At 42.7% G+C, this 72089-nt stretch overlaps 2 protein-coding genes across 2 annotated transcripts in view; both read right to left on the minus strand.

The window, feature by feature from the left end:
- Nucleotides 1–2750: 2750 nt before the first annotated feature.
- Nucleotides 2751–43898, minus strand: tbx15 (T-box transcription factor 15). Its single transcript, XM_034109331.2, has 8 exons — nucleotides 43439–43898; nucleotides 36284–36491; nucleotides 33447–33548; nucleotides 20480–20651; nucleotides 14550–14717; nucleotides 13946–14010; nucleotides 9978–10075; nucleotides 2751–4561 (listed from the first exon to the last, which is right to left on the minus strand). The coding sequence occupies exons 1-8, from the start codon at nucleotides 43623–43625 to the stop codon at nucleotides 3735–3737; spliced, it is 1827 nt and encodes a 608-aa protein (XP_033965222.1). The 5' UTR covers nucleotides 43626–43898; the 3' UTR covers nucleotides 2751–3734.
- Nucleotides 43899–49751: 5853 nt separating this feature from the next.
- Nucleotides 49752–72089, minus strand: part of wars2 (tryptophanyl tRNA synthetase 2, mitochondrial) — a 76544-nt gene continuing 54206 nt past the window's right edge. The window contains exons 3-7 of the mRNA XM_034110515.2: nucleotides 63159–63419; nucleotides 57792–57872; nucleotides 56158–56240; nucleotides 55043–55161; nucleotides 49752–50764 (exon numbers count right to left, since the gene is read on the minus strand). Of these exons, the coding sequence (XP_033966406.1) occupies nucleotides 50316–50764; nucleotides 55043–55161; nucleotides 56158–56240; nucleotides 57792–57872; nucleotides 63159–63419 (993 nt within the window). The 3' untranslated portion in view covers nucleotides 49752–50315. The remainder of the gene's footprint in view (nucleotides 50765–55042; nucleotides 55162–56157; nucleotides 56241–57791; nucleotides 57873–63158; nucleotides 63420–72089) is intronic.

Raw genomic sequence — 72089 nt, forward strand, 5'->3', positions numbered from 1 at the left:
TATATAGCACATTTTTAAACGATTTTTGGTCGAGCCAAAGTGCTGTAGCCTACATATAAAAAAGAATAACCTCACAGAGCGAAGGGTCATTATTCTGTTGTAGTCCTTAGGGTTCATTTCTGAGCCATCACGCTTCAGAAAGTACTTGCCTTCAGAGATCTGTACTTCTGTGACAATAAAAACATTGGCCACATCACCACAGCCTGTATGTTTCTTTGTTTAAACTTGACATCTGTATCATGACTTTATCAATCCTAAAATACTTTCAAGATGTTCCTTCAAGGAGGGGAGAGAAAAAAAGACTGGCGTGAGGCGGCTGGAGGTATGTGAAAGCCCTTTGTGAAAGAACAGTGATTTAGTGCTTCAATACACACCGACTGTCACACCTCAGAAAGTGGGTCCACGTCTCCTGTCAGCAATAATTCACAGTGAAGACGAGGCGAGTCAAGATATCCCAAGCAAAGCAGAAAAATAAACACAAGAGGGCAATAGTTTACCAGGAATGTTTGATTGGATTGTGGGATATAAACTCACACTGTGTCGTATAAAAACCAGACCCTCGGTTTGAGAAATTAAACCAAGTGTTCCCCTTCTCTTGCACATGGCCACTGACTTCCCTTGGCCGGACTTGCATCCAGTAAAAATCCCCAGAGTGATTCTGAGATTGTAAAAATGTCTGAAATGTGTTGGAAGGGAAAGATCAATGGCTGAGACAGGAGGGGATTACGGGATACCCTCCAGTCAGCCTGCTGTCACTCAAACTTGGCTCAAAGCAGCAGATTAGGCACCAGATCCCTCTCATCTCTGTCAGAGGATCTCGTTAAAATACCCCGTCTTGTATCTCCAATTGTTCCAGTTTCATGTTTTACGGCAAGGCCGGACACACTCTGCCATTAATCAATCAAAGTGATCGTTTGCATATTTTGTTTCTAATGAAAGACGCCACGATGAAAGGCGGAGAGTGGCTGTTACTCGAGTTCGGCCATTCTTTTCCACTTAAGGACCTGATTGATAGTTTACGGTATAAAAACAGACCTGCTGTGCATTATATAATTCTCTGCACCCATGCACTGCTTCTTTTTACAAATACATCTCCTAATTTAACAGGCCCTGAGGTAAGTCTGCGGGGAAAGTTGGGGGGGGGGGGGGGGGGGGGGCATGCTGCTGGAACAAGAGACGGGGTGTATATCAGGCAAATAACATGAATAATTATTGGAAATAATGCGCAGATAGATGGAGTGGAGCCAAATCGTGAAATCATGCGCTGCTCTCCGGTGCATCGCCCCCCTCATTATTTTAAGTCATGCTTGGAAAAACAGGTGTTTCCAATCCTGGGTCGCTGTCTCCACGGCCGTGCACCCCCTTCCTTTTCTGATAGTTCAGATATGATATTTCATGGCTGGAGCTGTACGCATGATAGGAAGTGATTGGGGAGAGCCGTTCAGAAGACATCCGTGTAATGGACGCTGATTGGCCCCTGGGTAGTTCCCTAGAGTCTGAGCTGTGTAACCACGAAGCCGGAGTAGGAATGATCCTAAATACTGTTTTTCCTCTTCAAATGATTATTTCAAGGTGATTTTCTCTGTCTCTGAAAACAGGTGCCATATGTATGTGAGTGCTACAGCAGTGCATCTGAGTGCATTTGGCACCAGAGCTTTATTCTTCATTCTTATAGTAAACAGAACCAGCAGGGATACAATGTGTGTTTTTGTGGGTCTTTTCCCTCCAGTTCGGTGCATGGTGGATGCATTGCATCAGCGTTTGAAGCTGGAGCCTGTGATGTGGTGCAGGGCAGATGTGTGCGTGTGTTTTATACTATAAGCTCGTATGTGATTAATAATCATGTCATTCATTGTATGTAGCCTCGAGGCTCTGACTGACGGCCCGTCCACACGGCGGCGTGCATTGAAGCTTCCAACGCTTCTGCCCATTGACTTTGAATGGGGTGACGTCCCTTTTAGCCGAACTGCATTTTGGGAAGCGACGTGGAGCGTTGCTGGCTTCAAAAGTTGAGCAATGTTCAACTTTTGACGCCTCGACGGAAGCGTCAGCCAATGAAATCCTGTTTATGCAAATCTGCCAGTACAAGCGCTAGCCAATCAAACAGCGTGTATGCTGGGAGAGAGTACGCAGGTCATTTCCTCATATTCCAAAAAATGGAGGGAAAATGCATTACAGCGGAAGTGAATCACCCGGTGCTGTTTGATCAGTCTCTGTTCACCTACCGGGATACAAACCGGAGGAGCGAGGCATGGAGGGAGGAGGCAGAGACAGTGGGTGAAACTGGTAGGTTTTCGCGTGTTTGTGGATTTTATATCCAGTTTACTTCGTTTTAACATTGCTATTGCTTTGTATGTCGGGGGCGGGAGATTCATGTGATTGGTTGTTGGTCGCAAAAAATCCCCAAGCGTCAGACACGCCCACCTCCAAGCGTCAACGCACGCTGCTGTGTGGACGCTCCACGGTTCAAATCTTTTAAACCGTTATAAAAAATAATTTAACAGTAATTTCCAATAATTCATTGGTAAATACCTGTTTAACAAAAACCACGTTAAGGTATCATTTGTTATTATAGCACTTAAAGTAAACTTTGTAATTTGTTGTGCTAATGTGCTTTCAATTATTTTTTATGAGCGACTTTTGTTCCTGAGTTTTCAGAAAACACTGTTCTTCATTTCTGCAGTTACAGACTACATCAAGTTAACTTTGAAAATCTGCTGCTGACGAGGGAAAAATAAATCAAAACCATGTTCATGAATTGAAACGTTTATTGAGCTTGTCACGTGCTTGGCACCTGTATTTACATTTTTTTTTTTTAAATGCCTCAAAAAAAAGAATTACTTTGCCATTTCCCTTTTCTTCACACATTTTAAAACAGATTGGCCGGTAAAAGTGTTATATTGCTCAGCACTTAAATACATATCTCTACAACACACCAAAACATACTTTAATTTCTCCGTCGGCTATTGCTTCTTTAATAACTTTTTCACACAACAACTTTTAAGCTTATGTTATTGATTGCATTCGCCATCTTATATATATGCTAAAAAACATAATCCACTCAAAAATAGTGAAGCCATTCCAGTCTATGAGGGTAAGGGGTTGATGAAGTCCACGTGTTTCCACACATACTTCATCCTGTGTGGAGCAGTGAGTCCTGCAGAGATCTTGTCCAGTTGTCCCTTTCCTTTCAGCCACACTTCAGACCATGGTGGCAGACCACTGACCTCCAGACCATTTGGCACAAGTGCTGCGTGAAGACAAAACTCCTGGATCGCAGTGAAGATTCTTTGGTTGCAAAATGTCTTGACTGTAAGGCCTTCGAGTCCCAAGAGTGTCCCTTGAAAAGAGCGTTGCTACTATTGCACTGTAACAGCTTCACAACTGATAATCCCTTCTGAACTGGAGCATGCGGGCCCCTTCTGTATCACAATCTGAGTTTGGTTGTTTCTCTCTTGTCGGTAAGAGCAAGAGAGTCAGGTTGCTGTCTCTATCTTCACTTCATAATACAAAGATAATTAAATAATAGTTTTGACTCCCTCTATAATGCTTTGTATGTTGTGGAGTGTCTTTAAAAACAAATGATGTCCTTTTCTGAAAGGCTTGTTTCGTACCTCAGTACATAAGCGCTTCATGTAAAAACACCGGTCCAACATCAACACCACGCCGGGTTTATAGCTTTCCAGCTGAAAGACTTTAGAAACATGGAGGACTGTGAGGTTCAATCCAAGCTTCTACACCATGTGCATGGACATCTGAGAGGAGGAGCCATACTGACGTCCATCGCAGGAGCTGCCGCCCTGCTGGCCGCCGCTGTTGTTGCCGATCATGTGCATAGTGTCCATGCTCCCGTTGGACAGGTACTGGCGCTCGGCGAAGGCCCCGGCTGAAGACGAGGAGCAGAGCAAACCTCCCTGAGGCTTCTCGGGGCTGGCAGCCAGGCGAGGGGAGGTGGGGAAGTTGTATCCGTACAGGTTGTAAGGGTTGTGCAGGGAGAACGCGTTGTAGGAGCCCTGCTGCACGTGGTGGTGGCCCCCGCTGAACATGTGGGGGGAAGGGGAGGATCCTGATGAGGAGGAAGGGGCGGAGCCTGAGCCTCCTCCGGCCTGCATCACGTACTGGAGCTGCGAGGCCGGGAAGGAGCCCAACTGACCGCCATAGGCATCCATCTTTCCTCCAGAGCCGCCGCCACCACCGCCGCTCAGGGAGGCGTGTGGGCCGCCCTGCATGCCAGCAGCGATCAGGGAGGAAGTCCTCTGCGGCAGGAAGGATTCAGAAGGCTGCCCCGAGGCCACAGCGCCCCCTGCAGCCTGGAGGCGTCCGTAGGAGCTGTCGGCCAGGCCGCCATAGCCCTGCAGGGCGGCCATGTTGCTGCGAGCGCAGGCCGGGTACTCGGACAGGCCCAGGTTGCAGAGCTGACTCTCCCTGCAGCCCACATTGAAGGTGTTGGGGGCCAGGTGGAAGGTGGGAGGGGAACAGGAGGGAGACAGGAGGTGAGCCGCACCAGAGGGGGAGGGGGTTCCTGTGCTGGAGGTGGTGGGAGAGGTGCCTGTACTTCCACCTGGAAACCACAGATACAGAGAGTGAACACAGCGGCATATAGCAGAAGAGCACATACAAAGAAAACAACATCTACAGGTTTCCATAAAGATTATAATTGGAGAATCCAAAAGGCACTTCTATTGACTGCACTGACCTCACCACCTTCAAAAAACTCACCTCTTCAATCTGGCTTTTAATGTGTGATTGTTTTTGTATTATTTGACTTTAACTTTAACTATATATTTATTTATTATTTATTTATTCCCTTCACTATATCTGTAAAGCGTCTTTGAGCACCTGTAAAAGCGCTAACAAATTAAATCTATTATTATTATAGTTCGGGGTTTGTTTCATCTTCGGATTGAACAGTTAATAACATTAATTATGAACATGTTTCATTGTAGAGGGTTACTTACTGTATACACTTTAAATACTAAAATCTAGTTGGAAGGATTTTAAGGTTGTACATCAAATTACTCAGTTATTTGAAAATCAACCATAAAAAACTGGAGCATGTGAACATGTTTATTTTATCGTACAACAGCTTTATTTATTCTACATAGAATAATTTTTTTTTTGATATGATGGAAAGTGACATGAATCCCCTCCGGCCTCTGACCTCCCTGTGGAGGAGATCAAGAAACAAACGATTTCCCTGTGGAGAGGAATTAGAGTCAGCCTCTCAGAGCCAGACCTCCACATCCTCTCCCCGATAGGCAGAGCTGGAGACATGGATTTCACGTGTTGTGGTTCATGTCTATTTAAGACTGAATTCAATGTTTTCAGAGCACTTTCTAATTTTAAGATCGGATCTTCTCTTTGATCGTTTTGTTATTGTCGTATTACCTCATCCAATATCTTAGAAAATGTTGTTGCCTTCAAGACCGAATTAGTTTCTAAATGTACTATTGTATGTCCACAAAATGAACCAAGGTAAGTTTTAACCAGATTCTTCATCATTTAGTGTGTATCTGTATCTGTGTGTATCTGTGTGTATCTGTAGCTGTGTGTATCTGTATCTGTGTGTATCTGTGTGTATCTGTATCTGTGTGTATCTGTGTGTATCTGTATCTGTGTGTATCTGTGTACCTGTGTGTATCTGTATCTGTGTGTATCTGTGTGTATCTGTATCTGTGTGTATCTGTGTGTATCTGTGTGTATCTGTGTGTATCTGTACCTGTGTGTATCTGTATCTGTATCTGTGTGTATCTGTGTGTATCTGTACCTGTGTGTATCTGTATCTGTATCTGTGTGTATCTGTATCTGTGTGTATCTGTATCTGTGTGTATCTGTATCTGTGTGTATCTGTATCTGTGTGTATCTGTATCTGTGTGTATCTGTATCTGTGTGTATCTGTGTATGTGTATCTGTGTATCTGTGTGTATCTGTATCTGTGTGTATCTGTATCTGTGTGTATCTGTGTGTATCTGTATCTGTGTGTATCTGTGTGTATCTGTATCTGTGTGTATCTGTGTGTATCTGTATCTGTGTGTATCTGTGTGTATCTGTATCTGTGTGTATCTGTGTGTATCTGTATCTGTGTGTATCTGTATCTGTGTGTATCTGTGTGTATCTGTATCTGTGTGTATCTGTGTGTATCTGTGTGTATGTGTATCTGTGTGTATCTGTATCTGTGTGTATCTGTATCTATCTGTATCTGTGTGTATCTGTATCTGTGTGTATCTGTATCTGTGTGTATCTGTGTGTATCTGTATCTGTGTGTATCTGTGTGTATCTGTATCTGTGTGTATCTGTATCTGTGTGTATCTGTGTGTATCTGTATCTGTGTGTATCTGTGTGTATCTGTATCTGTGTGTATCTGTGTGTATCTGTGTGTATCTGTATCTGTGTGTATCTGTGTGTATCTGTGTGTATCTGTGTGTATCTGTGTGTATCTGTATCTGTGTGTATCTGTATCTGTGTGTATCTGTGTGTATCTGTATCTGTGTGTATCTGTATCTGTGTGTATCTGTGTGTATCTGTGTGTATCTGTGTGTATCTGTGTGTATCTGTGTGTATCTGTGTGTATCTGTATCTGTGTGTATCTGTATCTGTGTGTATCTGTGTGTATCTGTGTGTATCTGTATCTGTGTGTATCTGTGTGTATCTGTGTGTATCTGTGTGTATCTGTGTGTATCTGTATCTGTGTGTATCTGTGTGTATCTGTGTGTATCTGTATCTGTGTGTATCTGTATCTGTGTGTATCTGTGTGTATCTGTGTGTATCTGTATCTGTGTGTATCTGTGTGTATCTGTGTGTATCTGTGTGTATCTGTGTGTATCTGTATCTGTGTGTATCTGTATCTGTGTGTATCTGTATCTGTGTGTATCTGTATCTGTGTGTATCTGTATCTGTGTGTATCTGTGTGTATCTGTGTGTATCTGTATCTGTGTGTATCTGTATCTGTGTGTATCTGTGTGTATCTGTATCTGTGTGTATCTGTATCTGTGTGTATCTGTGTGTATCTGTGTGTATCTGTGTGTATCTGTACGTTTGAGTGTGTGTCGTCAATGGGAGCATTTCCAAGTGGCGCACATGCACTGGCTCGGATGAAGCTACATTACAAATATAACCTTGTTGTTCCACTTGAACAACTCAAACTCCTAACTTGAGCCTAATTGCAGGACCTTGAGAGTTTGGAGAGATCATGGATTGAATCATGCCATACGTGTATGTGGAGAAAACATGGCTTCAGTTTGACCATGTCTGGTCAACAGAGCCGCAGGTCCTTTCTTTAATAAAAAGTGGCGGACTCTTAAGAGCTTGGACATGTTCTGTAGTGATTCAGCTGAAGGGGGCTGGCACACAGTGTATCCAGTAAGGCTAGCCCTCTCAGAGCGAAATGATAGCTGTGGGATATCAATCACATATTTCTCTATTAATGAGCATTTGGCCGGCGTTCATCTCGCTGTTGAAGAAATTCGGTTTGAACCCGGAATGAGGAGGAGGCATAACTAAATAATCCAGGACTCGCTTGGCTTGGGTTCTGATTTTGCACCATATGCCTTCGATAATATCGCTGCAGAAGATGAGGGAGGGGGCTTGTGGGAAGGGAGAGAAATAAAAGAAAAAGGGGGAGACGTATGAGGAGGGAAGAGAGGACTGCAGCTTGGTGATGTCATGTTTTCCTCTGGTGAAAAGGCTCGAGGTGCTTCAATGCCGAGGGGGAGTAGTTGATTACTCGAAGGGAAAAGAGTGCTGTGCCATAAGGGCAAAGACACGCGTCCACATACTGTGACGCAGGGTTCACTGGCGGTGCGAGGACTTTGATTACATCCTAGCCACTTGGGAGGAGTTTAATGAGAACACATACATGTCCCTCTGCTCAGACACAATACGGAGCATCGCGTCATGTTGACCGAGAGAGGGTCTGTGAGGAAACTTAAAAAGTGGCGCGGGCCTTGACACGAGCCATGACTAAGACCCTGTGCTGGCCCCTGCTGACGGTGACTCGTGTCGCGGAGTCGTCCAAGAGCCCCGGGGTTTCTTTAACGATTTGATTTTCAAAAGCCGCGCGTGATGTGAAAAGTTCAGCAGACGCCTGCAGACCTGCCAGAGCAGCAGCGTATGGCCAAGCTCAAACGAAGGACAGCCATAGCTGATGTGGTGTGTGTGATGTATGCAGGGAAAGAGTTCAGGTTGGGACAGTGTGCTCCAATTACCGCTAGCCATTACATATACAATGTGAAATAACTTTACCTTGTTATAAACTTCAAAACACTATGTTGCTTAATTAGGAACAAATGATACCATATTTAAGTGAATTGCAATAATTGTTGTTGTTGTAATGGATCACAAGAATAACCATCCATTGTGTTGTGCCAACACAGTCACATCTGTAAGGGGTATAAAGCCTTAATGGCAGCAGTGAGTATCGTGGTACACCACAGCTGTGCTTAAAGTGGTCGCCAAGAATTCAGATCACATTAAAACGAAGAATAGCTTAGTTTCTCTTTAATCCACAACACTGGAATAGATTTAAATCCGTGAAATAATGTGGGTTTTGTAAACTGTTTTAGTATTCTCCCGTATGAGTTATTTAAAGGGTAATACGCTGATGTAATGGGGGCTCGAATGTGTCATGCAGATGGTTTATTCACATAATATATATGTACAACTCTAACAGGAGTTTTTAGCAATGTGCCTAGCATATCTGGGATCAGTTATTCACGTGGAGACTGAGGCCCTTTCTCATTTCATCAAATCCCCCTCCTCGACTCCTCGGTCCTCCGGTAGTGACCCGGAAATGAATTTCAGCACGCCATTTTGAAGGACATCTCATTTCTCTAAATGCACTTCGAGGACCGAGGACCGAGCGTCGAGGAGGCTCTCTGGAGGAGCTCTAACCGAGGAGACACTGATGGGTCCTCCACGGTCCTCCACGGCTCCTTCGTGGATGCAGAGATGTTTCAAAGAGTCGTGACGCACGGCCGGACTTATCTCAGCCAATGACAGCTCTGCATGCATCCCCTGGATATTATTTTATTAACTGCTCTCATCGCGACGCGATGTTTCCAGAGAGAACAGCTGTGAGGTCCGTGCAGAAACAGAGCAGTGTGTATAATATATCACTCAGTATAACAGGCCTACTCTCTTTATTAGCTGTAGTTTAGTAGATATCTACAAACAAAGAGTCCATATGTTTCTAAAACTATTTAGTGCTTCACATAATAAAATACACAACGGCTGTTAGCTGTGCGTGCGTGTGTGTGGTACAGTGTGTGCGTAGATGCAGCGGACAGACAGGTCTCAGTTGGTTTGGTGTCCTCTGCTTACTTGTAATACTTGTAAATACAACTTTTGGCCCGTAATTAATTTCCCTCATTGTAGCGACAAGAGAGGAGGGGGGGGGGGGATATATCCAGTCTCTGATAGTGTTACGTTATGAGAGTGCTCTGTGTGATTCTGAAATTGTATATACATGTATATAAATATATACATATATATATATGTGTGTGTGTGTGTCCGCATCTGTAGCCTGTTATTGTCTCATTATACCGCACTGTGAATGAATCAAAGTAAATATATAAGTCATCATGAACACATCTGTCCATCAGACAGAGGCTGCTGTGCCTCCTGTCATCATTAATGGACGTCTCTTTAAAATGACCGCTCAGAGGAGAGAAGTTCTCATTTCTCTAACCGCCTGCTGCCTCCCCTCCTCTCTCCTAGGCTCCCCTCCTCTCTCCTCGGCTCGCATCTCCTGTGGGCGGGACTAAGTCTGGAGGGTAGGAGTCGAGGAGGGGAGTTAGAGAAATGAGAAAGGGCCCTAGAGACCAGGCTCTTGTTTTGGTAAGAAATCTGTCTTTTACTATTCTGCACAAAATCTCCTTAAAAAAAACAACTTAATATAAAATAAGTAGAAAGAAAAGACTGAGGAGGAATTTGGAGGTTGTCGATTTGTTATCGTATGAGCACATGTTTTAATCACACACCTTGCTGTTTCTGCATGTTGGTGAAGTCTTCAAACGTGAGGGTCCTCACAGGAGGTCTCCAGAAAGCGTAGGTCTCCATGATCGCCTCCAGGCCGGTCCTGACAACGAGACGAGCAGAGAGAGATATTTAAGGGTATCAAAAGAAAAGGGAAATGGGACAGTTATGATATCTGCGTGTGTGTGTGTGTGTGTGTGTGTGTGTGTGTGTGTGTGTGTGTGTGTGTGTGTGTGTGTGTGTGTGTGCGTGCGTGTGTGTGTGTGTGTGTGGACCAGATGGCAGGAACAGAGAAAGAAGGTTTCATTGTTGATGTTTTGGTAGACGGGAAATTATGAGTTGTTCCAAAACCTCGCCTGTCACCAAAGGATAACTGCTATTCGTAGCATTTGTTTTAATAATCACCATATTCTTTTTTCTAACCCAGCACAATCTGATTATTTTCCTGAAAACCGTAACATTAAATAAAACCAATTTTTTTCTCACATTTCATTCCGTAGAGATATATAGATTTTCATTTTGATGCTTTACCTCTTATTTAATGTCAAATGTTGCCTTCAATCAGGACCTGTATCATCACAAGATAAGTGTGTGTGTGTGTGTGTGTGTGTGTGTGTGTGTGTGTGTGTGTGTGTGTGTGTGTGTGTGTGTGTGTGTGTGTGTGTGTGTGTGTGTGTGTGTGTGTGTGTGTGTGTGTGAGAGAGAGAAACTGGAGTCCTGCTCTGAGGAAACTGGAGCCATTAAAAAGGAGCAGGTTTTAAGTGTGCACATAAATCTGGGTGACGTTTCATCTTGAATCTGTACACGGTTCTCCTTCCTGCCTGATTTACTTCCCTGCAGGCCGCTCGGCCCCGTCACTTCTCACCGTGTTATTTCAGGGCCGTGGCAGCTCGTTAGTGTGCCATGCTAATCGCCATCACTGCATTCACACACACACACACACACACACACACACACACACACACACACACACACAGCGGGACCAAAACACAACAAATGAGCTGTATCCCTCCGCTGCAGGCCATAAAGCCCGGTCACCAGACTGCACCATAACGGAGCGGGGGGGGATCTATATTAAGAAGCTGTTAGCAGAGTCAGGAAAGGGAAAACAAGCTGCTGCTTAATCCAGGGATTATGGGTGCCGGTTTGCCCTTTGCATTCACTCTGAATTGCCCCCTTAACGTGGACCTCGTCGGTAACGCTCCACAGGCTGCAGACGCTCTTAATCCAGAGACGGGGCTGTGTTTTCAGGCGTGCTTTCTGGAGGTCTGTTAATAAAGTCATTTCCTAAACTAGTATAAACTGAGTTATGTGTAACAGACGTGTGGCAGAAAAGGTGTCGCGGCTGTTTTAACGTTTGCATTCTGGCTCAATTGACGGCAGAAAGGTCAGTCAAGACAGTTGTTTTACTTTAGGGTGAACATTTTTATTAATTATCTTACATTTCCTCAGAAATAATGAGATAAAAATCATGAATAAATGGATAAATGGTTATTAACCGGCATTTTCCTTAGGTGAATTCAACCTGAAAATGTAGTGCTTCATTATTTATTGGATTAGGTAAATGCAGAGTCTTCACGACAGAATACTGAAGTCAACTGAATATTTTTGTACACAACATTTAAGATAATTGCACTAGTTAGATGTTTTAATTGCAACTATTTGTTCTCCATCAGAATGACTATCTGCTTCTCTGAGCTCACTTTTGTCGAGTGATATATTCTCTTTGTGATGAACCTTTGTCATACGATTCAGCTTCATTGTAATCAGGATCATTTAAACAAGCCAAACCAAGGCAGCCAAAGATTTCCAAACATGACAGATATGTTGGCGCACTCCAGGAAATACAAAAATCTGATCTGAAAACTGCGGCCAAAAAGTCATGGCTTTAAATACCTCAATGGATATGCTAATTCAGAGTGAATGTGATGCTGTCTGACGGGATGGAAAACGTTTTATATATCTTTTTAAGTTCTTCAAAAGGAATATAAATGTAGGAAATAGACTATTGGTTTTTACGCCTGCAATTTCTGGAACAAAAGCAGATTTTAAAGGATAACATTAGTTTCCTAATTAAACTAAGCTTTAGTCGCAGCTTGGTCTTGGCTTCTGTGTGATCACATATATTAATATTCACACACGTACTCTATCAGTTTATAATTGCTCAACATAACGGCTGTTACTAATACCTTGACATTAACAGTGGTGCACCCAAACTGCTACGTCTCTTACTGTACGTGATCTTATTAAACTCCTAAATCACCATAATGATCAGCAGCAGTGTCGGGGTCAGGGGTCAGGGGTCAGAGCTGCAGCTCACTAACAATATTCAGGAATGATCAAAGATGAAGAAACGCGAAAGGCCTTTTAAGGTGACACTGAGTTTTCACTGTAAAGTCTCGAAAGCTGGTATTAAACCCGAACAAAACAACATGGCTGACGCGAAGGCACCCCGAGCCGTACGCGAGTAGAAATTAATTGTCTCCCCCTCCAGGAGAATATCTCATCCCCCGTTATCTTTTCATCTGTAGCTTTTCTGCAATGAAATACTAATGCCAGTTCATAAATCAAACAGTCTATTGTTGGGAAACGAACAAAGATGTCTCAAATATCTGTGTGCCAATAATGCAGACCAGATGGAGGGCGCTGCTTTCATGTGCACCCCCCCCCCCCCCTCACTCTCCTTCCTCCGCAAATGTTATATATGATCATTCGGAGACGGAGGGAAAGAAAGACGAATTAAGAGAGGAAGGAGAGAAGGCAGAGAGTCCAATAGGAGCGCTCTCTCTGTGGGTGTGTGTGTGTGTGTGTGTTACTTCCAGGCGTTATGATGTCGGACAGGAAGTGGAGTGCTCAGATATCAAATATTTCCTGTTTGAGTCTGATGGTGATGTATGCAGAATGGCTCACTGCTCAGACAGGGTGTGGATAACCGTGTTAGCGGGGACTTGTAATGCACAGGTCGAAATATGTCTAGATCTGTGGCTGCTGAATAAATATGACGCTGCTTTGGATGCTGACATGCGAGTATTGTTTTGAATTTGAATGGGTGTGTTTCATCCTAAATATCCAAATACTCAATGTGGTTTCATGTAATTAAGCGTTGAGAAAAAGGCTCCCCGATATCGCTGAGGTGCTACTGTAACTGTACCGTAAAGGACATCTGCACACTGTTAAATTGTCCAAAAATAAATTGTCACCTGTAACTTTTTGCAAATGAAAATACATTTTGCACAGATTTATTTCATAATAGTTTAAATAATAGTCCTATTTTTTGTCCTTTTTTTTTTTTACATTGTCTCTGCTCTTAATGAGTTGTATGTATGCACCACACACAACAAAGCACATTATTATTCAAACTAATTAGCATGGAATCTGCCGCATGTTGTGCTAAAACAACCATTAACAGGTGAAATGGGACTCTTATCGGATTAATTAAGACGTTCTGCCTTTTCCTCGATGCACATTTCATGAGAGGAATGAGACTCGGTGGTGGCAAAGTCCATCGGGACTTGGCTTGGCAACTGGAAGGTCACCAGTTCACGTCCCGGCAAGACCAAGTGCTACCGAGGTGTCCCTGAGCAAGGCACCGTTCCCTACACTGCTCCCCGGCAGATACACCATGTTGTTACAGAGTACATGTGTAACAGAAGTAACGAGAGTTAAGAGGAGAAGTGTCTCCGTCTGTCTGGGCTGCAGATCTGGAGACTTTCTTTCTTGGCATCAGACAAAGCAGCTGTTTTTATACGGAGCAACATGTAGTAAGTAAGTGCTATATTTAAAATATGTATATATATATTCAAAGCCTCTTTGGGTTCAAGAAAAGCACTATAGAAATAAAATACATTATTATTTATATTCAGACCATTAGTTCCACATTAAAGGTCACACAGATCAAAACAGATAATAGTCCTTTTATGTAGCAACATTAAAACGATATAGAGGTTTGGTTTACAGATGCGTGACGACGTACCTGTTTCGGCCTGAGTCTCTGAATCCTTTGGCAAACGGGTTGCGGTCGATCTTTAGTCTGGTGATCTGCGAACAAGAAGAATGTGGAAAGGAGATGTTTGTGATTATTTGAGCTTAACGTGGCTTTTCAACATTTCTGTGCTTTTCCACAATACTATGTGTCTCCTAAACTTGGGAAGTTCCTTTAAGGCCATGTCGTACTGAGAATGAGTCTAATCATTCAAATGCAAAGATTTAGTAATAAAAGCAAACTTTATTGCATTTTGATCAATTTGAACACGCCTCCTTCAAAAGGGGACTCGTTCTTTGGAGACAAGGCCATGACCAAAGTAGTTCAACTGTGTGTGTTAAAAATGTTGTTGTTTGTTGAGGGTCTCTTTGTTTTGACTTTGGCTTATCAAAGTGATCCTAAATGTTAACATGTGTACACAGAATGCTGGGGTGACGGACGCAATTGCAAATATTCTTCAACCGTTTTTGCAGGCGGAGTTGCATGAATACAATTGTTTTGCAAAGAACACAGAATTGTTATTATTGTTTGAGATTGCAAGATGTACGTTTTGTGGGGTGGCTTCCTTTCACTGGATGAGATGTAAGTTGCTCACCTGTTGGTTCTGGTAGGCGGTGACGGTGGTGAACACGGTCTCGGGGAAGCTGAAGGTCTTCACTCCCTCGCCGCTCGGCACCGGCTTGTTCTGAGACAGCTCGCTGCTGAAGTCCTTCCTGATCACATGCACACGAGGCTGATACTTGTGCATGGAGTGCAGGATGATCTGAAACGTGTGGAAGAGAAGAAGGTGAAGCACAGCTGATGTTTTAGTGAGAATATAAAAGAACGAAAATGACAAAGGACAACTTCCAGACTGCGGACATGTTGCTCGTCTGTGTTGCTTGTGACACACACAAATATCCAGAACGATAAGTACATATTTGAATATTACTTCCAGTTGAGGTTTCATTCGAAAAAGATGTCAAACTTCTGACAGTTGGATGAGATTTCTACCGACCCCGGGAGAGAGAAATACAAAATATCAAAGCTCGGATGAAGTCATTTGTGGTTACGAGATGTTATCGACTTTTTGACGTGTCAATTGGAAGTCCCGCAAAAAGTGCACGGTGACTTTGTGAGAAGGCGGGTCTGTTATGCCGGTTCTCTGCGCAAACATACATCTTGTCTGCACAAATGGAAACGTGTGGCCTTGATTTATTCTTGTGTCTTCTCCAATGTTCCTTTGGCTTTCGTAAGGATTAGTCATGTTGTTGTGAAATAACAGATGGTTAGGAAGTCAATTAAGTGGCCTTCATAAATAAGGTAGACATGTATCAGAGGTCGTACTGTCTGCATGTGTGAAGTGCGTCTCCAAACCTTTCAAAACCCCACCACGTTACGTTTTTCCCTCTTTGCAAACACACAACACGACATGCAAGTTTCTTGTAACGTCAATTATCTCGACGGCTTCTCTTCGAGGGCCACGTGACATGAAGCCGAGTTCACACTGCGATGACGATGCCGCCGGGACGAGGATTATTTCACAGCAGAGCGAGGCGTCAGACGGCCCCAGCCTTGCCTCGGGGCCTCGGTCTGCTCTTGATTAATCAGAGAGTGAGAAAACCTACCCCGACCCCCCCGACGCTGCTACAACAGAGGGGGTCATTTCAAACTCTGGGCTGTGGGGAGTAGAGCTCGGGGTATTAAAGACTACATGTCATGTTCCAGACAAATTAGGACTGAGCTGCATAAAAGATACCGACAGATGTTGTAATCTGCAATCCTTGTTTTACACTTCGCCCAGAGACCACCTGTGGACCCAACTGTGTGCAGCTTTACAAGACAAGGAAGAACTACTTTTACATTTAAAAGAATTGTAGTCCTAAATGTAAAAGACAAATCGGAACTCTGAGAAATAAATCAGCCTAAATGATAAGGGGACACATTATTCTCATTTAAGAGTGTGTGGGAGACAAACACACCGGGATGTTAGCCTTCACATGCACCAACACCACCGATACAACACACTCCGGGAGAGGGATAACCCCAACAAGCACTCTTTCTACTTAGGTCTTGCTGATGAGACAGGACAAATACAACAAGTGCTAAAGCGACGAGCAGAACAGCTTTTATGAAGTGAATGCAGGTTGAATCGCAGTCATGTTTTGGTAATAGAGATTTCACACACACACACACACACACACACACACACACACACACACACACACACACACACACACACACACACACACACACACACACACACACACACACACACACACACACACACACACACACACACACACACACACACACACACACACACACACACACACACACACACACACACACACACACAGCTGCCTTGCGGCCCAGAGGAGTCATGCTTGAGTGAGTCCCTGCTCGGCCTGAGGTGACGTTCAGTCAGAGCGGATCACACGTCGCTGAACAAAGGCCGCAGAGAGCAGCTGACAGTTGTTCACGCTCAAATACAATTAGGATAAATAAGTGATGTTTTCCTTTTCATGCTCGTAATGACGTCCGTTTAGCGCACTTTGAACATCCCATGGACATTCAATGCAACACATGTGTCTCCGTGAAGTCACATCCAATCACATTTAGTTTACAACGCCCTGGCGACACAGCAGTGTGGCCTTAAATGATTTCCGAGCACAGTTAAAAACCCTTGAACGACCATGGAAATCAAAGCAGCGATCAAAGCAGTAGTTGTGTCTTTTGAAATGACATCCTGTTTGAGCCAAGGACTCTCACTTTGGGTCACCGATAGAGACAGTAAATGAGAATAACACAATATGCCGCTGTCATGTTCAAGAAGAAAAACAGACAAATGTTGAAAGCAGACTTTGTAGAAAACCCATTCAGCTGAGTTTTAAACGATCTCCCACAAAAGCTTTGGTTACAATGCAATGGATAACAAGAAAGCAACTCTGAAAGAAACAGAAGAAATGTTTTGGCCGGTCCAGAACGCTGCAGAGTTTTATTGGATTTTCCCACAGAGCGGAGGAGACGGACGGGAAATACACGAGAGGAGAGAGTGACAGCAGCGTGAGGCGGATCTGAACACACAAGAGAAGCCTGAGGCCAACGAGGCGTCACAAAGACTTTCAAGTGCGAAGCCTTCTGTGTGCAAATCACATGACAAAGCGGCTTGATTGTTTTCAGATTATGGATGAAAGAAAACACAAATGTTGCCTCAAGCAGCTGCTTTCCAACTTCTCTGATTTGCTGTTTTAAATAAACTCTCCATGATACTCCATACCAGGAAATGTCCTGTACTTTAAGCGCGAAATAATTTAAATATGAAGTATTTAACTTGTTTTTTAATCATAAGGCTGTTTGCTCAATTTGGGGGAGTAGAAATTAGAGATTTACATTTAATGTTTTTAACTTTTGCAGTTTCTTTCACAACTCTGTGTCTACTAGAAATGGTGTAATCGTACTTGAACATACAGTCATCTACAAAAGGGAGTACACTTGTTGTTCAAATGACGTTAAATTGTGAATCTCCTCACAGCTGTTCAGTTAACGGTAAAACCTGCAACAATCATCACAAACTAGTGGAGTCGCTGTGTATCAGTCAAGATGTGCATAATAAAAAATGTTGTCTTCTCACCGACTCTGCTTCTGTTTTGCTTAATGATTAACGACATGTCTGTTTCTAATGCGGCATTCATTTGACGACACAGGATGAGCGAGGAGCGGATAGCTCTGAAATTCATTTCCTTTAGCCTCTAAACTACCTCAATGGAAAACAAAACCTTCAAAGTGAACAGCAGTGGAGGAAAGACAACCTCCCCACACCCTGCATGTGAATCCTTGCCAACTAACAATCCACGTGTTTTTACGTGTACCAACTTAACGCTGATCATCTGCACGGCTTTGATGACCTACACTAAACTGCAGGCCATCTCTTGGTCAAAGCACTGGAAACATCTCTATGCCGCTCTTGTAATCATTTGGCACATCCGCTCTGAGAGTAAATTGATTTGCAGCGGATCCTCATGCGCCAATATCTGCTCCAATCAAAGCTTCTTAAAGGTGGGGTAGGTAAGTTTCAGAAACGGGCTCGAGATACACTTGTTGTTATATTCCATGGAATGCTCTTAACATCCCGAGAGCAATGAATATCTGAAGTGCTTTGACAAAAAATCCATAAAAAAATGTCATCTGTCGAAGCCGTAATACTGTAAAAAGTACAACCAATCGATGGCCTACCTGCCTGTCAGCCTTCCATCGGGGCACACACTTATCTCGTGCCCTCATTGGTCATGTGCGCGTTCGTGTGTGTTGGAGGAGGGGCTCTATAAGGAAGTGGCAGATTTTCTCCGGTTGTGTTTTTTCAAATTCTAGCAATCTCGAGCTGGTTTCTCAAACTTACCTACCCCACCTTTAAATATCTAGGAGCCATCTTCATCTGTTTCCACGCTCAAACCAGAGCTAAGACTGTCCTGGGTTTGCTCTCAATTCATACCCTTTAATTTCCATAAATGAAACTGCAATGAATACTCTGAGTACCTTTACATACTTTGTGCAGATCATAATGAAAGGGGCTTTGAGTTATAGTTTTAATATTACTTGAAGTCGCCATTTTCTTTAGATTTATGTGGTCCTTAAATTACACGTTTGGTTTTACTTGGTGTAACGACCATTTAAGGGCGGAACAATGTGTTCTCAATACAGGCACAGCATGACCTTAGAGTTTAAATCATGTGAAGGTGGAGTCAATGATGAAAAGAAATACTGTATTTTGAGTTAAATGGTGTCTTTCTCTTGTGTTTAAAGCTACATACATGTGTATATGGCCGCTAGGGGGGAAATAAATATTAAAATAAGCAGACAGCGACCATATCATTGGGTTTTTAAGGTTTGTATTGCCGACGCATTCACCGAGAGAAGCCTATTTACGCAGATATCCAGCAACTTTAGGGTCAATTGGACATTTCTTCTCACCTAACGGATTAAAGTCCAATATGCATTTTCCCTTTTTCCTGATTTGTTCTCGACACTCAGGAACTGTTTTTAAGAGATTTTCAGATCTTTTATGCTCAAAATAATTTCATTGCTGCACAGAGGACCATTATGTTACAGTTTAGTCATTTCAAGAAAATTATATTTTAATATTTCAGTAGACTGTTTTTGTACCTTTCATTTGTGGGTCCTTTTTAAACATAAGGGGCCATTTAAAGCAAATAATCAAAAGCTAATAACGTTTTCTTCCGCCTTATATTGCCCTGTTCCCATGAAACCCATTTCTAACTATAGAGAAGTATAAAAGTGCAAATAAAGGACTCAGTTCAGCATGCTGATTAAACATAAGGAAGTCAGTAAATCAAACGGATTGTGGTCTAACTGTTTCACCTGAGACCCACATTACAGATTTAGAGCCGCCAAGAACCAATAAGAAGCGTACTTTAGCTCACCACCTCTGCTGCTGACTGGCTGCAGGCGAGGCAGTAAATCAGAAGGATTGTGGTCAGAATAAAAGTTTAGCTCAGCGGTGCGGCTACAAATCAAATTCAATCATTAAGTGACTTTAACGAAACCATTTTTATTACAAAATGCTCTACAGAGCCATGAAGGAAATGAACATTATATATTAAAACAAGGGCACGGGTTCAAATCCCAGACCTCTAATACCTCTCGCCGCTAATCCTCAAACCTAATAACATCCAGTCAGGGTGGACCATCTTCAGAACGAGAGTGTGGGAGGGCAGACTGTCATGTAGTGCAGGAAATCAGTCTCATGGCGCCATGACTCATGGATGCATGAAGTAACGTGTTGACTTTCCTTTCAAGCAAACTCATCAAAAACATCTCAATCCAAGAAAGTGCCTCGCGGCTCCAGCAGCGCATTCATTTCTGCAGAGCATGAAGTATACAGCAGGAAAATGAAGCTAATAAATCACAGCTTGAACGTTTACTCCCAGAGCATTTTACCCTAAAAAGAAAATTGGATCATCTTGTTACAAGTTCCAACGCAAGGTCAGTCATTTATTTTAACTGATGATTCTGTCGGTCCATGATTCAACAGTTATTATTATATGTGTGAGGTGTATAAAACATGACATATTAAACCACATTAACCTCATTGAAAGATTGTTATGTTGCAGACGAGAAAGTAACCATTATATATTATATGTTTATATGATTGAAATTATGATAGCTTGTAACCATATCAATATACTTTTTTAAAGGAAAAACAAAGCAGTCAATACATGTGTAATCTATCACTTATGTTCCCCTCTCATGGGAAGTATTAGCATGTTCCACATTAATATGGAGGTATTTTAGGACACCAATACATTTTAAAAGAACTATTTAAAAAACCTTGCATCACTTAATGATACAGAAAAGGCCACCGGCTGTTGTTGTGCTGTTGGGCTACATACATGAGATTTGATTGACTGATTGATATTATAACACTATCTAAATATGCTCCAAAGTCATATGTAAACAACCTAACAATATGTTCATGTGTGCAGCTTTCAGTAAAAGCACTCAGAAGACGTTAAAGAGGTCTCTTACGTGTCCCTGGTCGTCCAGTTCGTTGTTGGTGAGTTTGAGTTTGTCGAAGCTGACCACCTGTCTCGTCCAGGTGTCTCCGGAGGCCAGGGAGTCGGGGTGGATGTACGCCCTCGGAGGGACCGGGGAGTCGGCGTTGCCTGCCACCATCCACTTAGAGCTGTGGTACACATACCTGCAGGAGGAGAAGAAGGGCAAATATTGAGCACCAAACCCACCATTAATACAGGGAGGTATTGTTTTTAAAAAACTGTGTGAATTTTAACGATTACCCTCAAAGTAGATTTTCAACTGCACATAGAAACTTTACTGAATATTAACCCAAAGTTTGACAATAAATTAATGATTAGTATGGCTTATTTTCAGATAAATAAAGTGATATAAACAAATATAAACACTTATATAGCTGCCCATACCTTTATACATATCCCTATAAACACTTGATTGACATAGTACACATGTTATTGTTTAAGTACTGTCAACTATATCAGTGAGGGATATATGTACCATTTTAGAATAACAACATTTTTGCAGAATTATTGGTTCTCTGTTGTCCTTTTTTGTACTTTTGGGAACACTGTTTTGGTTCATGTTAGGGGGACATGTTTTGTTTCATACTCTTCATGCTTTTGTAAGATTCCATGTGAACCCCCCTGCTTGCTGGAAGGTCAGGCTCAAATGTCTTCTGCATTCCCCACATTTTGGAGAATAAGTGTGCGCTCTTTAATTTCAATTATTTGAAATGTTAAAGGTGGGGTAGGTAAGTTTGAGAAGCCGTCTCGAGATACACTTTTTGTTATATTCCATGGAATGCTCTTAACATCCCGAAAGCAATGAATATCTGAAGTGCTTGACAAAAAATCCATTAAAAAACGTCATCAGTGGAAGCCGTGGCGCTGTAAAAAGCACGACCAATCATCTGAGCCGGCTCTGCTAAAGTGACTGGATGGCCTACCTGCCTGTCAGCCTTCCATCTGTGCACAAACTTATCTCGTGCCCTCATTGGTCATGTGCGCGTTCGTGTGTGTTGGAGGAGGGGCTCTGGAAGGAAGTGGCAGATTTGTTCCGGCTGTGTATTTTCAAATTCTAGCGATCTCGAGCTGCTTTCTCCAAAATGACCTACCCCACCTTTAATTAAAGGAAGCACAATGCTGTCCTGCAACAGTGTTATTGCATTCATCATCCATGTTTTTATTCCACAGAAGGTCAGTGCACTCTGCAGGACTAATACTCCCTCGTCACTTCACTGTTTTGAGACTCGTGGGTTACAATAAAGTTTGTTTTCATTTCTGCGAGCCCGGAGCTCCTCTGCTTGTTTCACTCAGTGGAAAACAAACTCAAAACACTCGGCCACGTTGCCACAACACAGGCTTTAAGAACTCAACTGTTGTTTTTTTTCATTGTGCTTGAAATTTCTATTCAAGAGCGACATAAAATATTCCATATGCAGCCACACACTCGGCTGCATAGTTTCAATTAAGCTAAGTCATAATATTTTATGATGTTGTGTGAGTGCGGGGCGTCAGGGTGTCTCACCCGTTAAACAGCAGGGAGAGAGAAGAAAGGGAGACAGAGAGAGAAATGTACTTTTATTCTACGTTATTTCAAAACAAGTCCACAAACCACTGGTCAACACCGTGTCATAAAATAAATGGGGAAAAGATGGAAGGAAGAAGCGACAGTTATAGAGGTATCAAGAAGGAAAGAGAAACTAAGCGACTAAAGGTTGATAGGGAAATAAAAGATAGCGAGAGAAAGAACATTTTACTTTTAAAACAAGTCCAAAAACCAACAGCGGGTTTGAAACATGAGAATAATAGTCAAAAGAGAAAAGTAAAGGATAAAAGGAGAATACAAATCAAAACAGGGAGAAATGAATAAGAGAACACAAAGAGGGTCAAGAGAGAAAGAACATTTGTGAGTTACTTTATTTTAAAGTCCACACACCGCCACTTAACGCTATATGTTCTTTAAAACACTGAAAATCAAAGCTGAAGAGAAAGGAAAGGATGGAAGGAAGGAAGTAGGAAAAGGGAAGGTGCATGGGGAAAGAAAGAAAGTAAGACAGTCAACAAGAGACATGAAGAAACAAGAGACATGAAGAGACATGAAGAACCACGAGACATGAAGAAACAAGAGACATGAAGAACCAAGAGACATGAAGAAACAAGAGACATGAAGAACCAAGAGACATGAAGAACCAAGAGACATGAAGAAACAAGAGACATGAAGAACCACGAGACATGAAGAAACATGAAGAAACAAGAGACATGAAGAACCAAGAGACATGAAGAAACAAGAGACATGAAGAACCAAGAGACATGAAGAACCACGAGACATGAAGAAACAAGAGACATGAAGAACCAAGAGACATGAAGAACCAAGAGACATGAAGAAACAAGAGACATGAAGAACCACGAGACATGAAGAAACAAGAGACATGAAGAACCAAGAGACGTGAAGAACCAAGAGACATGAAGAAACAAGAAACATGAAGAAACAAGAGACATGAAGAACCACGAGACATGAAGAACCAAGAGACATGAAGAAACAAGAGACATGAAGAACCAAGAGACATGAAGAAACAAGAGACATGAAGAACCAAGAGACATGAAGAGACATGAAGAAACAAGAGACATGAGACATGAAGAACCAAGAAACATGAAGAACCAAGAGACATGAAGAACCAAGAGACGTGAAGAAACAAGAGACATGAAGAAACAAGAGACATGAGACATGAAGAACCAAGAGACATGAAGAACCAAGAGACATGAAGAGACATGAAGAAACAAGAGACATGAAGAACCAAGAGACATGAAGAAACAAGAGACATGAAGAGACATGAGACATGAAGAACCAAGAGACATGAAGAAACAAGAGACATGAAGAACCAAGAGACATGAAGAGACATGAAGAAACAAGAGACATGAGACATGAAGAACCAAGAAACATGAAGAACCAAGAGACATGAAGAACCAAGAGACGTGAAGAACCAAGAGACGTGAAGAAACAAGAGACATGAAGAAACAAGAGACATGAGACATGAAGAACCAAGAGACATGAAGAACCAAGAGACATGAAGAACCAAGAGACATGAAGAGACATGAAGAAACAAGAGACATGAAGAACCAAGAGACATGAAGAAACAAGAGACATGAAGAGACATGAGACATGAAGAACCAAGAGACATGAAGAAACAAGAGACATGAAGAACCAAGAGACATGAAGAGACATGAAGAAACAAGAGACATGAAGAACCAAGAGACGTGAAGAAACAAGAGACATGAAGAAACAAGAGACATGAAGAACCAAGAGACGTGAAGAAACAAGAGACATGAAGAACCAAGAGACATGAAGAAACAAGAGACAAGAAGAACCAAGAGACATGAAGAACCAAGAGACATGAAGAACCAAGAGACATGAAGAAACAAGAGACATGAAGAACCAAGAGACATGAAGAGACATGAAGAACCAAGAGACATGAAGAGACATGAAGAAACAAGAGACATGAAGAAACAAGAGACATGAAGAACCAAGAGACGTGAAGAAACAAGAGACATGAAGAACCAAGAGACGTGAAGAAACAAGAGACATGAAGAAACAAGAGACATGAAGAACCAAGAGACGTGAAGAAACAAGAGACATGAAGAACCAAGAGACATGAAGAAACAAGAGACAAGAAGAACCAAGAGACATGAAGAACCAAGAGACATGAAGAACCAAGAGACATGAAGAAACAAGAGACATGAAGAACCAAGAGACATGAAGAGACATGAAGAACCAAGAGACATGAAGAGACATGAAGAACCAAGAGACATGAAGAGACATGAAGAAACAAGAGACATGAAGAAACAAGAGACATGAAGAACCAAGAGACATGAAGAGACATGAAGAACCAAGAGACATGAAGAAACAAGAGACATGAAGAAACATGAGACGTGAAGAACCAAGAGACATGAAGAACCACGAGACATGAAGAAAAGGGAAATAAGTGGATGGACAGGAAGATAAAAGGTGGAGAGGAAGAGGAAGAGGAAGAGAAGGAGGAGGAGGAAGAGGAGGAACATCACACAGCAGAGCGAGGTTGAAGAACAGCTGTTTGCTTTTAGTTTCGGCCCTGAGAGTGTTTAATCTGCAGCGTCTCTGCCAAGGCCGTCACTCACTGCTGAAACACGGCAACACTCTCGCTTGGTCCTTTTGTTATTGCGTCGAGGGGCTGAGCCACACACACACACACACACACACACACACACACACACACACACACACACACACACACACACACACACACACACACACACACACACACACACTCTCGACCACAACACACACACACACACACACACACACACACACACACACACTCTCGACCACAACACACAGCTCACACAAAGTGTCTGGGGCGTTTCTGGAGATGTGGCACACCCTCGTGCCGCCATATTGGTGGTAAGGTTGGCTCCAGCTTAGTCTGAGTATCACATGTCTAAACACATCGAACTGATACCATTTCATTTGACTATAAATCGTTTTTTAAAGTCGGGCAACCCCTAATTTCCCAGTTGTACGACACTTCAATAAGTCTGACACAAAATAATCTGATACTTGACAAATGACCAAACCAAGTGTGGCCTTGTTGAGTTGCAGAAGGTGCCTGTCCCTTTAAGACGGTTGTATCCAAAATCTGTCTTTAACTCATCAATGTCAGAAACAAGAAACAGTTCCTAGTGAGAAATGTTAACCTCCTTACGATTGGGCGAGTAAAACCCATTATCTGTATTTCATTAGAGTATTTATTCAGTTGTTAAGACCAAGACTGTATATATATATATATATATATTAGTGCTGTCAAAATTAATTAATAATTAACGGCGGTAATTAATTTTATGAATTAATTGCGTTAAAATATTTAACGCATTTAACGCATGTGCAGAATGGCCCGCCCCATACGTGCCACCAGTGGCAGCGCCAGGGCAGGGTGCGAACTGGAGGGGAGCAGGGGGAGCTATAGCTCCCCTAGTGGTGACATGAGCTCCCCTGGGAACATGGTTTGTGAAATTTGGGGGGAGCTCTCTAAAATACTGATATGATGACCAAATAAATTCCATTTTGGGCATGTTTTTTTTTTTTCAAAGGTGTAAAATAAGTGAAATAAAATTATATTTAGAGTTTATGATTCATGAAAAAAGTGTCGCCTGCTTGCACCGTGCACGCTGCCCGCAGCTCCACCCACTACCCACTCACTCACAAGCTCGTTTAGTTAGCACTGCATGTTTACCAGGCATTGTTGCTGCTGCTGACATGTCGAAAAGAAAAAAAACAACGTACCTTGGGCAATTTCTTTAAAAAGACGGCCAAACAACCTGATCAAGAAGACCAACCGAATGTAGCTGGTGGTAGCATATATCGTACGTTGTGACTGCTGCTACAACAGAACCGAGAGAGGAGGGAGCTAAGGTCAGTGCTAGTGCTAACTTGACAGCTAACGTTAATTTGGGGGCTGCAGAGACACAAGAAGACGAGCCGTTGTGTAGTGTGTGTGGCGTCGCGTCTCTCCAGGCAGTGAGAGGGTTGTGTTGTGCTATAGCTGTATTATTAATATTAATATTGTTCATGGTTGGTGCCGCTGGCTGCTCTTATCGCGTGTGTTCGGCTCTGTGTGGGCTACAGCCATAATAGGCTAAAGCCCATTGGTGGTCCGTGGATTATTTATTATCAAGTTGATTGAAGTTTGCGTAGCCCATACATGCTCGGGAAATCTGTTGACATGAACATGATCCATTGGGACGTTTCATGTAAATGTAGACCTGTGTCACCACCCCATGTGCAACAGATTTTCTCTTTATAATAGGCCTATGTCTGTGCTGTTGCTATTAATGCACGGATCAGCATTTACCCACCCACCCCCCGCAAAAAATAATAATAATCCCGGCTCCCCTGGAGACCGTGGTATAGTTCGCACACTGCGCCAGGGTATGGCTGGGGTAGGCTACACCCATACCAAGAAATGGCTTAGCCCCACCATGAAAAATGATGTTAAAGTAAGCAAAATAAAGTCTGCCAACTCGCGCGGAGTAAATTGCACAGACAGCAGTTAGTAAGACTGATTTCAGTAGCCACGGTTTTGAAAACTTTTGTCACGTAGTGATCGTCTTCTCAATAGAACATCTTTGATAACGGCGTGGTGTTGTTGCAGGAAGTCCCGACGGAGAATACTCTTGCTGTAGTACAGGGCAGAGCCATATAATAGTAATGATATGGCTCTGGTACAGGGGTGTACATAACTGGTACGCAGGTTATGTGCGTAATCTGAAATGCGTACCGTCACTTGTGTCACAAAGCGCATTTGCGTACCGACGTACTTGTGAAGCTTTTCCAGAAGGCGGTTCGATCACCGGACGACAGAGTCGGTCTCCGTGTGCACAGACAGGGCTGCTGTTAACGTCGGTCTGTACAACAGAACTGTGCTAAAACTACGCAAACCGGTTGCGGAGGTTCACACTCTGTGGTCACTACTCCACTAAACTGTGATTAATCTGATTAAACATTTTAATCGTTTGACAGCCCTAATATATATATATATAAAGGTTAAGACACCAGAAACAATTTGCATGTTGTATTGGATAAGGTTTTTTGTGAACAACCAGGGGGGTATACTGCGAAGCAGGATTTTCGCTTAGCCGGCTAAATTCAGGGAAAACTCCGGCTTTCCGGTCCTACGAAGCTGGTTCTCTTTTTAGCAAGCTAGATCTCCATGGTAACTATATGCTAAGCAGCTAACCTGGTCGGGACCAGGTTAGGTTGCAGGCTAAGAGCTCAACTCAGTGAAAGCACCGCCTGCTGACCAATCAGAGCTCAGTGTGCGGAGTTTAAAGCGATCAAGTCATATTACAGGAGAAAGGAAATACAGAAAAGCTGCCGTCGCAGGAAAGACGGCCGGCAAAAATCACCGACTGTGTGAACGTGAACATTAATAGAATATCACCTCCATCTTCAGAGCAATCTGACTATTATAACATTAGCGTTAAGAAAGCTTACTTAAATATCTGCCACAACATAAGTAACCGGATCAGAGTACATTAAGTACAGTCCGCGGCATATCACTTCATAATGTATCACATATCTCCTTATCTGAGTCAGCTGAGCCGTATCTGGCCGTGCAACACTCACAGTGTCACATACTGTATGCAGAAGTATTATTTTAAGCAACACATAAGTTGACGAAACACTCAAAATGTAATTAAAGTCAGATCGTGTTTTAGACGGGGCAGTGATATCATAAACCTGTTAATGTACGCATTCAAACACTTTTTCTTTTGCCAGCTGTATTCACCTTGCAGGTGCAGCTATGTGGCTTTTATCCTGGATAAAGTGTTTAAGTCATGGATGTTTAAAGTTTAACTTCTTCATTTTTGACTAGTATTAAAGTTCACTTTTCATTCAGGAATTATGACGCTGCGCTGTCAGTATGCTTCTCCATGTTTGTGATTGGTCGAATGCTCCAGATACCACCCCTCTCATGTGAACGCGCACCTAACTAGATAGGACACGGCTGGCTTGAGCGATCCACTTGATAACCAGCGTCGTAGGACAGTTTAGCGAGAGCGCGTATGTTTTGGATTAGGCCAACCGGCTAACTCAAACATATCCAGGTTAGGTTGAACCAGCTTCGTAGTATAGGCCCCTGATGTCTTATACACTTAACAACAAACCAACCACAGTTATTTGGTAAACAATATACGCCATAGTCATCACAGGAAGCCAGGTTTCACTCGACCTCTATGATAAAGCAATAATATGTCTTGCTTAATTGTAATTAGTGCAAATTAGGACTTAAAGGTGGGGTAGGTCATTTTGGAGCAACCAGCTCGAGTGCGCCAGAATTTGAAAATACACAGCTGGAACAAATCTGCCACTTCCTTACAGAGCCCCTCCTCCAACACACACGAACGCGCACATGACCAATGAGGGCACGAGATAAGTCTGTGCCCCGATGGAAGGCTGACAGGCAGGTAGGCCATCCAGTTACTTTAGCCGGCTCAGATGATTGGTCGTGCTTTTCACAGAACCACGGCTTCCACAGATGATATATTGTTATGGATTTGTTGTCAAAGATATTCATGGCTATCGGGATGTTAAGAGCATTCCATGGAATATAACAAAGTGTGTCTCGAGCCGGTTTCTCAAAGTAAACTTTGTGTCACAGACCAATAGTCCTTATTGTAATATAATCTGCTGGTTATAAGCCCTATTTGGCAAAGTGTCTTTACATTACTGAATCTCTTCATATTAAACTTTTCTGTAGCGCTGTATGCTCTTATCTTTTTTCGTTTACAATCTTTGCAACAAACTCTGTACCAAAACCCTTTTTCAGATACTAATGAAAAAAAGTCGAGTATTACCTTCAAAAGTTGTATAAAATGTATTAATGTATTAGGTGATGAAATACGGGGCAATGAAACACAAGAAGGAACACTTTAACTACCTGTTCTTTATTACAGCTTTTTAATACCAAGCACACACCTCAACACTAAGCTCTGACCTTTACCCTGACACACACACACACACACACACACACACACACACACACACACACACACACACACACACACACACACACACACACACACACACACACACACACACACACACACACACACACACACACAGGGTGCCAGGCGTTTCTGTAATTTCCTGTTTGGAGCTGTTTAGGGTTACGCTCGGCGTCGCAGGGAAAGTGTTAAGGAACGAGGAAACGTTAGCCCCAAACAGGACTGGGATCTGATTAGTCCCCGCTTTCATCTTCCATACATCTGCCATCTGGCTCTGGCACCATCAATACAGCCTGGACTTTATGTGACACTCTTACTGGACCGAGGAGGAGGGTCCTTCCCAGCAAACTCAAAACCAAACTGCTCTATTTCTCTCTGTTTTTCACACACACACACACACACACACACACACACACACACACACACACACACACACACACACACACACACACACACACACACACACACACACACACACACACACACACACACACACACACACACACACACACACACACACACACACACACACACACACACACACACACTCTCTCTTGCCAAACCAGGCTGAGTATTGGGTTACTGTACTGACGGAGTAAATATTGCTATTGAATTACATTCAGGGTTGACCGGTGTTGTGTCTGTTATAAGAGAAGACCAAAGTGTGTGTGTGTGTGTGTGTGTGTGTGTGTGTGTGTGTGTGTGTGTGTGTGTGTGTGTGTGTGTGTGTGTGTGTGTGTGTGTGTGTGTGTGTGTGTGTGTGTGTGTGTGTGTGTGTGTGTGTCTTATGAGTGCTGAATGTCCTCCCACAAAGATAGATAACTGATAGATGTTGCCCACCGTCACGTCTCCATGGAGACCTGCTAGAGGTCAGTATTTATAGGTTCAAGGTTCAAGCTGGTTTGCAGTTCCTGTCGTGTGTCTGCGTTCTGAGTGTGTGTTTAGGATTGAGGTCGAATGAAGCTGTTTCCGTCTGCTTTCTCCCCTTCACGGTGTTGTTTAATTGTGCGAGTACCCAGCTGGGTGCGTGTTTTCTTTTTGAATGGATATGGGACCGAGCTGATCCAAGTCCTCCACAAAGTGAGAAAATAAAGAAAATACAACATTTTGTTTCATCTCTTTGTGTCTGTGATGTGGTTCCTATTGTGATTCTTCTATTTCTGGATTGAGAGGATACGGGAAATGTGCCTCACTTGGAAATAGTATACATTTTAAAAGGGGGAGACGGAGGAGAAGACATAGCCTGACTCTAACCAAGATTATAACTTTTAATGACGGCATAAATGTGTGCGTGCGCGTGTGCGTGCGTGCGTGTGTGCGTGCGTGTGTGCGTGTGTGTGTGCGTGTGTGTGTGTGCGTGTGCGTGTGTGTGTGCGTGTGTGTGTGTGGAAGCTAGTTGCAGCTAGGCAGCCTCCCCGCTCAGAGGCTGAACCCAGCGCTCACGAGGACTGTCCACATGAAAGCGTGTAATAAAGGCAGATTTAATGAGTGCGGTCCCAATGAGACGTTCCTAAAGAGAGGCGAGGAGCCCACGTACAGCGAGGCGATTCCAATAAAGACCTTCCTTTCCAGACCTCAAACTCCCCGACCTGAGAGCCACACCATGCAGCGACAGCTTCAGCTCAGTTTTCAAAGGCCTGTGGGATGTTCTCGAGCCAGGAGAGAGACTTCCTGGATGCAGAGCGGAGAGAGGTGGCGGGGCAGAACGCCTCACAGTCTTTATTCTTATTCCTGACAGGACTTCTTGTGTCAGGATGATGTGCGTGGAGGGGAGGGGGAGGAGCCGTCTCCGTTTCCTGCTCCGATGGCATGACAACACTCCCTGTAAATATGTCTCATGTCGTTGAACTGTGGTTCAAAATGTGCTCACGGCCTTTAAAGCACGCTCACACACTACGTCCACACACTGGAGAACGACGTGTTTGAAGACGTGTCTCGAATTGTACGTCGCATCAAATAAATTATTATACAGATTTTAAGGTATTTTATGCTTTGATAGGAGTTACTGAATATCATCACCGGTTTAACTTCTATATTTTGAATTGTGTGTATGAGATAAACACTAGTCTGCACCTATATAAATAAAAATGATGATACATACATTGGAGCCAAATCTATATTTGTCGTATCCTTGTGTTATGTCTGTGTGCCATCACGCTCCATTGTGATTTTATATTACGTTGACAGCCGTTTCCTTCAGATAAATACTTCCCACTTTGAATAAATGAAGTCTAATTGTCGTCCTCACTATTGGTCTAAATCAGGGGTGTCAAACTCAAATTCATCGCGGGCCACATTAGCATTATGGTTGCACTCAAAGGGCCGGTTGTAACTATATAAATATATAATATATACCATATAATGTATTATATTACATTATTGCCTCTGAATTGGATTATTATCGGATAGGGTAATAACTTAGTAAGTAACTACGTCTGAAAGCAGAAGTCCAGGGCAAATAATTCTCTCTTCAGTGCGCATGTCACAGTGCGCGATGCATTGTGGGACATGTCATCTGTAAAGTGGCATGTAACAGTATAATAACGTATTATATTCTTTGCAAGCTCTTGCGGGCCACATCAGATGAAGTCGTGGGCCGGATTTGGCCCCCGGGCCTTGAGTTTGACACCCCTGGTCTAAATGCTAAATCGGAGGCTAAAATGCTAAATTATTGTCAGGATTTTGACATGTGTAGTGATATATGGAAAGGCCAGGCTTATAAAGCTTACGCTCAGGTTTGAATCTAGTATGTAAAATATGATTTTGAAATTAAACTTCTTTGCACTTGAATGTTATATAACATGTCTTACATTTGAGATACATCTGGTTACTTCCTGTATGTCTCTTACTTTTAAAAATCTAATGTTTTCCGTCGCGCGCTCAAGCTCTATTGCCGTCCATCATTTGTCTCAACTTATTTGTTCTATCGAGGTCATTTAAATATCTCTTGAAAGAAAAAGTGGTATTTCTAATTCCAACCATCAGTTCTTAATATAACCTTTTTAAAAAGCGTCTCCCGGCAGCTTTCTGAGTCCCTTACTGGTCAAACTGTAACGAGGTAGCTCTGGGTTATGTGCCATTATCACTTCCTCACACACGGCCTGAACCGCCATCAACTCTCAGACGCAGCTGTTGAATCTGCAGGTAAAGTGCACACACTGTTCTCATCTTCTTCCTCTCACTTCCTCGTTGCAGTAATAATACCAGAACACATTATATTGAGCTATAAAAGTAAGCCTGTAAAACGCCCACAGTGGACGGCAGCAGGTATACGTGCACGTCCCATGTTCTTTTTCCATCTCAACCTCATTTCTTCCATGTGCACGTCACCAGAGCCGAATGTGGAGTTATCCTATTTTCAGCCTGTGGCTCTGAAGCCGGCGGGATGATGAACACATTTCAACCTCTCTGGCTCAGACTTCTGGGACTCGCTGAGGGCCAGGACATCAGTCTTATTACACATCCAGAGGGATCCGTCGTGAAGCAGCCTTCCTCCAGCACATGCACACTCTAATCACGCTCGCTTCACTTCACCCGTGTACATGACGGGGACTTGTCTCCGTGTTGCCAACAAGAAGACGGGACAGGTTGGAGCGGTTAGGAGAAAGCTGGGAACTCTTTACTTTGGTCCAAATCCTCCGACTAAGAACCGGTGTGAAGAGGAGACAACTCCAACTCGGTCAACATGTTTACACCCGGTCCGGGAGTTGAGAATCTCCCAGGGAAATACAGCATGCGTTCCGGCTGCAGCAGGAGCGTGTCCGCGCTCATGCAGATATGACGTGTGTGTGTGTGTGTGTGTGTGTGTGTGTGTGTGTGTGTGTGTGTGTGTGTGTGTGTGTGTGTGTGTGTGTGTGTGTGTGTCATGTACAGCTGTGCATCTATTCACATCTCTGCAGAGTAAAGCAGCTGAAAGTCTTCTGTTGTGCAGAATGTGCGCCTTTCTGAAGACAATGAATCAGTGTTTTCTATGCATTTCAACTATATTAGATTTCTTGTTTCTTATATTTTATGTATGCACCATGACATCAAGTCACATTCCGAGTATGTGTGAACCTGGCAATTAACCTGTTTCTGATTCTGATGTGAAGCATCTGAAGCAGCAGTCAGATCATTATGGGGCGCTAAACTACCCACTGAAATCCAAAAGAGAGAAATCCTTTTGGTTGAGGACTCTTGGGATACATTTCTGCTTCGGAGGAGGAGTACAATGCCAAGGAAGCTAAATTAAATGTGCAAAGACTATTAACTGTAAAACCTCTGTTCCAGATTAGTTGGTGTGTGATTTACGTGTGTGTGTGTGTGTGTGTGTGTGTGTGTGTGTGTGTGTGTGTGTGTGTGTGTGTGTGTGTGTGTGTGTGTGTGTGTGTGTGTGTGTGTGTGCGTGTGCGTGCGTGTGTGTGTGTGTGTAAGGAATCTACCTGTATCTCTTGTTGTCCACAGCCACGATGTCCATGGCGATGTAATACTGCTGGTGAGGGTCCAGGCCGGCGATCTTGACTCGCATGGCAGGAAACATCCTCCTGGAAGAGAGAAGAACAACATGAAGTGATGAGTTTCTGTCCACTTCCTCCCGCTATTTAAATGAGGAAACATATGAACATTTTAAATAAAGCCTCTGAAAATAGCGTTTGTGCAGAAACTCAGCGTCAGTGCAATGAGACCGTGAGCCCGGCAGCTGTCGGTAAACGAGCTCACAACCAATATGCAAATCAACTCAAATGTAAACACTTCATATCTTGTGTCTGCAGCTGTGAACCTGAGGTATACCTCTACTCAAACTAGATTATTTATAGAAGCAAGAAATAAGAGTTTTTAATTCAAATAAAAAACGTTATATCAAAACAAGTATGCCTACACCTGCAAGTGTTTAAAGTATAATCCTATTCCACATTGCAAAGGTTAACGATCAACCAGGCCTTTTTATATCAGGTCGCCGGATCAACAAAACATCCAAAAAGAAATTATTGAGAAATCAAAAAACATTAGAAAATCCATCTCAGAAAGTGAGTCCGTCACTCCAACCGATCCTGACTTTTATTACGATTTTTTAATCATCATAAATGTTTTTGCAGTCAAGCATTTAATTTGAGCGCGTGAACGACACGATGGACTCTTACATCATCGTAACCGCTGGATTAACTCGTAAATTACACAACTGTGTCTGCTTCACTGGACACACGGCATTATAGGATTTAGATATTAAAGTAATGGGAAATAAGATTTTACAAACATTTATTAATTATTATTTGCGTTCAAACATTAATATTTGTTTTCTACTTACAGAACTATTTGACATTCCTTTACAACCATTCAGATGTAAACACAGATGTTTGTTCAGTGCTGAGTAAACCCACCAAACAGCAAGGACACCTTTTTAGAAAGACCACCATTTAAAAACAGAATATTAAAAATAATATAGCAATTTCATTTTGGTTATTTTAAGCTGCAATTTCAAAGATACTTAAATAAAATGCAGGCGTTTCAGACTAACTGGTGCTGGTTTGCTTCAAAGATTAAATGGGGAAGTCTCCTCTGCAGCTTGTGGTCGGTCAGAGTTCAGGATGATAGGAAATACACTCTTTAGCTGTATTGAATTAAATCTAATAAATAAAAAACTCTCTGCCATTACTCTGATTTATGGATTTATTTAAAATGTAATACATTAAATTGATCTTTTCATGAAATATTTCCAGTCTCTCTTCCCAGCTTGTAAATATTTCCGTTATTTAAGTGTAAAGAAATCACGAGTTTTATATTACCATGCCACTGTGACCTCTGACCTTTATGAAATTAGGAGTTATTCCGTGGCTTAAGTTTTCTATTTTAACACAATGCTTTTAAAATGTCATAAAAACAAATGTATTTTTTTGTCTTTGAACGAGTTTGACAAACATCTCCTCCCCTTGGCTGCAGACTGACGCTTGAGATCCATGCACAACCCCGGAAATGGTAGTAAAAGAAAAAAGCCCAGTGCCTATATTAGCAGTCTATGAAGAGAAGGAGACATTTGAACTTAATTCCTCGTTTTGCACTTCAAACATTTCATTTAAAGGTCGTAAATCGGGGCCTGCCTAATGAGAACAGAGGGCTGCTCGCCTGCTTCCCCCCCTCCCCCGCTTCTGGATTTATGAGCTTATTATGAGCAGGCCGTGAAATACAGTCACTCCGCTTCAGCAAGAAATGATTGTCGCGCTATTTATGAGCTGATTACCAATTTAAAGCCAATTCATAAAAGCAGCCAAGTGTATGGTGCGTAACGAGCAAAGAGCGACTTTACATTAACCTGAAGTCAGAACTGAGAGGAGGAGCTGGAAAAAAGAATACTGACATACGGAAAGAAATAAGATTTAGATATAAAAGAATATATAACTGTGGTTTCAAAACTAATAGATGGACTTTTTATCCATCTACATGAGTTATGTATTACAAAAAAGAAATCTCTTGACTTTAACACGTTTTCATTCTGGTTTGATAAAAAACAGTTGGATCCATAAAACCTTTCTTTATAAGACTGACTTGCCCAATTAAAATGTTCCACGCATAAAATGCATTATTAGAATGAACCAGTTCACCATTTCCAGGTTAAAAAGTGTGGGAAAATACAAAACAATGTATTTTATAAAGTACCACACGGACTTTTCCTTATTATTTAATACAATAAACCTGGATGAAATGATTAAACTTCACTCTTGTCATGAATTTTGTTTCAATAACATTTTTAAAGATGTATTTCACCTCGCTGACATATAATCTGAGAACAAACACCTTAAATTCTCCACACGATAAAGAACGTGTTAATGGAGGCCGTCTGCCGTAAAGCGATATTAACCCTGATGTCAGTCACGTGCACCGTCGGGGAAATGTAAGTGTGATGTGCGGTGCTCCGGGCAGTCTGCGGGGAGAGGAGCTCTTTCCTGCGGGTCAACCTCTGCGCTTACTCCGGGTTTGCAGCACTACTGGCCCGGGAGAGCAACACATACCCCGGAACATGTTCCACAGATTAATGAGAACCAGCTCTCCTTATCCCGCGACATCAGGAGCAACAGCCGCGTCACGAAGGCCTGAACACAGCAGGGAGGCCTGCATGTGCAACACATTAACACCCAGCAACAGAGCAGAGGTGTGTGTGTGTGTGTGTGTGTGTGTGTGTGTGTGTGTGTGTGTGTGTGTGTGTGTGTGTGTGTGTGTGTGTGTGTGTGTGTGTGTGTGTGTGCGTGCGCGTGCGCGTGTGTGTGTGTGTGTGTTTCCGGCCTACCTGCCCGCCTTGGTGATGATCATCTCCGTGCCGATGTCATGGAAGCGCTTCCACAGGTCCGCGCACTGCAGCTCCACCTGGATCTCCTCCATGGAGGCGGGGGGCGACGGCTCGCAGGGGACCGGGGCCAGGTCGGCTGGGGAGTCGAAGGAGCACGACGTCCTCTCGGCCAGACCCTCTCCGTCCGAGCCGGGACTCGCCTCTGAGTCTGAGGGGAGACAGAGGAAGAGGATGAGAAGCCAGCTCTGAAACTGTGGAATTAAAATGCTTTACGCAGGAAACTTGGCACAGCGAGGAGGAGGCAGAGGCTCTCCGCTGACTCCAGATCACCTGCCGGCGGCAGCTCGGAGAGCAGCGGCAGTTTGGCTCGCTGGCTTTCTGGGCTGATGTCAAAAGCAGAATAAATGTTGCGTAAAGACTTGGAAATGGGATTTTCTTTTAAATTGGGCCACACAATGAAAAATTCTGATGGGAAACGTTTAGTACATTTAGTTTCCCACTTAAGGGTTCCTCCAGGACCGATTTTAACAGACTGAACATTCAGAGTCATCAACGGTCACCATGTTGGGGCAGATCAAAAAGTAATAATCCAGACGTCCAGGAAAGCTTTCCATCAGCCTCACACACACACACACACACACACACACACACACACACACACACACACACACACACACACACACACACACACACACACACACACACACACACACACACACACACACACACACACACACACACACACACACACACACACACACTTCATTTTAAACCAACATCAGGGTGGACACAATAACAAGTACATGGGACAATCTTCCAGAAGCATGTCAGACCTTTGGGAAGCAGTGAAGATGTTCCTTTCTTTGTCTTTTGTTTCTCTAATATTGACCTCTAACCTCTCACAACACTATCCTATTTAGTAAAAGTGATAATAATAATATATTACAACAGACTCTCAGAAAAAATCCACTTTTGCCAATTAACAACATTTTAAAACGTAATGTCCACTTTAAGAAAACTGAAACATTTCTCAACCAAGACTTTTTCAACTCGACCTCTAAAAGTTACTCGACACACGCGTGATGTTTTGAAACATGGTGGAAACTTGAGGGGTTCTATATCAAAACAGCGTCTCCAGCTGGGATGCTAAGTCCTCAACGCTCCACCTCAGATCTGCACTTCACCCTGATACAACTCACCACAACATGTCTCTTATTCCACTTTTCTCAGAAATAGTTTACAGCTGAATATGCTACACAACCCCCCCCCCCCCCCCAAAAAAATCTAATAATGTATTATGTATTGGGAGCCCTGACACGAGGAGGTTGACTTGGCAGAGGAAGGGCACACAAATACGGTTATGCAAATAGGGAGACGGGACAGCTTCCAGAACGAGCCAACACTGCTGGGAACAAGAGAGGAGTGATGGAGATAGGGGAGGAGGAAGAGGAGGAAAAGGAGGAGGAGGAGGAGGAGGAGGAGGAGGAGGAGGAGGAGGAGGAGGAGGGGGGTGTGATGACCACAGAGACACAGAGAGAGACTTTCCATCATCCTCTTCTTGGGAGATCCTCCCCGGGTCTCTGCCACACTATTTTCCCCTTCCTCTGCTTTAATTGTTCTCTCTCTCTCTCTCTCTCTCTCTCTCTCTCTCTCTCTCTCACACACAGCCGTATTTCTTCTACCGTACAGTATTAAAATGACATTCTGTTGTTTGTTATTCTGTTATGTATATTTGTGTTGTTGTTCCTTCAACTTGAACCACTTGGTTATATTGTATTGCACCACTAACTATTGTATGTCTTTCTTTGTTCACCATATTGTATGTTGCACCGTCAAAGCATTGTGCAGAGGACACTAACCCCTTCAGCCAGCGGCCCCTTGCTCGTGTATCAGGAAGGTTCAAATCCCAGCAAACAAAATGCACTTTTGTAGTTTCATCTTCACATGGGTCTAATATGACAGTATTCAGTGTGTGTGTGTGTGTGTGTGTGTGTGTGTGTGTGTGTGTGTGTGTGTGTGTGTGTGTGTGTGTGTGTGTGTGTGTGTGTGTGTGTGTATAACCGAGATGGACTAAATGTGTAACCCAGTTTTACACTTTCCTTTTGGCCATCGCAAAATGTACATTATATGTTTTTATAAATGTGTCTATTTTTGTATGTATATAGTCAGTCTGAAATATACTGTAGCTGCATCAATGAGGCAACGAGCTTCGAATGATCCAACTTCCAGGCTGATTTACACAAAGTGATTCCAACAAGTCTGTCACCTGGATTCAGACTTCTGTATTATGCGTTAATATCAGACATTCATCTAATATCAGCCGCTCGGTGTCATCGCCCGGACACATGCTCTGATTTCAGTGCATGCTATTACTTTTATGATTTAATATTAAATGATGATAAAGTAATTTCCATATACATAAAAGACCCAAAGTGTGTGTCCTGCACCCAGAGAATCAGGCTGGAGATGTGGGAGCTTGTGATGTTAATGTGTTTTCTTTAATGTTCGCATAAAAACTGAAATCTGCTTGAATATGTGCAACTGCCTGAAAGGACACACTGAGCTACTCATATCTGTACTGACATCTGAAACTGCAACACACACACACACACACACACACACACACACACACACACACACACACACACACACACACACACACACACACACACACACACACACACACACACACACACACACACACACATTCCACAGAGCCAGGACGATTAAAAGAAATAATTTGCCTTTCCAGCAGTCCGCCAATAGACACCCTGTCATCAACTGAAGGACCTGTTGGTCCCCTACCTCTCAACACACACACACTTACTGTACATCGACACACACACACACACACACACACACACACACACACACACACACACACACACACACACACACACACACACACACACACACATTAAGGTCCAAACCAAGAGCTATGACTGTATGTACAGACAAAAGCACCAATGTGTAGCTGCTATAGATCCGTGTTTTTTCCTATACATGTAAGCATCCAAGGATAATATGTTGTAGTTTATGTGAAGGTCTTCTTTTAGTTTCTAAATTGCACTCTCAGTTTAAATGTTTACGAGTTAATTTGTTCAACAAAAATAACACTGAATTAATCAAAACAGACATTCATCGATCAACAAAACCTGCCCAATTATCAGAAGGCGGCCCTGACATGTGCTCTGGTTGAAACAGACACACACACACTCTCTCTCACACACACACACACACACACACACACACACACACACACACACACACACACACACACACACACACACACACACACACACACACACACACACACACACACACACACACACACACACACACACACACACACACACACACACACACACACACACACACACACACACTCTCTCTCTCTCTTGCCGTTAAGGGCTAGTCTAGGCCTCATTAAATCCAGTCCACAGTAGGCCACTATTTCCTCTGAATTCAATAAAGTCAGTGTTCACATCAGCTTCAGGGCTGAAACCCGCTTTACGGAGGGATTTAGTTCATATACATTAAATATCACAGATAGTGTTTTTAATGTCGCAACAAAGAAAATGTTTAGGTTGATAAAAAATGTACTTCTGGTGGTTCTCCTCTGATGGAAAGCTTTTAGGAATGCGTATTATAGTTGAGTTAAGTTCTAACTATTTTTAAGTAAGGAGTAAATGTTACTTTTTGGAAAAGCCTCTTGTGGATAATAGTTTTAAAAGTGGGAGCTGCAGGGATGTGGGATATATCTTTATTATTTGTCTCACCTGGATTTGTAATCGTTTTTTTGTTTGCAGGAGCAGGTAAATATATCTCAATCTGATTTACAATATCCTACTCATTTAGAAAGATTAGGATACAGAAAATGAATCCCTTGTCTACAACGTTAAGTATTCTGTACAGCTATAAGTCATTAATAAAACCTAGAATGTTATTTTAACATTTCCAAACATACGAATTACAAATATAAAGCTTACATTTGGGAAACTTGTAAAAAAATCGATATTTTCCAAAAAAACAGTTTTCTTAAATTTGAGTATTTAAAAAGTAAAAGGCACCAAATAATGTTGTAACTCAATGAGGCGAAACATGCACCATAATACTATTAAAGAGCATGGACACATTTTAGTGTTTCCAATTTATAGATTATTAATGAGAAATGTAAAAGTTTAAGAGGTTAAAAAATTAGAGTTTGAAGTTATATTCTACTAATTAATTGAGCATCTTTAAATAGTCCTTTCAAAGGGGGAGTTGGTGAATGTAATGAAGTCTCAGCAGATTGCTGGAGTGGACAGAAGCGAGATCTCCATGAAATCACAAAGTAAGCACACAGAGCACCTGCCACTGATGAGAGTCAGCAGTAAAACCTTCATGTGCACACCTCTCTTTCAGCCTGTGTGCTTACAAGTAGAGAAACCAATAGAATAGAAGCTGCAGCGCCTGGATCATTTAAGGAGTATATTGTATACATTAATCCTCTTAATATGTAATGGACCGACTATGGGGCGTTAGCACTGAGTTGTATCTGTGCGTAATCTGTTCGTAAAAGCGAAACGTGTCACCTTGTAAATCAGCCTGCACGCAAGTAGAGAAATCAATAGAACGAACAGCGATTGGATAATTTAAGAGCTATATCATTAATTATTCATAAATCCTCTAAATATTGTAATTGACCCACGCCTATGAGGTAGCAGTGAGTTATATCTGTGCGTTAAAGCGAAAGGTGCCACCTTATAAATCACATAGTTTGAGCCAAGCATTCAATATTAAATTATACTAGATGTAGTTCAACTTGTTAATTAGTGTCTTAAAAGGTAAATATTATGGAGATGTGGTTGTAGCAGTTTTGTGAGGTCTAACTAAAACAGGGTTCTGTGCTGACTGAACCGTTCAGGCCTCTCAGGCCTGCCCTTGTCTTTGAGGCTAATAAACGTGTTATACGAGCAGCCGGCCTGCAGCTGAGTCAAAATAAAATCACTCCGTTAAGGATTCCTCTAAACCACATAATCTGACCACAGAGACTGCATGGCTGTTCTCGGTCACTGCTGCCCGGCGCGTCAAAGCGGAGGCTGGAGGACCCGAGGAGGACCAACTGAACCTGCCAGCAACCCGCCTGCTAATGAGAGCGAGGGGGGGGGGGGGGGGGCTGGCCGGGGCCTGGCTAATTTACTGAGCCACAAATACTAAATCTTTCCGGAACAAAAACCCAGGATACGGTGAACTGAAATACTTGTAATGCTGGATTTGAAAAAGGCCTGCAGGGTTGTATAATGAGATGTTTGGTGGATTAGCGTTGCCCCTTTAAAACACAAACAAGCTGTTCGTCATTAACAACACAGAAGTCAACTTTAGTCTCACCTCCCTAACTGCAATGCGCAGTTATATTATATTTTAAAGACAGCAACAACAATCTTCCCTTGACAGACAGAATCTCCATCATCAAATATTCTTCTAAAGGGTCAATTACTTTAGTTTTCTATATTTGTCAGTCACCAGTTTGAGAGCCGAGGAGCGGTGCAAGGCGCAGCTGCGGGTCAGACTGCAGCGTCGGCCTGAGCAAGCCTAGTATTTTAGTATTTATTTTGTATTTCTGCAAGTCTATACATTTCCACAAATAACTACATGCATGTGATTTAAATATAAGAGGACAGACCATTTTTGTATAGCCAAATTAAATATTGAATGCATAGAAACAAGCCTCATTTGGATCCATACTGCCCACAAAGATCACAACATCTAAATGTTGCGGCAAACGACAAAACGTAAACATTGTTTTATCAGAATTAAATAAATGTTCAGCTTTGTTTTTTGATAATTAATAATCAGCTGTGGGTCGAGCATGATACGCAACTGTGTGTCTGTGTTTTAAAATAAAATGTATACGTAACAGTTTAAAGCGAATCAGCGAGTTTAAAAATGTCCTCAGGTTCTGAAACGGAATGTGCAGCAGGTTCATCAACAGTTCTTCTTCAAACACTAAACTCTAAAATAAAACACCAATTACCTGCAATTACTTAATTCCATTAATGTAAAAGTACATGCTAATAATGTAATTCAAGTTTAAATTAAGTAAATGAAAAACCTGCTCAAAGAAAAATATATTTTGCTTACGTAGAAATTGTCTAGGTGTTGCAAAAAATTATCGCATGACTGACAAACATATTAAACTCAAATATCTTTAAAACTTCTAAATATATTTTAGCAACTTTCTTACCTTGCTATCTAATGTGTCCTGGGTGTACTACACATTGATTAAAAATGACCTAAATTGCTGTTTATCTTGAAAATAAATGTAAATGTGTATCATTATTAATTCAAATACAGTATACTTTATTAACATTATAAGCGAAGGCTAACTGGTTTGTAACAACTACCATATTCAAACTATTTCACGTTTTTCACGCAAGATGAAATCTGCTGTCTGTAAAAGTTGTCTGACCGCTCTCACAACAACATTGGATTTTCTGCCCTATTACTGCAAGTAATTGCAATCCAGCTCTGGGATGTTATTTCTCAGCAGTCTAAATTATGATAAACAGATATCTGGAAGATTTTGCCTGAAATGAAAAGGTGATTGACTTTGTGCTGCCAGCCGAGGCCTCCCTGCAGGCCTGCAGCCAACCAGGGAGCCAACAGAGAGCCACATCGTTTCACGCTTTGACTGACATTTCATTTCATGTATGTCTTATTGTGGAATCCACCAGTCCAGAGTCAGAACCTGGACCCTGTGACCCACCATGACAAAAGGGAACTATACTTTGCATTGTCTTGAGTCCCATCGTTTTAGGTTGTTTTGATTCATATGTTACTGATGCAAATGGGTGGATTTGGTGAATTATGTCGATGCATTTTCTGTGTTTTATTTCTGATAATTGCCAGGAATGTATTATCTGACTGTCTTTCTCTACAGGCCGGTATGCATGCGTTTTATAAACCTCATCAAGAGTAACACTCATCGCTGCAGCCGAGCGGAACCACATACACTCTTAAATGAAACGCCTCCACAGTCCCAGTGAGGCCGTGGAGCTTCTAGCTAAGCCCTGTCGTGGGTTGGGTCATTTAAAGTGGAGCCATGTTTTGACTCGGGACTCGCTTTCGTGCTATAACGGAGATCCGGGACATTATACGGTGTGGTGCACTGACCCGGGTCCATATCCAGACAGTGCGCCGCGTCCTCCCCCTCCGTGCCGAGGCTCTCCATGGACAGCTCCAGCTCCTTGTCCTCCCAGCCCCGGAGCTTCCTCTTCTTGTTGGAGCCGATCAGGGCTTCCACTGAAAACGCGTGGGCTCTCGAGCTCAGAGCTGCGGCAGATCGCCTCCTCTCACTCATTTCTCTCAAATCCACCCGAAGGGGGTGAGGCGGCGATAAACCCTCTCCGTCCGTCCCACGCAGTGAAGCAAAAACAGTGAAAACCGCTTAGAGTTTACAGCGGCGCGAACTCACCAAGTGTCCAAAATAATCCCAAACTGTGACTAGAAATGCCGCGTGAACTGTGCCATCCCGGCTGCGCGTGGACTGATAGTTTGGATTCACGCGTCTCTACGTGCTTCCACTCCGCGTCTTTCTTTTTCTCTTTCTGTCCCCCCAACTTCTCGCTGATTGATACTCACTTCTGGAGGAGTTTTTTTTTTCATGCGCAAAGGGGCGGTGCTACAGCTGTCTGTCAAACCGGAACATCCAATCAGAAGTTAGGAAACACAGCGAAAGAAAGTGTTTCGTGCAATGGGAGCTGAGGGAGACGCGCGTCCTGGAAGAGGAACATGCATCCTTTAGCAGAATAAGGAACCGATCCCATAATGAAAAATAAAATATCATATTATCGTTTTTCTTATTGTGTCCAAATCTGCTTTAAGCCTATATTTCCCTGCAACCAAAATGTGATTAAAGGCCAAACAGAAACATAAAATAACCAGTGTCACTTTGTGTTGCATTTTGTATTTGAATTGACCTCACCATCCAGTCTGATGTCTCCCTCTTCACCTCCTGCAGCTTCACTTCTCCTCCTCTTCATGCCATGGGCCCTCACCTCGAGGCCCCTCATCCATCCCGAAGTCATTTTGATATCTAACTTTTCACCAACTCTGTCCGAGCCGCTGATTGCATCATTAGGACTGAAGGAAAAGTCACATTACAGCTTCATTGTGTCGCGCGACAGCTGAGGAGCAGATCTGCGCGAGACAGGTGGACTGAGCTCAAACAGGCACGAGGAGATTAGCAAGTGAAATGATTTCTGCTCGGCCTTTTACAGCCGCTTACAGAAAACACATTTATATAATGGACAATAAAATAGTGTTTGAAACCGTTTAAAGGGACATTTAGAAGCAGGTTTAGATTTGGAGTTTCGATCAGCAGCTATTTATTCTATTAGCCATTAGATAATAACGTTGTTAATTTTACTCAAACATGATAAAGCCAATCCTCCCTATAATAAGCACATTTTTTGCTATTTTAATAAAACAAATATATATTGACTCTGGCCTCATGCAAATAAGACATGTTTTTAAAAGCGAGTAAAGATATAAATAAAAGAATAGAAAATACGTAATTTTTGAAATAATAATAAGTCAAGTCATCTAAATAGCTCTATAGAACATACATCACAAGGGGTTATATACACAAGTAAAATAAATAAGACTATAATAATAATAATAATAATAATAAATGCTTTAAGCAGCTTCTACACCGCGGGGGAGAATATATCAGAGTAAATAAGAGAGGGTGATCTCTGCAGAGGAGAGACGGAGTCAACCTGCGGGAAACGCATCTGTCCGAAGGTGCATTTGTAGATTTGAAACGCATATCAAAGTGCGCACCTGGCCTACAATACAAATGAAAAGTGAAAACTACGATATTAAGTCTGAATCAAAACCATAATGTCGTTTGAAATGAAGTAGCCTCTATCGCAGAAATATTTTACCACAGCCTAAACAAACAAGTCATCTCACACAAATATGTGCATTCATCGTTTTACACGTTTTGACAAGTTTACGTTAGTGCGTAATTAGCCCAAATGTCATCAGCTTACAAGTTGACGTAATATGACGTAATACTGACGCAATGTGCATTTGGTGCCTTTTTGACGCTCTCATTTAATATAAATAATATAGTAGATGAGAGGTTTAAACTAATTTGTGCGTACTCAATCAGATATTCAGAGGAAAATAAATAATGTGGATATGAATGGCATTTGACGATTGTAACCTGCGGGTGCTGATTTTACGAGATGATTTTGTGCGACTAAAGGCTTGTGCGTATAAACAAGTAAACATTCTTCGTGTAAGCTCGTGAGTGTGTATATGGGTGGGTGGGTTTAAATCTCTGTGGGATAAACTCGTAAAACACACACAGTAACAAATAAAACCAACTGTTTGGATCAGTTATAGCTGCGATGCCATCTCATTAAGTCAATATGTTTCTGTATATTTCTATATATTGCCATAGTGAAATTGTATATTGTAGAGTATTCAAATGTATTTTGTATATATTTTTTAGATACTCTGTAATGATGTATAGTTGCTGTTAATGTTAATTTCTAGTTTGATTATATGTGTATGTTATTCTATCTTTTAAATATTGTAACTCATGTGTCATGCTGCTGTGACAAAAATAATTTCCAAATGTGTGATGAAGGAAGTATTAGAGTAGTATCAGAGATCGATATATCTAAAAGGGTCAATAGTATACAATGTTTTTTTCTTCTCCAACACTTGCTGATTTATCTTGCGGTGGTTTGTACATTTTCAAAACACGCTATTCTTATCAGGTTTTTTTTCTGTTTTTACCAGAGTTTGTCCTCTTTACCCAAACACAGAGATCTTTGTTTTTTTGCTGATAACAGACAGACAAATGTATGGCGGCCGAAGAGCGTCAAGCGTGCCGTTAATATTCAATTAGGGAAAGAAAGCGTTTGACCCCGCCTGACCCCGGGGATAAAGCCTGCCGTAAAGCATCCAGACTGACAGCAGCTCCCGGGCGGTTTCACCACCTTCACCCGGGACAAGGACAACCATCCCCCCGGTGCAGGAGCCACATTTAGCGGGGAGAGCAACTGCAGGAGCCCGGAGAAGAGAGAGTGGTCAGAGCAGGGCCTAAATATCCAAACATTACGCTCAGTCAATGCGCAAAGCACCAGTGGTGTAAAGTAACTAAGTACATTTATTTAAGTACAATTATTTAAGTACAATTTTGCATTTCGATTTTTTTGCTACTTTGTCCTTCTACTTCACTACAATGCAGAGGAAAAGGATGAAGGCATACTTGTATTCCACTACATTAGTTTAATACCTTAAAGTTACCTTGCAGATTTTGTTTATTGAAGTGAAATATAATCAAGTGTTAAATCAGACTTTAGTTACACCTGGAGTAAATTCACAAGCCCTTGCCAAAGTCATTACAACTAGCTGCACCTTTAATTACACTTTAATGCATCAATAATTATATTCAAAATATATGTATATTATTCTGAAATGGACCAATCTGCATAACGAGTCATTTTACTTTTGGCTACTTTAAGTGTATTTTGATGCAAATACTTTGTACTTTTACTATAGTACCCTTTTGACTTGTAACAGAGTATCTCTACTTGTACTTTTACAAGTACAATATCTACTCTCCACCTCTGTAAAGCACAACATGACTAACCTCATGATGTTGGTGCTAAATTGCGCATTTAACGAGGAAGTGTGTTATGATCACAAACAAGAAGTCAGAGTTCAGGCTTTGAAGCCTCACAAGACACACTTTCCTTAAGGGTTGGTGACTGAGACAAAAACAAACATCAAAGCAGGGAATACACAGTCTGGTTATGTGTGCAGCGAGGCCTGCGAGTATCGACAGGAAGACAGTAGCCTCAGGGAATCATTTTTTGTTTGAATTTTCTTGAAACATGAAAGAGATTTTTATAAAGACAAATGTGTCATGTAAGTACCCTAACATACAGGTTTATATAAGGCTCTCCCCAAATAAAAAAGACAAATAAAAATTATCATGATCGTTTAAAAAATAAAAAAAAATTACTCTTAATTATTAACTATTAATTTTTGTGAAGACGAAAAACGGGCCGACAATAAATCCTAAAAAATGGCAATTGACAGATGGAGCATGCGTAAACTATGCATTATAATTACTGCACAGAAATCAGACATCCTAATATAACATGTCATTTAGATACGGAAAGACATACACCACTGTAATCCTCAAAGCATCAATAAATATTCAAGTATTTTGAAAAACTTATAATAAAATACAAACTAACCGAAGCTAGAAGAAATATAGTAATAATACATTATAAGTGGCAGGTCACTTATAACAACTGCATAATTACAAGTTCCTTGTGTCTTGCTATTTGATTAATTATACATAATAGTATTTAATGGTCAGAGCAGCGCTCGGAATAAAGAGGCTCTTTGGAGGTTGAGAGGTTTTATAGTTTCCTCTCTGCGTGTCGTGAACAACGTCTACAGGAGTAAAACGTAGCATTTATTTGTTCTGTAGATGTTTCCATTTACCACAATTTCTTTAAAAATAAAGTTACATTTATTACGGGTCTATTAAAGCTTTTACCTCGCGCATAAAACGGGTCAGTTACGTCGTCGCTCTCACATTAAAACGGTCCTGATATCACTGCTGCTCGCTGGACAGACACATGTAGTTGTCATAATGCAGCTGCAGTCACATATTCACTGTGTGTGCGCGTGCGTGTGTATGTGTGTGTTGCACATTTTTGTTATACTCGGGCAGCTGCCAACAGGGGAAAAAAAGCAGCAAAGGTAAATAAATCAAGCGAGGACACCGCGCTGCTCCCAGGTACACACCCGGATGGAAACATCACTGCGTGGGCCAGATCGTTCGTGTGTGTGTGTGTGTGTGTGTGTGTGTGTGTGTGTGTGTGTGTGTGTGTGGTGTGTGTGTGTGTGTGTGTGTGCGTGCGTGTGTGTGTGTGCGTGCGTGTGTGAGTGAATTAAACAAGGGCTACGTATTTTCAATTAGAGAAAGTGCGATGGCAGGGAGCAGAAAGTTGAAATTGAGTAGAAGGACGAAAAAGAAGAAGACCTGAAAGAAGCAAAAGAGGAAAGACAGCGGAAACAGTAAATATAAATACAAAAAAAGAGAATCATTTATTGTTAAGAGTTGAGAGTTTAAGAAACAAAAAGGGAAATGGAAATAATACCAAAGCCATTTGAGAAATAAGCTTGAAAGGAAAAAATGAGTTTTATATTTGGTTAAAAAAGTTTTAAAAAACTAAATGATTTTTTAAAAGCAATTGGGCATGTAGGCCAGTGTAACACTAAAGACTTAGTTGTCAAATCGAATAATGATAATATAATTAAGTCAATGTTTAGTCAGATTAAGCCACATATATTATATAGCGGATAATCAAGTTAAGAAGTGAAGAAAAACATAAAAACAAATCAAAGATTGTCACACCAAAGAAAACGATGAAGACGGGTGGATTGGATAAATGGTAACGTGTGGAATAAAGGAGCAGACGGAGGTGAAGACATTGGAAATAGATTTAAAGCCATTGCTGTGAATAGCGTCTTCATTATTGTGGCTTTGCAGGTGTTTCGTCTCTTCAGCGGACAGCAGTGAAATAAATGCATCTGACTCACACCACCCGAGTTGTGAACAGCTGAGGTGTTAATGTGTAAACAGCCAAATGTTAGATTGTGTTTATGGTGCCAGTGTGTAATGTAACTAAGATTTGTTTCTATTTTGAGGTACTGAGCATTTGTATTCCCTGCTACTCAAATATTGGTATTTTTACTGCGCTAAGTTTTATTTGATAAACCTAGTATTGAGTATGAAGTAGCTAAAAATAGGTACCATCAAGCATATACCACAAAGTACTAATTTTGAGTTACTATTTACCTCTGAAGTGTGTGTGTGTGTGTGTGTGTGTGTGTGTGTGTGTGTATGTAGGTTAATGATACATGGCTATTGATCTAACACCCGAGCACATGTAACATCACAGGACAGAGCTAGTACCAGAGAAGGGTTAGCATAGCTGGCTGGACTGTGTGTGTGTGTGTGTGTGTGTGTGTGTGTGTGTATATTAAATGTAAGGTTGTGTAATAGGCATCAGTTTGTGTCCACTTGCGTCAGTACGTAGTCTCAATAAATAAAAAAACGGTTGAGCTGCAAATATATAAAACATCATGTCTTCTCTTATTTTCTTGTCAAAAAGATAAAACTGTAAAATAAGCAAACAACACTAATACAAATATTCCCACACACACACACACACACACACACACACACACACACACACACACACACACACACACACACACACACACACACACACACACACACACACACACACCACACACACACACACACACACACACACACACACACACACACACACACACACACACACACACACACACACACACACACACACACACACACGAAGAGTTTCATGCAGCAGCTAGAGACGAGACAATCCTTCACTCGTGTATCATTGGTCTTTATTGAACCTCTCTGTTGGACACCGTTCAAGACCTGTATAACTATATAAGTTACGTCTTCGAATATATTGCTCCAACGTGTCCTTGATTTTAGTGGCACGGCAGATTGGCCGAGAACCGCTAGCATCAAGAAGCATAAAGACAAGACACGGTAAAGAATAGCATGTGGTATTCTGGAAAACACATACGTTTAAAACTCCACAGACAAACAGATAAATAAGTAGCAGTCTTAAAAAGAAGTGTCCATGTGCAGAAACAAAAGGGACATGTTGTCTTGTTTGGACGGAGAAGACCAACATTAGCACTGCTTTAAACGACGTCCCCCCCCCCATTTATGTAAATGAGATAAAGACAGAAGACAAACATAGAGGGCAAACTATCAGCAAATCAGTTTCAAGTCATGACGTTGGAGTCCTTTCCACTTTGCTCCCAGCGCCTGTTGCTGTCATGGGTTACGGCTTGGATATCCTGGAGATGTCAACAGTCACAGGAATACAGCTTGATGTCCATCCTGCAGTTTAAACCCAGCTCTATTCCCCAGCTCCTCTCAGGAGAAGCCCACCCTCTGCCGGACCTCCCTCAGGACAGGTGCCGCTAACTCTCGCGCCCGGCAGCCCCCCTCCCGCAGCACCCCCTCCAGGTGTTGGGGGTCCGCCCTCAGCCTCTGGATCTCCTCTCTGATTGGTGTAACCCTCTGGATCACCGCCTCAGTCACCAGCCTCTTATAAGCCCCCGTGTCCAGCCCGGCGGCCTGAGACACCGCCTCCTCCACGCCGATCATCGCCATGGCAGCGTGGATCGTCACCAGGTTGGACACGCCGGGCCGCGTCTCCGGGTCGAAGGTCACCTCCGAGTTGAAGTCGGTGACGGCGCGACGCAGCTTGAGGGCGATGTCGTCCGAGGAGTCCGTGAGGCTGATGGTCGCCATCATGTGGGGGTCGGATTTGGACATTTTGACTGAAGGGTCGCGGAGGGATTTGACCTTTCGCGTGGCGCCTGAGTGAGGATCAGATCAGGAAATGTGTTAGTCGGATGAGGAGAAAAATAATATTAAACACAATATATTTACTTCAAAGCAAGACATCTACTATAGTATATAAATGTATGTCGATATCTTGTATTTAGTAAACATTTTGTATCTGGGTCTTCAGCACGCACACCGCAGACCATGATGACGTCTAAGGTTAAGAGTCAACATGATGTAATATCTGTGACTGGATCAAGAGATTCTATTGGATGCCTGAAGCCTTTTCTTGCAAGTTAACGCCCAAAATAATTGGCTCCTGCCTCCAGTCTTCTTGAGCCATCCTGAAATAATACAATATACAAAACCACCGGTTAAAGTGTTTGACAGATTGCAAATATCCTTCTACGTCGTATATCTATTCAAATCACAAAAGTCAGCTGTCAGAATCAGAGTGAGGGACGATGTTGTAGAAAAAAACATTTGAGTTAATAATACAAATAAGTAGAATCCTACATCCTTTTGTATCTTATAGGAATATGGATTATAAATCAAAAACAAAATGTAGATTCAGAGCTCTGCCGAGTGTCAGCAAATCATCTCCTCAGATTGCATGTTACCCTGACAACAACCTCCACCAATCAGAGGGCAGCGAGGCCTGTACGATAATAACCCAAATGAACGTGTAAGCATTTTGATGTTATTGTATTTTGTACGTTGTAATTGTGAATAGATCTTCAGTAAACAAACGTATTGTTGTTCAAGCACTCGTTCATTGACTCTGGAAAGACATTTCCTTGGGAACTAGTCAAGTCCATTTGTTTTACAATCTGTACAATATGTAACATATGACTCCGTCCTTGGACCGTTACAGCGCACGAGGAAAATCTTTAACATGGGAGAAACGTCAGGAAGAGAAACGTCTGAAAGGATCGCTCTCCCAGGACGGACACATGTGCAATCCATAAAAGAATGGAAATAAATAAGTACATTTTTAATATCTACTGATGGATTTCGGTCAATTCTTTAAGTTAAGATGTGAAACGCCTCGTGGTTTATCAAGTCAATGTAGACGCTGATTGATTGATTGAGTGTGTGTGTGTGTGTGTGCGCGCGCAGCAGACGTCTCTCGGTGTGAAGTGATGTGCAGACTGGGAGATCAGGGATTTCCCTTCCTCTCTCATTTATCATCCCACGTCCTTCCGCCATCTTGCAAGCTCCATCTATTATTCTATCCCATAACAGAAGTCCACATCCTTCCCATGTGCCACATCCTGTTTGTCCCCCGCGAGACGTCCTTACTTAAAAAGGTCTTTGGGTTGGTTTCAAAGGGAAGACGGTGATTGGCAACTTCGAAGAACAGAACATGAAGACAGGATCTGCTAGTTTGAACCACACACACACACTATGCCACACACACTCTCACACACACGAAACCGCCTCCCTGAAGTCATCTTGAGGACATCCATTATCACTTTATTATTCTGATACAAGTGGATGAATATGTCTTTAATCAAAGCTGCTCTGCACACATGAGTGACTCCATCTTGTGCTTTTATGATGCTGATCATCAGTGAGGATGAACCGGGGCGAGGGGCATGTTAGCCATGTGTGAGAACATACCGGAAAACACACCGTCATCTTTCCAAAGTCAGACTGTAATCACGTCATGTTGTGCGATACATCTTTTCTGGACGGCCTAATATTTCCCCTGAAAGTCTCATTTTAAATTTGACCACTATTTAACAAGTAAAAATATATAATTTGCAACGGGAGACGTGACCAACACGGCAGCACACTAAATGACATTCAACTTGAAAGGTGGGGTAGGTCAGTTTGAGAAACCGGCTCGAGATACACTTGTTATATTCCATGGAATGCTCTTAACATCCCGATAGCAATGAATATCTTAAGTGCTTTGACAGAAACATCATCTCTGGAAGCCGTGGCGCTGTAAAAAGCACGACCAATCATCTGAGCCGGCCCGGCTAAAGTAACTGGATGGCCTACCTGCCTGTCAGCCTTCCATCTGTGCACAAACTTACGTCGTGCCCTCATTGGTCATGTGGCGTTCGTGTGTGTTGGAGGAGGGGCTCTGGAAGGAAGTGGCAGATTTGTTCCAGCTGTGTATTTTCAAATTCTAGCGCACTCCAGCTGGTTTCTCCAAAATGACCTACCCCACCTTTAAGCATAGAAACAACAAGGGATATGAGTTCCCCCTTTAAAAGTTGTTCCACAGATTACTCCCAGAGGAAATGAAAGCTTTCATTACTATCCAAGAAATAGCAAAATGCTGCTCAGATAAATCTTATCATGTGAGGAAATGAAAGTAAAAGGAACTCTGTGAGCATCAGTGAACACAGAGAGCGAGGCATGAAGCAGTAGGAAACATATTGGAAGAAATAATACAAACCATAGACATTGTAGTTTTTGCATCTTTCAAAAAGACTTTACTTCTGATAAATGTGGCATCTTTCTTTGGGGATATGACGCGTAAATAAGTACATACCGGAGCGTTTCTGTAGCATAAGAGTTTAATATAACCCAAATCTCTCCGGTGGCCTCTGTAGCATCGCTCTCACCGTTTATCTGCCTCGTTTCCTTTTCATCTCTCGACCTTTAGCGCCATCTAATAAAGGCTATGATGCCAAGATGTGTTGTTTTGCTCATCGCCGTTTGTTCTCGTTCTTTGTCTGCTGGACAAGCTCGGATAGCATCACCATCCAGATGTTTCCAGCTGCTGAAACAGGGTCTGACGGAAATCACTGGCGTCAGTCTCTTGTATTTACAGAAGAAGAGAATATACACGCTGGAATATGCTCTGCTAAAACTAAAAGTATCTTCTAGATCAGTGGTTCCCAACCTTTTTTACCAAGAGCTCCCCCAAATGACTCCTGTTGGAAGTTGCGCCCCCCCCCCCCCCCACACACACACAAGGGGGGGGGGGCGCAACAGCGGTAATTAAAGTTTAAAAGTCTCAAAAATGCTACAGCTACTGTCACAAACTGGATGAATGTGAAGTACTTTGTTAAAGGAGGATGAAAGCGTAATTAAGGAGCTCTATTGGAGCGACTTTGATGGTTGTTGGACTCAGGATTAATTCATTTGGATTCCCGCTGAATGAAGAAATGAAAGGACGGCGCAAGTGGAAACAATTCACAAAGGGATTAAACTGTTTAAAACACATGCTCAAAGTAAGCCGGATTTTGCCGATGTGGTTATGTGGATTAAAAAGTCGTAAATAATCTACAAAATGGAGGAGACCGATCTGATCGGAGCAACTGTGACAAATAATCCAACTGAAACCGGCATGGACAATGACTGTTTTAAACATGCGCTTATCCAGACAAGCCTGGTTTGGACACTTTACGGGCGGAAGAAACATTTCTATAGAAAGAATTATACATTTCTGTCTTTTTCTGCCTTTAATACTAACTTGAATTTTTATTAAAATTAATTAGTCAATTATTTTTTATATTTTATTGTAATGTAGAGACAAGGCTTTTAGTGACAATCATGTATTGCCTTACAATTATATGTAAAAAAAAAAAAAGAAAAAAAAAAGTCTAAATATGATATTTGGCCTCAAATCATCTGAGCCCCCCCCCCCCTGTGATCTTTGGCGCCCCCCCTGCGATCCCCCAGGTTCGGAACCACTGTTCTAGATTGTTATGGTTTTCATTCTTGCAAAGTGCTCAATTCGTGCTTGTTTCAAGAATCAAGATCCACTCTCCTTTTTGAAACTGAAACTACCTGATTTCTAATAAAACTTCTTGACACATTCTAACCGCATTGGTAGATTATGAAAATAGTTTTTGCAAGGAGAATTGTTTAAGGAAGAAAAGTGCTTGAAGGCCGTGTTTTTAAACAAAAAGGATTTTTAAAACCATAAATCCCTGTCGCACTCTCTCCATAAATATGTGCCACTCAGAGAAAGTTCTTCCATTTGAAACATACCTCGATATACCGTCTGCAGTATAAAAGGTTTGATATCTATTTTAAAAGCTGCTAAGACTGGGATTTCTTTCAAAGGAGTTTCATGAGCTGTGATGAATTATGGAACACTATTCAAACGTTTTGTTTCCCTCTCCACAGAAACAGGAAAGAAATAAAACTACTGAATACTTTTTGCATCTAAAAATAAAAAGTGAAAGCTACTGAACTCCGGCAAAAAAAACCTTTGCAAACAGTGATCTATATTGTCCGAGCTGGCCTTCGTATATAATCAAACGGAGTGTGTGTGTGTGTGTGTGTGTGCCGTGAAGCCTGTAAATGTGTGTGTCGGAGTGTGTGCAGGAATGTGTCCTCACTGAGCAGCGCGGCGGGTTCGGGGAACAGATCTCCGTAGCGGTTGTTGAAGATTCGAGCGAGATCCTGCGCCAGCTCCAGATGTTGGACCTGATCCTCTCCGACGGGCACGTGAGTCGACCTGAGAGGCGAAGACGAGACACAACGTGAGCTTCATCAACATGGTGTGAGCGCGGATCGGAGACTCTGCCGGAGCTCAAGGTCGGATCTTCGGAACGGTCACCGGGGAGGAAGTAAACCATTAATATCGTCTTTAATACAATCCAGAAAGCGTAATCGATGAGTTGCTACGCAGGTATTAAGCCTTCTGTGTTCGGCGGTTCAAATGGAAACCACGGAGGAGAAATATTTGCAGCTTGGTTTTTCTTTATTAACAAGCGACCACCAACTCATCATCAGGCGCTTTCTCTCAAACCGCAGCAGACCAGCTGTCTTACTGCATTTTGTATTTATGAAGGAGTGCCAAAGGGCTGACTCATCACTAAATAAAAAAATATTTGTGTGGATAATTTTTGTTGGCGTTTGTCCACATTTGGGGATATCCTCCGTGTGATAGATTTCTCCCACGACCCACACAGCGGATGGATAATAATGAAACGATGTTGGCCTTTTGCATCAATCTGCTTCTGAACAGGACGGGTGTGTGTGTCGTCTAACCAGCTTTCTACGGGCAAATACATCCGCATAGAAAGCAAAGGGTTGTATCCATTTCTAGGAGGAATATAGATCATGGAAAACGAAGAAAATGATTTCTCGGATTTCCTGGAGTCTGAAAGTCTGGAATATATGGATGTGTAACAATAAATTAAACACGCAAACAACAGCCTTCTTTGTACGGAGAAAAGATGAAACGGCTTCGTTAAAACACACACACACACACACACACACACACACACACACACACACACACACACACACACACACACACACACACACACACACACACACACACACACACACACACACACACACACACACACACACACACACACACACACACACACACACACACACACACACACACACACACACACACACACACACACACACACACACACACACACACACACACACACACACACACACACACACACACACACACACACACACGTCTCACTTGTAGAGGAGGATATCTGCCGCCTGGAGGACGGGATAGGTGAAGAGACCGACACTGCCCTCGTTCTTCTGTTTGCTCTTCATCTAAGGAGAACACAGAGGGAGGAAATGAAGTTCAATATGCAGGCGGGAAATACAAAAAGTACAAGTGGGGGAAGACTGACTGAAGTTGATTGTTTTCTTTGCCATGGAAATAGACTTTCACTTTTTCGCCGATTCTCAGACAAACTGGTGCGGATGAGTTGCCGTGACACTTCACAGCGTGTCCGACATCAGCCCGTGTGTGGGGAAAGCAAAAGGAGTTTCTCCCCCCACTTGGTCTTTAATACACTCGATGTGGCCGGGGGAGTTTCTCTGTAACTGTAATGCAACAGGGATGTTTGATAAATGCTGGGAATTCAGATCGAGTTGAAAAAGTATTGTTAATTTACAACGTTTAATCCGAAGTTAAGCACATATGAAGTGATAATTAAATCAGCATGTATGTTAAGGAAGATAGAGGGGGTCCAAGCTTTGATAGAAATACAATATGAATAATAATCACAGTTTACGTTATTGGCTGTAAAAGAAACAAACGTCATCTGCAGATTGTTGGATGAAAGATTTGGCTTAAACATTTCTTTCACAGAAATCAAAGATAGTTAGGATTTAATTGAGCTATGAAATAAATACTTTTCATCTCCAGTTGATGAAACAGTTGGTCAGAAACAGATCCAACCGCTTCGAGGAACTGGATATTAGGGTTGGACTGATTGGATTTCACATCAAACCATTCACAATATGACTTGGCATTGTGTCTCCATGATGACAGTCGATACCATTTGAAGGGAAGAAACAGTTTTAATAATAATAATAATAATAATAATAATAGGTTTTTCATCTGTGAAGCAAAGCATAATCAAGCTGCTTCGATATATATATATTTACCGTACTTTTCGGACTATAAGCCGCGACTTTCCCCCCCATTTTTTTTGTACAGCTAGCGGCCACTAGGGAACCTCCTAAATCTATGGATTTCACAGGTAAAATTAACCGCCTTTAACGCTATGGGCTCTATGACCGGTCCGCGCCCGCCACCTTTAAGCGGCGGGCTCCAGCAGGAAAAGCTGGAGGCCGGAAAAGAGTGAGACAGGTAGCGCGCCAAAGTGAAAGTGGAACCGAGAGACAGAACGAGAGCAAGACAGACGGACAATTTAGCTGCTGCGGCTTATATGCTGGTGCGCTTTATAGTCCGGAAAGTACGGTATATTGCTCAAGGCTGGAGAATAAGGGGTTAAAGTTGTATAGTAGCTCTTTCTGATACCCCCAATATTTCCAAGCAAGGCATTAGGACATGAAAAATACACTTTGGAAAAAAAGTATTTTCACAAATTGTGAATTTCTGAGTTGTATTAATTGTATTTATAGTTTAAATCTGCCGTATATGCAGATGTTTTAGTATAGTTTTGGATGGAGGCAAGTGAGAAACGTCATTAATACACAAGACAGAGAGTAGTTTTGGGGGTTTAGTATTAATTTAAGGTCATTATTTAGTAAGTGCAGAGTTACCTCCATGAGTTGTACTTTGCTACATACAGCATGCTTCAATGTAATCCTTTAGTGTTTGTTTATTTGTGAGTGTGTGCAGAGTCTGACCTTCCACTGCGGCAGGTGTCGGAGGCGGGGCATAGAGGTCAGACAGCCGAGGATCCAGGAGAGCTCAGCGTGCTCCGACACCTGCGGGGGGGGGAGGGGGTGAGGCAGGGACACATCAGGGAAGAAGGGTCTGTTAGAAGACCTTTACACATCCTTTTCAAGATTTCCTTTCTCCTTTATTTGCTTTTTTAAATTGTTTTATTTCAACATATTTTAATTTCTTGTCAGCTTTAATTCACGGGAATTTCATTAGGATCATTGCAGATGTTTTATCTTCTTCTGTAGTTATTTTGATATTATTTTAATATTGTTTTCTGTAAAGCACTTTGGGTTGCTTTGTGCATGAAAGGTGCTCTACAAATAAAGTGTATTATTATTATTATTATTATTATTATAAGATGCTATAACTCGATTACACGAGATCATATATGGATGCTGTTTTAGTTCATCTTGGATTATTAACCATTTTCACCGTTAATGTGTTCATATTTCCTGCTGTGTAAGTCTCAGGTCTATGAGTACTTCTTCCTAAGTGAATCACAAGCACCTGCAAATCTTTTGTCTCATCAATCGGGAACTCATATTCTGATAACACCTGTTGCTGTGAAATATGGATCCAGTAATTCATGTTTTTACTAAAGAAAACCAGATGAACATTGCACCCTGCCATGTGATGTTCAGGTATCAGGACTACATTGTTATTGTTGTTGTAGTTTTCAAATATAATACTAATTTAAACAATAGGCAATTAACACTATACATGCATATTTAGAAATGGACACATGTACTTTATGTCGAACTTTATTCAGTCCCTCGTCACCTCAGCGCAGCAGAGGAAAATAAGTGGAAGAAACTATGGAGCAGCCAGATTAGACAAGCAGACGAATGGGTGAGGGGTGTGTGACAGGAGGAGGGTGACTCTGTAGCGCCTCCGAGTGGCAGAGAGGAGAACTGCTTCCTCTCTCCACTCCCCACAGGTGCACCTGGTCACACCTGTGTCTACCGTCAGCTTCAATTAGAAACAATAGATTATTATGCACCCAATCACGGATTCATTTTGCTTTTATTCATCTAATTATTCAGACTGGAGCTGCCCGAGATATCTACACTGCTCTTAACAAGTGTCAACAAAAGTAGACTCTTAGACGACATTAACATACATATCCACAGCTCATAAATACATTAAATACACACATAGTAGTGAGAATGTGTGAATAACATCCACAGGAAACCAGCCTGGATCAGATGTGGTCACTTTGTGGGTTATTAATGTAAGTATCTTATAATCATCGGTACACTTAAACTCGATCCATCATCCTCTCATCATCTGCTTTTATCGTGGTCGTTTGTTTTACAGTGATGATTTTAAATAAGAAGTTAGTTTGAATTGAACGAAGTGGTCGTGTAAATAAACGAATAAATATAACCAACATGTTTTGGTGAAGCAATGATTGGGTGAATGTTAATGTAGAGTAGCTTGTGCATCTGGCAGTGGTACAATTACTCCAACATATCCGCTTTCATGGAGGCTGTCCTGAAAGTAAGTAAGTGTGTGTGTGTGTGTGTGTGTGTGTGTGTGTGTGTGTGTGTGTGTGTGTGTGTGTGTGTGTGTGTGTGTGTGTGTGTGTGTGTGTGTGTGTGCGCGTGCGTGCGTGTGTGTGGAACATCCTGCAAATTAAAGTGTATGGACGACGGCGGCGGCATTGCCTTCATTGGCCCTTTCTCTCGTTTCTTGAAAAGCATTGTGGGCAGCGTGACATAAAGCAGGATTCGGGGTGCAGGGGGTCGGTGTGCATTACACCCTGCAGACAGACAAGAGATGGCACAGATGTGGATGACAGCGCAGAAATAGGGTTTGGATATGGTTTAAAGTACAATAAAACGTATTCAAAAGGGCTTTGAGAGAACAGCCAACAGTTGGTCCGGTGCCGTGAATCCACTTTCCTTCTCAATACCTTGATAGACATCCAGAGGAACTGAGGATGTGCCGGTTCATTCCCTTCCTGTTTGATACCACTGACTTCAGTTCACCCTAACCCACAGTTTTCTTTCTTCAATGAAGTGGAGTATCTGTTTGGGCAGTTGTTGTGTTTTCACACGTGGAGCAGGCGTGCTCAACAGGAAGGTCTCAGCGCTGCCAAGCTATGTGGCATCAAGCTAAACGGGAATCAAAATAGGACTGTGTGTGTGTGTGTGTGTATGTGTGTGTGTGTATGTGTGTATGTGTGGACTGAACTCACACACGCACTTTCTCGCACACACTTCAACTTCTACACACGCGGTAAAGAAAAGAAAACGCAGTATCGAAGGAAGGAACAAACAGCTGTTCTGATCTCTCTCTGTGAATTTAAACGTGACATTTTCGATCTGCTGAAGCGCTGCAAATGTTAAGACGGTCATTCGCTTCTCCTTCTCCTTCTGCGGCCGAAGCCAGATGTAACGCTGGGTTACGGAGGCGTGTGCTTTCATAGCCTCTGCAAACAGGCGAGATAAGAATCAGGAGCGATTGAATCAGCGCTGCTGGGGTTGACTGGCTCACACTCTTCGGCAGGTAAACATGTCGGCGGGAAAATAAACAGTGAACGATGTCCAACTGACTCCCTGCCAAACTCGTAAACAACATAACATCTGATTTCTAAAAACAACATGTATTCATAAGAGAGTACTGTACTAACCAACTTGCACAGAGCCCACAAGTGTATTTATCAAGCTAATGTTTTGTTTAACAGCAACATGTGAAATAAATGTGCAGACATGAAATATATGTGTGTGCACAAACATGTCGGGCAACAACGATATTGAAGTTTGCAATCAAACGACCGCTTACATCCACTCTAGCATGTGTTAAAAAGATTGACATCGTACAATGCACAGTAAATGCTAACAGTTTCTATTAGGCTGATTATTTACTTGACTTTTCCAATGTAGCAACAGAAATGACTTTAATGGTGACATGTCATGCTTTTCCGGTTATTGCCCGTCCCCTTGTGTGTTATGAAGGTTTTTATGCATGTAAACGGTCTGCAGAGTCAAAACCCTCAAAGTACACCCTGTAGCGAGTAAAACTCTAAAACAGAAAGTACCTCCCCAAAACGCCTCGTTGGAGATACGTCACTGTCCATTTGATTCTTCCGGGGACATCATGATGTCACGTCGTCCCCGGAACGAAATGGACCAATCCGCGGAGCCGTTACGTTACGTCCGCGGAGCCGTTACGTTAAGCCCCCGCTGATTGGTCCAAATTGACCAATCCACGGACTTCCTCACACACTCAGTGCATGCAGCTCTGCTGATCTCTCCTCCCTGGCTGCAGGCTGATAACAGACAGTTGGGATCGCGGCGACATTCTCTCTGCAGACTAGTGTTGCACGGTGTACCGATACTTGAAAGGTACCGCGATACCCTGCCGTTAAAAACGGTACGATTCCTCCGTTTCATTAGTATCGGTACTTTAAGAATGACGGGGAAAAGTACTCCCGTGAAAAAGCGCCGTTTTAATAAGAGCCGTGTGTGTTCAGCGCTCTGCTTCCACTCCCTGCACTGCAGCCGTGCCTGCAGTCCCGCTCCTCTCAAGAACGCTCTAAGTCCCTCCCCTCTCTCTTGCACGCGGCCACGCGCTAGCTGCCAGAGCATGTGAGAAAACGAGAAGCATGGCTGCAAGTGGGAGTGCAACTGCCGCTGCGCCTCGGCTTGTTGACAAAAAAGACGGCAGAAGTCTGTGAACGGGCCGTTCAGGTGTTCAGAGCAGAGCTTCCTGTCGGAGCAGCAGAGCGTGATGTGCACTGAAAAGTTTTTCTGTCGCAATATTATCGTTGAGCAAACTTAACTAGCAAACTAGCATCACTATCTGCTAACGTTAGCTTTAGCCTTCGTTTTCTATTAGTTTTTTTCATAGGCTATAAACGGAGGTGGTATAAGTATATATCTTGTACTTGAGTAAAAGTAGAAGTACCAGAATGTAGGAACAATCCTGCAATCAAAATGTTCCTCAAATGAAAGTACAAAAGTATTATCATCAAAATATAGTTAAAGTAGCGACAGTAAAAGTAGAAGTACTCAGGTCTTGTACTAGAAGCACCAGAGTGTAGGAATACTCTGTTACAGTAAAAGTACTGCATTCAAAATGTTCCTCAAGTAAAAGTATTAAAGTAGCGACAGTAAAAGTAGTCATCACTAATACATGTAGTGGGGTAAAAGTACACCATGTACCTCTGAACTGTAGTGGATTAGAAGTACAAAGTAGCAAAAGAAACATTGAAATACTTAAATAAAGTACAAGTATCTCAAAATTGTACCCAAGTAGTACTTGAGTTTATGAACTTAGTTACTTTACACCAGTGACTATAAAGATAGAAAGACTCAGCCTTGCACAGAGGCATGAAAATACATTTTCAAAATGCTCAACAGTGCTGCCAAAATGTTAAACTCACTGCTACACAATTAAAATAAATGCTTTTATATATATTTATATTAGATGTGACTCTTTGGTGTTTCTGTTCTTAGTAACCTGCTGCTTTAGTTGTTCTGACTGCTAAAATCATCTGTTATTCCTAATTTTAAAGCCGATATTCCGTGTTTCCCTTTTTTTAAGAAAAGTATCGAAAAATAATCGGAATCGCAATTCTTGACTTGGTATCGGTATCGAAACCAAAATGTTGGTATCGTGACAACACTACTGCAGACCCATTCTCACAGCGTGTATCAACCTTTTTCTGACTCAATATCAAGCCACACTTATTGTTTTGACTTCGGCTGTGACTTTGTGTGTGCTCAGGGTGAGTTTGGCTGTGTTTCGCTGTGTATCGCTAAACAAGGAAACAACACCTCCACGGAGCTCAGCGCGATTCACAACGTCCCGACCAATCGGAGCACACTGGGCTCATAGGGAGGGGGGGGCAAGAGCTGCAGCGAGCCGTTTAGTGGAGAGAGTGAATACACATACTTTACAGAGATGCTGTATGCGAAAATTGCACAGTATAAATCTATTCTAGTAGACCTCAACAATGGAGTTATGATCAGTGGAAATGGCCATGACATGTGACCTTTTACATCAATAACACAATCTCATCCTTTAATGAAACACAGCAGACATCTAAATACAACTCATTGAAACTGAATGTTCAGCCACACATGAGCTCATAACTCTCATAGCACATTAGCAGTACATGGTCATCTATGGCATGTTTCTTTGAAAACCGTACAAGTCATGGTAACATTTGGAATTTGTATTGTATTATCATAAACATCTTATAGTCTTATTGCTGCAAAATACCCGAATCAAATTAAGTTCAATAGGCAATCTTTCTATGGCTTCCTTGCAATGCCAACTTCTGGGTCAACTCCTGCACCCACCCCCCCCCCGCTCACCTGAGACTGCTGGAAGAGCACGGCTCTCTCCGGGTCGATGCCGCAGGCCAGCAGACTGGCGGCCATGTCCAGGATGTTGCTGCGCAGCTGAGCCGGGTCCTGAGGCTGAGTGATGGAGTGCAGATCCACGATGCTGTACAGCACGGAGGGGAACTGGCTCTGCAGGGACACCCAGTTCTCCAGAGCCCCCAGGTAGTTCCCCAGGTGGGGCACCCCAGTGGGCTGGATCCCCGAGAACACACGGCCCCCTCCTGCAGGCTCCTGGAGAAGAAGGGGAAGATCTTTATTTGCACTTTGTTAGTTAAAGATAGTTTTATAGAGCTAACTGAAACAACAGGATGAGTGATGTATAACTATTACAGACAATGTACATTAGACATAATAAAACCATCATATCAGGGACATTATATAATACAAAAATTGTGAAACATTTTTTACCCAATGTTTTTTTTATAGGATATGTACATTTCGGTTAACCGGTTAACCGTTTTTTGGGGTGTCGAATATTCGAATATACAATTGCTTTCAAATTCCCATCCCTAGTATGGCTATGAAGAACTAGATGACGTCGCATTTCCTCCTTATTTCAGGCATTTAACAACGATGAAAAAAACACAGAAGTGCTAAAATGCTGTACATCTGAATGCTTCTTCAGGCCAAGAGAGAACACGCGATAAGTGACAGAAGAAAAAAAGTGTCTGAAAAATGGTGAGGAGGAGAGAAAGGGTGAAGGTGAAAGGGTGAGAACGCCTGCGGACACTGGAGTGTTAGTGTTAAACTTTTGGCAGGTTGCAGGCCAGCAGCGGTCATGCTTGAGTTACAGAGATGCTAACTCCATGGCTAGCACCTCTGTTCTCCCCCAAACACATCCAGCACGAAGAATGCATCACCTCGCACGCCAACAATAACAATGAACCTCCGTCCAGCCAACTTCAAGGCCTCTGTGACCACAACGGGGAGGACAGTGGAAGAGGAGAGGGGAGGCAGAAGAACCACTGAAATAATATACAACACAAAAAAAAAACATAATGACCTTATTACAGAGCTAAAATGGCGGGAGGAAGATCACTCGTTGCGTTTGTATCGTTGGGCAAACATTGTGTTTTTCTTTCGTGTTTTCGCCAGACCGCCGAATTTCTCCGGGCATCGACCCACTCCGCTGAACCGTGGCTTTCAATTGGCCCAGCTGGAAGAAAGTCTTAACCACAGCTTGTGGCACAAAGCTCCACACGATACAATTAGAGGGCGAAGCAGAGCGGCACCTGTCATGAGCCGTGAAACCCACTGGCATCTCAATTCTTCCTCCCCAGAGCCGTGACACAGAAGATTAGGACTCTGACGGAGCAGAAACACACGGAGACAGAGGCTTGGTGTTTGTGTTGGGCGGTTAGAAAGACAAAGTGTTTGAGGCCTGGGTGACGCACACTTCCCTGCCCACCGTGGTATTCAGTTCCCGGCAGAGGTGCGGTGCTAAGGCTTGGCCGGTTGCTCCGACTCTCAGCTGTGAAGGTGGTGAGGGATCAGTATTTAGGATAGATAATATGAACCCACACGTATAACGGGTAGAATTGCATATTAGATTTAAAAAAATACTGGTTTACTGAGCGGCCACAATGATGCTGCTCTGGATTTTAAAAAACTAAAAGGGGGCTGTGTGGTAGGGTTGTCCCTTCAGGTAGTGTTGAAGATAAAAGTCTTGTTAAGCACAATATGTCCCCGAGTTCAACCTTATATAATCATTATTAGATGCATGATTTGATGTTTCTAAGATTATACAACTATTTTTAAACAGTATTTGCATTAAACGCCTCCATTGCCTCCTGCCAAATCTGAGGCCATTGTTGTCAGCAGGAAACCGATGGACTGTCCACTCCAAGTAGGGAATGAGTCTTTACTAGGGGTATAACGGTTCACAGAAGTCACGGTTCGGTTCGTACCTCGGTTTGGGGCTCACGGTTCGGTACAACAAGGAAAAGCAAAAAAAAGTCCCAAATGCATAATTTTTTTTGCTGTTATTTATTTTTAACAGTAGTGCAAGTTTTGGTATGAAAATAAGGAACTCTAACATTTGGAATCATTAACTGTATTACACAGTTAAAAAGAAACCACAAACAGTACCACACACACTCAGATGGCCAGATTATTTATAATTGCTGATGTTAAACAAAAAGGTTAAATAAGCTGTACAACTAAAAAGAAAATATTAAAATAAAAAATAAGGAAGTGTTTCAATCACAATCAATAAAAGGCAATACAGAACTGTATAACATCTCCTGATGTCAAAATATAAAATAAATACAATGATAAATATAAAACAAAATAAAAATCTGTACCTTTAGGAGCAATGTCTAACATGTGTAATTAACTTGTGAGTGTGTGAGGCCATTATGCCTAAATAAAGGTACTCAAGCTTTACTCTATTTTCAAGTTGTTCTTCAAAAAGATGAGTTTGTCTACGTTGTCAGTCGTGAGGGCAGATCTGTTGGCGGTAACTATGTCACCTGCCGTCGAGAAAACACTCGCTGGGGACTGAGACTGACTCGGATGTGATTGAGCATGTCGAACAACGCCGACGAACAACGCCGTCGAACAACGCCGACGAACAACGCCGACGAACAACGCCGACATACCGTCCTCGTCCGATCCACAACAACGATGGGGTGCGCCCCATCATTGTTGTAGTCCACAGGGAACCCGAAATGTTCCCACACACCTGATTTAAAAGAAGCAGGTGGGTCACTAGCTCCTGTGTGTTGTGTGAACTCCCCGTAGCTACTAACTTTTCTTCTTCATGTATTGTGTTAGTTTTGTTGTGTTTTGTTCTTGTTCTTCATTTGTTATTTACGGGCAGCTGGCTTTTAGGCGCAATACCGCCCCCTGGATTATATATAGTGTAGTGGATACTGCCCTGAGTGACAGACTTTTTTCCCCACTCGTAAAAAAAAAGGCGTATTCGCCGTGTGATTGCATGTGCCGAACCGTGACGTCCGAACCGTGGCGGTACGGGACGAATACGGATACCGTTACACCCCTAGTCCTTACCCAAAGTGAAAGAGTTCAAGTATCTCGGGGTCTTGTTCTCAAGTGAGGGAACAATGGAGCGTGAGATGGGCCGGAGAATTGGAGCAGCGGGAGCGGTACTGCAGTCGCTTTACCGCACCGTTGTGACGAAAAGGGAGCTGAGCCAGAAAGCAAAGCTCTCTGTCTACCGGCCATTTTCGTTCCTACCCTCACCTATGGTCATGAAGGATGGGTCATGACCAAAAGAACGAGATCGCGGATACAAGCGGTCGAGATGGGTTTCCTCCGCCGGGTGGCTGGTGTCTCCCTTAGGGATAAGGTGAGAAGTTCGGTCATCAGGGAGGGACTCGGAGTTGAGCCGCTCCTCCTTCGCCTCGAAAGAAGCCAGTTGAGGTGGTTCGGGCACCTAGTTAGGATGCCACCTGGGCGCCTCCCTAGGGAGATGTTCCAGGCACGTCCAGCTGGGAAGAGACCAAGGGGTAGACCTAGGACCAGATGGAGAGATTATATCTCTTCGCTGGCCTGGGAGCGCCTTGGGATCCCCCAGTCAGAGCTGGTTGATGTCGCCAGGGAAAAGAAAGTTTGGGGCTCTCTGCTGGAACTGCTACCCCCGCGACCCGACCACGGAGAAGCGGGAGAAGATGGGTGGATGATGCCTCCATTGGACTCCTTTGTTTACGTACGTAACATAGTGACATCACTATGTAACACTACCACTATTGGCTAGTGCTACAACACATTGTACCTAAGAGGCTAAGGGGCGGGACATCTCTAAGTGGTTGACCAATCAAAACAGAGCCAGCCAGCTAACCAATCAGAGCAGACTGGGCTCTGGTTTCAGACAGAGGGTGAAAAGAGGCAGTATGAAAACAATAGAGTTTTTTAAACATTATAGCATGGAGACATGTCCCAGTGGAGACACTACATACAAAAAGCTTTGAATAGGGCCCCTTTAACTTTTTCAACACCCTACATGGAAAGTCAGTTGTTAACAAAAAGATATTACAGTCAACTGAGGGCACATAAATGTTGGCTTTGATGGCAATCCAACACATTTGTTGAGACAACATCTTAAGTTGATATTGTGATTTAATCACCTTTAAAGATAATGACCCACAATCCTGATGAGTTTGTTTGAGTGTGACTTTAGTTCGAGATGAGCTGACGGGTTGTAAACAGCAGCAGATGGACACAGGAGACGTTTTGAAACACTCCCCAAAAGACCCATGGGATCTCTGTTATCACCTCGAATCTGACTGCCGATCATATGTTCCCCGGCTGCACTCTTCAAGGTTATCACAACTAATCATTCAAACCTGAAGCTTTCGGAGGATATCCTCTTCAGTCGCTGCTGAGGAATCGGTTATCTTGACAGCTAGCTGAGCTACATCACATTCAATCCGACTGAGGGACAGGCTCAGCGCAGCCTGAGATCAGATAACAGCTGCTCTCTCACCAGCGTGGCCCACAGCTCCTCGATCTCTCAGCCTAAAGGGATCGAATAACAACTGTTCTGAGGCCAGTGTGGTCCACAAAGTCTCCATCTACTGGCCTGAGGGAGCCGGCCGCTGCCCGGCCAGAGAGAGGCAGGAAGGAACTGGGTGCTTATGTCATTACCGACAGGGTAATTGCACTGGAGTGCCATTGATGCTGAGAGCCTCTTAAGAGGTGTCAGGATAGATTTGGGTGTGGACGGGGCCCCGAGTCTGGCTCATGTGTGTTCTCACCTCGAGCTGACACGCCAAACGCATGTTCCCCCTCTGCTGCGGCCCCCGGGGGAAGCCATTAGCCATGCAGACATGGTAATGGTGTCATTTGAGCCAATCGAGTGTCAAATGAGAGTCAACGCCGCGGCTAACTAGCCACTGGGCAATGGAGCTATCACGCATAACGCTACACTTCAGCAGGCACCAGCCAGGGCTGCGGGTCAGAGGAGAGACTCTTTAGACATGGGCCTCTGCACTGTTTGGGAGTGAAAGTAGGTTATGTAAAGAAGTCAATCAAATACTGCATGATGACAGAGGATACAGCAAATGTTGCAAAGCAATTATTGTTAGTAAAGAATGCTGCACAGTACATATAGGAATAATCAGAAATGATCATCTAGTGTTCTTTTGCTATTGACCATATTAAATGTTGTTCCAAGAATGCAAATCAAATCTGATTACCGCTAAAAAGTACAGATGAGGTCAGAAAACGTTTGTGGTACAAAATAAAATGTTGACTGGCTCTAAAAAAGTTATTGCATTTCATCCTTAGGAAGACATTGATGTCTGTAACAAATCGAATGGAAGTTTTACTCGAATCCACAAAAAGTTGGCATCAAAGGAAAAGGCAGGGGATGACCAAAGTCAACTGAAACATGAATACCTGTACCAAATGTGATTGTAAATGCAGTTCAAAGCAAGATATTTAACTCTAATGCAAATATGGCAACCTCTTTTGCACCAGAGGAAAGATGTCAGGAGACGACCATGAAGTCATTCGTATTCATCATATGGGAAACATCAATGTTTGTACTAAATGTAATGACAAATTATCCAATAAAAGATATATTGATGTGGACCAGAGAAGTAGACCAATCAGAGGAAAGCGTAACTTGAAAATGTAAATTATAACCTGAATTATGTCTGCTGATTTTACAGCAGGCAGGACTCCATTCTCAGCAACAAGCTCAATGTAAACAAAATACTGTCCGTTTCGATTGGACATAATTACTATTATATAAGACAGTAACGCTTCCCCTATCATCGCTTCACTCCCTCTCTCTGCCCGTAAATGACGCGTAGGGAAAGCGGGAAACACTGGTTGTTCTGTCTTAACATTTGTCTCTGACAGGCTGTACATCGAAGGTGAAGAAAGCTTTCTTCAACCACGTCTGCCATATGCTTAATGCATTACGCACCATGTGTGTGTGACATTAACGCCAACAGCTAGAAGGTTACGTACACTAAAAGGCCATGTTTTCACTTACCTTTCCGGGAATATGTGTGTAAATGTGTCTGTACGTGTACGTGTATGTGTGTGGTAACCTCCACAGGGAGAGAGGTCATGTGCAAACATATATGTACGTCGGCACGTGTCGTGGTCTTTGCCTACATCAACATCTTCAAGGTGTGAAAGTCGCTGTCCATATGACTTTGACAGTTCATTTCAAAGATGGTGGAAAGAAAAAGTCCATCACGAAGAGACCAGATCCTAACCGCATTATTAAATGGAAAACAACTGTTACACTACATTTGAGAACAAATACACTGTCTTTTTCTTTTGCCGTTAATACTGACTTTCCCACAATACCTCTGAGAATCTAGCTCCAGGATTCAATGGAAACATTCATTTCTCTTTCACTTCTTTATGGAAACTGAATGGCAAATGTGGAGCACAGCATCCATGCGTAATGTATAACGATGACAAACCCCACTGGGACAAGATGCATAACACACAGAATCCTACCGAGTCTTTTTGCCAGATTTACAAAGCCACGCATTGGGAGTGTGTCAACTCTTACATTTGAGAGAGGCTTAACTATTAAATTATACCCTCAAAATAAACTGTTATTCTACGAAGACTAGGTTCACTGATGTCGTTCTACGATTGGCTCACGAGCCTTGTTTGCAACAACACTGACGGCGACTACACATCTCATACATCAGAACATTCATTTAAGACCCAACTCAATTTTAAATAAATTATAAAAGCAATACTTTTATTCTGCAAAGTCAACCTTGGTTCTGCCAAAAAAACACATTCATTCGGTTTAATATTGTCGTCACTTATAACAAATGGTTGCCTTAAGGGCGACACGAAGCTTTGTGAGGGGAGAAGAGTGAGATTTGTTATCCTATGATTTAACTGCTGCACACCGATTACATTATACTTGTGTGGTTTTCTTTATATACATATTTATTGAGCATAGTTGGAGGGAGCCTGAGATCGAAATAATCCTTGTCGACTACTGCTTTGGTTGCAGCTTGTCCTACAGCCCCGCTCCGCTCACTGTTATTAGTCACAGCCCTGGTTTTGGTTGAGTTAGGACTTGCAGAACAGTGGATTTTATGATGCTCATACATCATATCAGAGCCTGCGAGTCCTCGAGTGGCCCACTGACATCTCTCTCACCGAGGAGCTGACGAGCGGGCCGACGGTCACCACCATTTTTCCTCGCCAATTTCAACACATTTCAAAAACCACCTCTGGGAGCATCGCCGCTCGCCCCGCTGTGAACTACCATCAGCTCTTTGTACGCCGGGGAAGAGATCCAGATCGGAGCGTGGCTGCACCGAGATGCTTCGACAGATGGGGGGGGTTTCGCCGCTCTCCCGCTGGGCGTCCTCCACACAGGATCCAGTGTTCCTCCTCTGTCCTGTGCACCCCATTAACACTGGCACCCTGCTGACATGCACCTACACACACCTCCGCCCACTCTTCAGTATCTTTCTTCATCTCCGTCTTTCTCTCACTTTGGGACCTGTTAACGCTGGCAGCCAACAGAGCTGCACTTCAGTGAGGTATCAAAAAGGAAATGGGGTTCAGTGTTTTACCCCCACTTTATCCCTCTAAGTGTGTGTGTGTGTGTGTGTGTGTGTGTGTGTGTGTGTGTGTGTGTGTGTGTGTGTGTGTGTGTGTGTGTGTGTGTGTGTGTGTGTGTGTGTGTGTGTGTGTAGATAAAGTGGGGGCACACCACAGCTTGAATCAAAGTATGTATATATAGCATACAAAGGCGAAATTGGACTTGTGGATACATCGGGAGAAAGATGCAGGGAAAAAGGTTAAAAATACAAAATAAAAGTGTGACTATATTCCAGTCAAGACTTGTGCAGCTTTCTTCTTTCTCCTCGCAGTGAGTGTGTTGTAGGGGGAGCGGAGGGGAAAGGCCCGAAAGGAGCGTTTGATTAAATCTGCGGTTGACGTGTGGGACAGGTGAGATTGATGAGGTTCCTCTGAGTTTCACACTGTGCGGAGAGCGGGGGTACAGGAACAGAACGCTGCAGTGTGGCGGGCCAGGGCTCGGGGCCCGCTCGCGCCGTGGGGTCCCTCGGCTGATTAATGGGACTGGAGGCCCTTCAAAAACAGCGCTCCCCGCAGACGGGGCCCGACAGCGCTCCAAAAATAACTCGGGCAGGGGAGGCAGCTCCAGCACTAACAGGCTGCAGCTTCTGAAGGAACCAGACTTCAATACAGCCGAGAGGGGCACTGCCTACTCAGACAGGAAGCTTTAATGACTCCTCTCGTTTATAGGAAGTGACAAACACTGACAACTGATATTATCAACTATGGTGTCATATTACCTGCTTATGTAATTGTGGTCAACGAGGATAAGAGTGTGCAAGACGTGAAGCCCGCGTCACACTGCCCCGCAATTGACACCAGATGGACACACGAATATGGAATTGTGGATTTCGCACGAAGATGGCCCCGAACTTGGTCAACAGCCGAAGCAATTACGATGCCTACAGAAGGCCACACGATGGCACCCGAACCACACACGGAAATATGGTCGTAGACTTTACTGATGATTTAGAATGTATCCAGACTCAACGTAAGAGCTTGTGCCTCTTCGGGGGGTGCTAACATTTAAACATACACTTTGTTCTTTACTTTCTCCGTCTTTATATGTAGATTAGAAGATATTACTTATCTCCATCATGTTGTTTCCATAGCAACAACAACTTCCTGTCAACAGCGTAAACTCGCCTTCAAAATAAAAGCATCTAAATAAAACAGGAAGTTAACCTAAATTGCATTTAAGACATACAACTGCAACGAAAGTAACAAAAACAATGTAATATCCTTTTCAGTTTCACAGAACACAAATTGTACTATAATACGATGGCTACACGACGGCATTGCAAGGGCTTCACGTAGTCGTGTTGCCTTCCTAAGACAATCGGGCAGCTTCTTGTTTTCTTC

The sequence above is a fragment of the Pseudochaenichthys georgianus genome, chromosome 21 (assembly GCF_902827115.2).
Source record: "Pseudochaenichthys georgianus chromosome 21, fPseGeo1.2, whole genome shotgun sequence".
Classification (NCBI taxonomy): domain Eukaryota; kingdom Metazoa; phylum Chordata; class Actinopteri; order Perciformes; family Channichthyidae; genus Pseudochaenichthys; species Pseudochaenichthys georgianus.

Excerpts from the sequence above, each read along its gene's own strand:
- tbx15 (XM_034109331.2), bottom strand. The coding sequence starts at position 43,625 with ATGAGTGAGAGGAGGCGATCTGCCGCAGCTCTGAGCTCGAGAGCCCAC. Across the intron at positions 33,549-36,283 it reads ATCATCACCAAGGCGGGCAG|GAGGATGTTTCCTGCCATGC; the intron begins GTAGGCCGGAAA and ends TCTCTCTTCCAG. Across the intron at positions 10,076-13,945 it reads AGAGACTCAGGCCGAAACAG|GACCGGCCTGGAGGCGATCA; the intron begins GTACGTCGTCAC and ends TCTCGTTGTCAG.